This window comes from Oncorhynchus masou, chromosome 13 (assembly GCF_036934945.1).
Source record: "Oncorhynchus masou masou isolate Uvic2021 chromosome 13, UVic_Omas_1.1, whole genome shotgun sequence".
Lineage (NCBI taxonomy): Eukaryota > Metazoa > Chordata > Actinopteri > Salmoniformes > Salmonidae > Oncorhynchus > Oncorhynchus masou.
In genome coordinates, this window is record NC_088224.1 from 19,002,683 (window position 1) to 19,063,630 (window position 60,948).

General features: G+C 44.1%; 3 protein-coding genes across 10 annotated transcripts in view; 1 reads left to right on the top strand and 2 right to left on the bottom strand.

The window, feature by feature from the left end:
• The window catches only part of LOC135551863 (oxysterol-binding protein-related protein 3-like), a 44,278-nt gene extending 39,683 nt beyond the window's left edge, over window positions 1-4,595 (bottom strand). For all 6 annotated transcript variants that reach the window (XM_064983129.1, XM_064983132.1, XM_064983130.1 and 3 more), the window contains exon 1: window positions 4,487-4,595. The gene's annotated coding sequence lies outside the window, so the exon portion shown is untranslated. The remainder of the gene's footprint in view (window positions 1-4,486) is intronic.
• A 16,456-nt stretch (window positions 4,596-21,051) lies between these two features.
• LOC135551868 (TLR4 interactor with leucine rich repeats-like) lies at window positions 21,052-25,815 on the top strand. The gene has a single exon (XM_064983140.1). It carries the CDS (start codon window positions 21,332-21,334, stop codon window positions 23,924-23,926), a length of 2,595 nt encoding a protein of 864 aa, XP_064839212.1. The 5' UTR covers window positions 21,052-21,331; the 3' UTR covers window positions 23,927-25,815.
• Window positions 25,816-26,523: 708 nt separating this feature from the next.
• LOC135551875 (cyclic AMP-responsive element-binding protein 5-like) lies at window positions 26,524-58,681 on the bottom strand. Of its 3 annotated transcripts, none has more exons than XM_064983146.1 (11): window positions 58,595-58,681; window positions 48,302-48,368; window positions 48,032-48,122; window positions 46,376-46,485; window positions 44,250-44,422; window positions 39,641-39,770; window positions 39,319-39,399; window positions 33,318-33,665; window positions 31,222-31,458; window positions 30,796-30,904; window positions 26,524-27,966 (listed from the first exon to the last, which is right to left on the bottom strand). In XM_064983146.1, the coding sequence occupies exons 2-11, from the start codon at window positions 48,353-48,355 to the stop codon at window positions 27,845-27,847; spliced, it is 1,455 nt and encodes a 484-aa protein (XP_064839218.1). In that variant the 5' UTR covers window positions 48,356-48,368; window positions 58,595-58,681; the 3' UTR covers window positions 26,524-27,844. The 3 variants fall into 3 exon arrangements, with proteins under 3 accessions (XP_064839218.1, XP_064839219.1, XP_064839220.1); XM_064983147.1 differs by lacking the exon at window positions 58,595-58,681 and adding an exon at window positions 58,137-58,228; XM_064983148.1 differs by having other exon boundaries at window positions 27,883-27,966; window positions 30,753-30,904.
• Between the last annotated feature and the right edge of the window lie 2,267 nt (window positions 58,682-60,948).

Here is a 60,948-nt window from a genome sequence, read left to right on the forward strand (position 1 = left end):
CTGATTTCTTTTGATTTTCCCATAATGTCAAGCAAAGAGGCACTGAGTTTGCAGGTAGGCGTTGAAATACACCCACAGGTGTACCTCCAATTGACTCAAATTATGTCAATTAGCCTATCAGAAGCTTCTAAATCCATGCCATAATATTCCGTAATTTTCCAAGCTGTTTAAAGGTACAGTCAACTGGAATTGTGATACAGTAAATTATAAGTTAAATAAATCGGTCTGTAAACAATTGTTGGAAAAATGACTTGTGTCATGCAAAAAGAAGATGTCCTAACCGACTTGCCAAAACTGTTGTTTGTTAACAAGAAATTTGTGGAGTGGTTAAAAAACGTTTTAATGACTCCAACCTAAGTGTTTGTAAACTTACGACTTCAAATGTACATAAACAAATCTGCATTAGAAAGGATTACCTACACATATTGAGCATATCTCATGTTCTAGACAGAAGCATGCTACAAGGCAGACCAATCCGAGATATTCTCTTGGCATGTCCAGCCTATCCATTATCTCAGCCAATCATGGCTTGTGGGAAGGTTCCTGACTTTTTCCAAGGCTAAACCAACTAGGCTCCTAATTTAACAAATGTATTCATATTTACAGATGGCATTCATGTGCCTTAATTACAAACTTGTAAGTTCACATGTTCCAGAAGGCATTTCTGACAAAAAAGAGATTTTTTTTAATTGTTTACGTTCAAATGCCTCTCCTGTGAAGTAGTGACGCGTGACATATGCATAATTTCCTGAAACGAGTTACATGTATTGAAAATTAAATACAGAAATATATAAGTCTAAGAGCTTTCCACACCTGGATTGTGCAACATTTGACCATTATTTTCAAAATTCTTTAAGCTCTGTCCAATTGGATGTTGATCATTGCTAGACAACCATTCAGGTCTTGCCATAGTTGTTCAAGTACACTGAACGAAAATATAAGGTAAAAAGTGTTGGTCCCATGTTTCATGAGCTGAAATAAAAGATCCATATACAAATTTCCATATGCACAAAAAGCACATATTTCTCTCAAATGTTGTGCACTAATTTGTTTACATCCCTATTAGTGAGCATTTCCCCTTTTCCAAGATAATCCATCCTCCTGACAGGTGTGGTATATCAAGAAGCTGATTAAACAGCATTATCATTGCACAGGTGCACCATGTACTGGGGACAATAGCACAATAGCACAGTTTGGCAGGGTAGCCTAGTGGTTAGAGCGTTGGACTAGAAACCTGAAGGTTGCAAGTTCAAAACCCCCGAGCTGACAAGGTACAAATCTGTTGTTCTGCCCCTGAACAGGCAGTTAACCCACTGTTCCTAGGCTGTCAATGAAAATAAGAATTTGTTCTTAACTGACTTGCCTGGTTAAATAAAGGTAAAATAAAATTTTAAAAAATCCGGCATCTTCACCTGCGGGATCGTCTGAGACCAGCCACCCAGACAGCTGATGAAACTGTGGGTTTGCACAACCAAAGAACTTCTGCACAACCTGTATCTGACAGTCTCAGCGAAGCTCATCTACGTGCTCGTCGTCTTGACTAGACTGCAGTTCGGCATTGTAACCGACTTCAGTGAGAAAATTCTCACCTATGATGGGCACTGGCACGCTGGAGAAGTGTGCTCTTCACAGATGTATCCCGGTTTCAACTGTATTGGGCAGATGGCAGACAAATGGCGTTGTGTGGGCGAGCGGTTTGCTGATGTCAATGTTGTGAATAGAGTTCCCCATTGTGGCGGTGGGGTTATGGTATGTGTAGGCATAAGCTACGGGCAATGAACACAATTGCATTTTATCGATGGCAATTTGAACGCAGAGATAAGTGACGAGATCCTGAGTCCCATTGTCGTGCTATTCATCCTCCAGCGCACTGTCCCTTGTCACAAGCATTTGTACACAATACGTCTAAGAGCTGAAAATGGCCTGCATATTCAGACATGTCACCCATTGAGCATGTTTGGGATGTTCTGGATCGACAGCGTGTTCCAGATTCCACCAATATCCAGCAACTTCAACTTCTCTCCTATCACAGCCATTATACTCTGTTTTAAAGTCACCATTGGCCTCATGCTGAAATCCCTGAGTTGGTTTCCTTACTCTCTGTCAACAGTCAGGAAGGACACATGTATCTTTGTAGTGACTAAGTGTATTGATACACCATCCAAAGTGTAATGAAAAACATCAGCATGCTCAAAGGGATATTCAATGTCTGCTTTTATTTTATTACCCATCTACCAATATGTTTCCTTTTTTGCAAGGAATTGGTGGTTGAAACAGTTAGAAATTCACAGCTTGACTGAGGGACCTTACAATTATCTGTATGTGAGGCGTACAGAGATGATGCCCATGCAGCTTACTCTGACTTGTTTCTGAACTTATTTAGGCTAGCCATATTGCTTATTGACTCAAGATATTTCAGTCTTGTTTTTAAGTCATTTGTAAACATTTCAAAAACCATAATTCCCCTTTTAAATTATGGGGTTTATGTGTATGCCAGTGAAAAGAAAGCTACATTGTATCCATTTTAAATTCAGGCTGTAACAAAATGTGGAAAAAGTTAAGAGATGTGAATACTTTCTGAAAGCAACTGTATGGAGGAAACAGGCAATCACTTTTTTAAACAGCCTGCTTGAGATTCAAGCTTGAGGTGGGGGGTTTTCTTCTATAATGTATGCTTTTGGCCACCAACATGAGTAAAGGACAAGTCAACAACATTATTTGGCTACGAGTTAATAGATTATGAACTTTTAAGTGAGATTTTCACTGGACAGTTACTTATTTAGAGCTCAGAGTTAGAATGACTAGTCTATAGGCCTACATTAGTCAAGGAAACACCAAATCAGAAGGATATTCCAGTTTAGCAGCATTTCAGTGGGTGTTCTGTCAAGAGAAATGAGTCATTAGGCCAGTGTTTCCCAAACTCGGTCCTGGGGAGGGGTGCACGTTTTGGTTTTTGCCCCATCACTACACAGCCATTCAAATAATCAAAGCTTGATGATTACTTTATTTGAATCAGCTGGCAAAACCCCAAAACTTGCACCCAGTTGGGTCCCAAGGATAGAGTTTGGGAATAGCTGCATAAAAGGCTCTGCATGGTAGATCGGACTTCTGCAGTGACCGTACAGCATTTACTGCGATACGGCCTCTACACAAGTTACGGCATTCATACTTATTGTGCTTCGCAGAACTGTTATGAAGGAGGTTGTCAAGGTAGTAAGTATGTGTTTATACTGGACCTCCCGCACACACCTACCGTCAACCAATCAGGTCAATGCGGAACTACATGAAGCACTCAGCATTGTTACAAAATTTGAGAGGCGCACTGCGATGCGGTACAGAACTCAATTTGGCCTCTGTGTGCCTCCGGAGGCTCCGTCATTGCATCACACCCTCCATGCGGAGCCTCCGATCACATACAGATCACGCATCAATTGGCTTTTAGGTTATGTGGGATATTTCCGCACTAGACATGTCTCAATGAAAAGTCCATGAAGTGACTAAGGTGTTACTGATAATTTCAGACGCCAGTCTGAACTATGAAAGCGGAATTTTGACTTGCTGATGAGTTGAACGCCGCACATGTATAACTACAAGTCGGAAATGTTCGACTTCTGAATAGCATGTGAACAAGGCACTGACGAACCAAAATCAACCAATGTGTCATCTGAGAAGGCTAATTAAATAGTCCCGTAATTAATGTGTAGCGTTAATGTGCTATTCGGAACAAGGGAACTATATCCAGTTAGCCAGTCTGAAATGTCAGTTCCTAGTTCCGACTAGGTCATTAACACCGCAACTGACAGCGAAGGTCATCTTTTACCGCCACCACTGCTCGTCTTTCACATCTCTCTCAAAGCCTACCTCGAAACCACAAGTAGCAACTCAGCGCAGCAGTAATGTTCATTCATACCATTGAGAATATTCCAATAGGGGCAGCGCGCACCGTATGGTCCAGATTGCTTGTTGGAATTTGCGTTTTACAAATTCAGGCTATCCTCATTTGTCTTTAGGCTTTCTACAAATAACTTTAGCTTGTGTTGGCATGTCATATATATGTGGGATATTTATGATATGGCATGCCAATATAAACTAAAATTAAGCAACTTAGTCAATTAAATGTAGCCTAGACTAATCAATTCAAATGTAGTAGGCCTATGTCTAAAAATTGTGAAATTAATTCTGATGAGGGTGACAACTTGATCCATTGCGAAGAGAATGTTCCGATTAACGTTAAATGTTTGGAAATATTCCTTGCAAATAGAACAGATTAATCATTACAGAAATTGAGCTCCGTCCTTTGGACTTGTTTGAAAGATGATCCAACCAGTTAACATAGTCCCATCCACTAGTAACTATATCGAAAGGGATATGTTGCAAATTAATTAATGCCGCGACCAAAAGACGAGGCGAGAACTGTGTCGCTGCAATTCAGAAAGTAAACATTTGGATATGCCTAAATAGGAAATTGAATACAACAATCGCTTACACGTTTGAGATGAAAACTGCAGTGAATTAAATCCAGCACAAATTGAAGGAAGTATTACTCCATGGTTTGCTGTGTGAATGAATGCTGAGGCTGGGATGCCTTTGGTCCAATGACTCGCGAGTAAAAAGAGGAAATGGCACTCAACCGGCAGTGACGTGGTAAAAAAACGTAGACATTTCCAGGTGGTACGGCCAAATATTGAAATCATTTAACAACTGGAGACTGCGTGCAGCATATCCGACCGTTGTTTTCAAGGTAATCTGTTCTCGTAAAGTCTTCGCATAAATGTATATTGACCAGCATTACGTTGTTGCAGTGGCGCGGTGAGGAAGACTATGCAGAGGGTTCCTGTACATTTGTAAATATTTTGTTGTTTTAAGTATGTTGATTGCATTTTGATATTGGGTGGTTTTGTCCAATGGAGTTTCTGGACTAATGACACGACAGTTTGTTTTCGGCTTGGCTAGGAGGTTAGGTAGCTGGTTATTCAATCATTTGAATGACGCATCATTAGAGCATAAGCTTCTTTTTTTTATTGCTGGTTGCATCAACGATGTGGACTTGTGCATGTGACATTAAACATTTTAAACTTGAGAGGGCCCACCTCATAGGGGACTGTTTCCTGACTACTGCCTATGTGTGGTGATCTTTCTGGCGCTTATAGCTGCCAAGCATCACCCAGGTGGGTGCTACACTTCAGTAGTGGACTATCCAGCCTACCTACAGAGGAGGAGACAACAAAATTATATAACCACCTAAAAGGAAGTGATTCCCAAACCTTCCACAACAAAGCCATCACCTACAGAGAGATGAACCTGGAGAAGAGTCCCCTAAGCAAGCTAGTCCTGGGGCTCTGTTCACAAACACACCCTACAGAGCCCCAGGACAGCAGCACAATTAGACCCAACCAAATCATGAGAAAACAAAAAGATAATTACTTGACACATTGGAAAGAATTAACAAAAAAACAGAGCAAACTAGAATGCTATTTGGCCCTACACAGAGAGTACACAGTGGCAGAATACCTGACCACTGTGACTGACCCAAAATTAAGGAAAGCTTTGACTATGTACAGACTCAGTGAGCATAGCCTTGCTTTTGAGAAAGGCACCCGTAGGCAGACATGGCTCTCGAGAAGACAGGAAGACATGGCTCTCGAGAAGACACTGCCCACAAAATGAGGTGGAAACTGAGCTGCACTTCCTGACCTCCTGCCCAATGTATGACCATATTAGAGACACATATTTCCCTCAGATTACACAGATCCACAAAGAATTCGAAAACAAATCCAATTTTGAAAAACTCCCATATCTACTGGGTGAAATTCCACAGTGTGCCATCAGAGCAGCAAGATTTGTGACCTGTTGCCACGAGAAAAGGGCAACCAGTGAAGAACACACACCATTGTAAATACAACCCATATTTATGCTTATTTATTTTATCTTGTGTCCTTTACCATTTGTACATTGTTAAAACACTGTATATATATATATATAATATGACATTTGTAATGTCTTTATTGTTTTGAAACTTCTGTATGTGTAATGTTTACTGTTAATTTTTATTGTTTATTTCACTTTATATATTCACTGTATATATTATCTACCTCACTTGCTTTGGCAATGTTAACACATGTTTCCCATGCCAATAAAGCCCTTGAATTGAAATTGACAACAGACGAGGTGCCTGATGAAGATCTCTGGGCTTGTCTAAGTAACTGACTGACACTGCTCCCTCTCTGTGCCATCGAAGCTCCCTCCTCGTAAACTACTGCGCAGCCTTTCTGAACTGCTTGCCTGAACAACACATTATCATCTGAATCTGTGGAAGACCATCGCCCAAGACCTGACAGATCTCTACATTTGTTTTGTTTGTTTTTACAGGGTCTTTGAGATTGTCTTTAATGAAAGGCGCAAAATAAAATAAATGTATTACTATTAGCGCACAGGGAGCAGCGCAACCAGCGGGGACGGCATCCAAAAACATGACACTGTTTGGAAGCGCAACCAGCGGGGACGGCATCCAAAAGCATGACACTGTTTGGAAGCGCAACCAGCGGGGACGGCATCCAAAAACATGACACTGTTTGGAAGCGCAACCAGCGGGGACGGCATCCAAAAACATGACACTGTTTGGATGAATATAAAAGGTTCATATCTTCGTTGTGAGTGATAAAAAAAAAAGTTTTTGTCCTCAGCCTCAATTATTTCAATAATTGAATGGGTGTTTTGTGCACTAAGTCATGACTAAAGTGTGTCATTAGGACTTTTAAAATCTGACTTCTCTAGGACTCCGTCTAAGGCATTGCATCTGTGCTAGAGGAGTCACTACAGACACCCTGGTTTGAATCCAGGCTGTATCGCAACCAACTTTGATTGGTGGTGCACAATTGCCCACGTGTCGTCCGGGTTTGGCCGGTGTAGGCCACCATTGTAAATATGAATTTGTTCTTAACTGACTTGCCTAGTTAAATAAATAATAAATAAATGTGGCCATCTACAGTATGGAAATTGTCTTTCTGGGTGGGGTGTCAGTTAAACTGCAGTACTGAAGCAAAACTGTAGGAGCCGTACAAACCGTGCTGCTCGACCGGAACCCTGGCCCCTTGGGGCCAGCCCGGCAAGGAAGTTTAGCTATTCATAATTGGGATTCAACTGAAATTGAAAAAAACATCTTTATTAACCCGGAGGGAAATTCTTGTGATTGTAGCGATTCCCATCTTGCACAGGTTGAGAGCAGTTCTTGACGTGTCCGCATAGAAATGGTTTTGTTGTGGGTGATGTTCCCATTTAAGTCTCTTGCAGTTTATAAAATAAAGCTTTCCATTAGGGCTACATTTGATTACAGTACAAATGTGATAAAGTGCGTTCGAGTGAGATGGTAAGAACCGCATGCTTTCCTTTCACCTGTGTTAACACTTCCTGGTTAACACTTCCAGGTTTGTGTAACGTGACCTGTGGCCTGTAACCCATTGTGAAAGTGCCCCTACAGGGATTGTCAGAGAGGAAGAGGCGACACGAGAGGGTCCACTCCCGTCAAAATCTGTCCACATGGGAATACATCTCATCATTATGTACAGTATCTCTGGGATTGTCCATCGGTCATAAATCAAATCAAATTTTATTGGTCATACACATGATTAGCAGATGTTATTGCTGGTGTAGCGAAATGCTTGCGCTTTAGCTCCGACAGTGCAGTAATATCTAACAAGTTACACAACATATATCCAATAGACACAAATCTAAGTAGGAATGAATGACTATATACATATTGACGAGCGGAATGGACTAAGATACAGTAGAATAGTCTAGAATACAGTATATACATATGAGATGAGTAATGCCAGATAAAAATTATTAAAGTGACTAGTGTTCCATTCCTTAAAGGGGCCAGTGATTTCTAGACTATGCCTATAGGCAGCAGCCTCTAATGTGTTAGTGATGACTGTTTAACAGCCTGATGGCCTTGAGATAGAAGCTGTTTTTCAGTCTCGGTCCCAGATTTGATGCACCTGTTCTGACCTCGCCTTCTGGATGATAGCGGGGTGAACAGGCAGTGGCTCAGGTAGTTGAGGTCCTTGATGATCTTTTTGGCCTTCCTGTGACATTGGGTGCTGTAGGCGTCCTGGAGGGCAGGTAGTTTACCCCGGTAATGCGTTGGGCAGACCGCACCACCCTCTGGAGAGCCTTTGCCGTACCAGGCGGTGATACAGCCTGACAGGATGCTTTCAATTGTGCATCTGTAAAAGTTTGAGGGTTTTAGGTGACAAGCCAAATTTCTTTAGCCACCTGAGGTTGAAGAGGCTCTTTTGCACCTTCTTTACCACACTTTCTGTGTGGGTGGTCCATTTCAGTTTGTCAGTGATGTGTACACCAAGGAACTTGAAGCTTTCCACCTTCTCCACTGTGGTCCCGTCGATGGGGGTACACCCTCTGCTGTTTCCTGAAGTCCATGATCATCTCCTTTGTTTTGTTGACATTGAGTGAGAGGTTGTTTTCCAGGCACCACACTCCCAGAGCCCTCACCTCCTCCCTGTAGGCTGTCTCGTCATCGTTGGTAATCAAGCCTACTACTGTTTGTCGTCTTCAAACTTGATGATTGAGTCGGAGGTGTGCTTGGCCACACAGTCATGGGTGAACAAGGAGTACAGGACCCTGAGAACGCACCCTTGTGGGGCCCCAGTGTTGAGGATCAGCGGAGTGGAGGTGATATTTCCTACCTTTACCAGCTGGGGGCGTCCCTTCAAGAAGTCCAGGACCCAGTTGCACAGGCAGGGTTCAAACCCAGGGCCTCGAGCTTAATGATGAGCTTGGAGGTTACTATGGTGTTGAATGCTGAGCTATAGTGAAGTAACAGAATTCTTACATATGTTTTCCTCTTATCCAGGTGGGATAGGGCAGTGAGCAGAGTGATGGCGATTATACCCTCAAAGTGTTTGTGTAAGAGAGAAGTGAGAACCTGTACTACTTGTATAAGACAGTGCCACATGTTGAGAAGTGGGCACACATACTTTATACTCTTGACAAGCAGTTTCTTTGGGACTTTCTCTTTTGGGAAATAACCCACACTGTTCAAACGAGGGTTTTCCCCAAGCACACATATTTCCCTACAGTGATTTAGTGTGCTTTACTGAGCCTCAATTCTAGATTTGTTTACTCAACAAAACAAATTTCTTCATTTGCATGACATGAATGACACCTCCATCCCTAGCCTATTGCTATGACAACACAGACAGGGAAAACAAAAAGCAGAAAAAACATTGTCTGAAAGGCTCGCCGCTGTTGGGTGGGGCCGCTGCCCTAGCCTACCGTTGGCTTGGTCTAATGGTGGATTTGAGCTCCCTGTGTTCATAGCTATTATTGTGTGTGTTTGTGTGAGCGCAAATCAGAGATCACTCTCCAGGCTCACCGTGGTTAATCTCCACATAACATACCTGACCAGAATGATTGTCCCAATGGTAAAGACACAGCCTGACCACCGGCTAATGCAGAGTAGACACACCCTCTGCTACACACAGGCACACACATAATGAACTAAGTTTTGAATGGCATCTACTTATGTACTACTTGTTCTTTCTGATGTGTTTTGGTGATGAAGAAGACACACAATGTTATCACCAACAAAACAAACAGCAGTAAAAGTACAGTAACTTCAGTAAAAGTACAGTAACTGCAGTCGACTGTGGCATTTTGGACGCAGTAATTGCAGAATAACTGCAGGGTACTGCACTCTAACTGCAGTTATATTACAGTGGAGTGGAGTTATACTGCACTCTAACTGCAGTTATACTACAGTGGAGTGGAGTTATACTGCACTCTGACTGCAGTTATACTACAGTGGAGTGGAGTTATACTGCACTCTAACTGCAGTTATACTACAGTGGAGTGGAGTTATACTGCACTCTGACTGCAGTTATATTACAGTGGAGTGGAGTTATACTGCACTCTGACTGCAGTTATACTACAGTGGAGTGGAGTTATACTGCACTCTGACTGCAGTTATACTACAGTGGAGTGGAGTTATACTGCACTCTGACTGCAGTTATACTACAGTGGAGTGGAGTTATACTGCACTCTGACTGCAGTTATACTACAGTGGAGTGGAGTTATACTGCACTCTGACTGCAGTTATACTACAGTGGAGTGGAGTTATACTGCACTCTAACTGCAGTTATACTACAGTGGAGTGGAGTTATACTGCACTCTGACTGCAGTTATACTACAGTGGAGTGGAGTTATACTACAGTGGAGTGGAGTTATACTACAGTGGAGTGGAGTTATACTGCACTCTGACTGCAGTTATACTACAGTGGAGTGGAGTTATACTGCACTCTGACTGCAGTTATACTACAGTGGAGTGGAGTTATACTGCACTCTAACTGCAGTTATACTACAGTGGAGTGGAGTTATACTGCACTCTGACTGCAGTTATACTACAGTGGAGTGGAGTTATACTGCACTCTGACTGCAGTTATACTACAGTGGAGTGGAGTTATACTGCACTCTGACTGCAGTTATACTACAGTGGAGTGGAGTTATACTACAGTGGAGTGGAGTTATACTACAGTGGAGTGGAGTTATACTACAGTGGAGTGGAGTTATACTACAGTGGAGTGGAGTTATACTACAGTGGAGTGGAGTTATACTACAGTGGAGTGGAGTTATACTACAGTGGAGTGGAGTTATACTACAGTGGAGTGGAGTTATACTACAGTGGAGTGGAGTTATACTGCACTCTGACTGCAGTTATACTACAGTGGAGTGGAGTTATACTGCACTCTAACTGCAGTTATACTACAGTGGAGTGGAGTTATACTGCACTCTAACTGCAGTTATACTACAGTGGAGTGGAGTTATACTGCACTCTGACTGCAGTTATACTACAGTGGAGTGGAGTTATACTGCACTCTAACTGCAGTTATACTACAGTGGAGTGGAGTTATACTGCACTCTAACTGCAGTTATACTACAGTGGAGTGGAGTTATACTGCACTCTGACTGCAGTTATATTACAGTGGAGTGGAGTTATACTGCACTCTGACTGCAGTTATACTACAGTGGAGTGGAGTTATACTGCACTCTAACTGCAGTTATACTACAGTGGAGTGGAGTTATACTGCACTCTAACTGCAGTTATACTACAGTGGAGTGGAGTTATACTGCACTCTGACTGCAGTTATACTACAGTGGAGTGGAGTTATACTGCACTCTGACTGCAGTTATACTACAGTGGAGTGGAGTTATACAGTGGAGTGGAGTTATACTACAGTGGAGTGGAGTTATACTGCACTCTGACTGCAGTTATACTACAGTGGAGTGGAGTTATACTGCACTCTAACTGCAGTTATACTACAGTGGAGTGGAGTTATACTGCACTCTAACTGCAGTTATACTACAGTGGAGTGGAGTTATACTGCACTCTAACTGCAGTTATACTACAGTGGAGTGGAGTTATACTGCACTCTAACTGCAGTTATACTACAGTGGAGTGGAGTTATACTGCACTCTAACTGCAGTTATACTACAGTGGAGTGGAGTTATACTGCACTCTGACTGCAGTTATACTACAGTGGAGTGGAGTTATACTGCACTCTGACTGCAGTTATATTACAGTGGAGTGGAGTTATACTGCACTCTGACTGCAGTTATACTACAGTGGAGTGGAGTTATACTGCACTCTGACTGCAGTTATACTACAGTGGAGTGGAGTTATACTACAGTGGAGTGGAGTTATACTACAGTGGAGTGGAGTTATACTGCACTCTGACTGCAGTTATACTACAGTGGAGTGGAGTTATACCGCACTCTGACTGCAGTTATACTACAGTGGAGTGGAGTTATACTGCACTCTAACTGCAGTTATACTACAGTGGAGTGGAGTTATACTGCACTCTGACTGCAGTTATACTACAGTGGAGTGGAGTTATACTGCACTCTGACTGCAGTTATATTACAGTGGAGTGGAGTTATACTCACTCTAACTGCAGTTATACTACAGTGGAGTGGAGTTATACTGCACTCTGACTGCAGTTATACTACAGTGGAGTGGAGTTATACTGCACTCTAACTGCAGTTATACTACAGTGGAGTGGAGTTATACTGCACTCTGACTGCAGTTATATTACAGTGGAGTGGAGTTATACTGCACTCTAACTGCAGTTATACTACAGTGGAGTGGAGTTATACTGCACTCACTGCAGTTATATTACAGTGGAGTGGAGTTATACTGCACTCTAACTGCAGTTATACTACAGTGGAGTGGAGTTATACTGCACTCTAACTGCAGTTATATTACAGTGGAGTGGAGTTATACTGCACTCTGACTGCAGTTATACTACAGTGGAGTGGAGTTATACTGCACTTGACTGCAGTTATACTACAGTGGAGTGGAGTTATACTGCACTCTGACTGCAGTTATACTACAGTGGAGTGGAGTTATACTGCACTCTAACTGCAGTTATACTACAGTGGAGTGGAGTTATACTGCACTCTGACTGCAGTTATACTACAGTGGAGTGGAGTTATACTGCACTCTAACTGCAGTTATATTACAGTGGAGTGGAGTTATACTGCACTCTGACTGCAGTTATACTACAGTGGAGTGGAATTATACTGCACTCTAACTGCAGTTATATTACAGTGGAGTGGAGTTATACTGCACTCTGACTGCAGTTATACTACAGTGGAGTGGAGTTATACTGCACTCTGACTGCAGTTATACTACAGTGGAGTGGAGTTATACTGCACTCTGACTGCAGTTATACTACAGTGGAGTGGAGTTATACTGCACTCTGACTGCAGTTATACTACAGTGGAGTGGAGTTATACTGCACTCTGACTGCAGTTATACTACAGTGGAGTGGAGTTATACTGCACTCTGACTGCAGTTATACTACAGTGGAGTGGAGTTATACTGCACTCTAACTGCAGTTATACTACAGTGGAGTGGAGTTATACTGCACTCTGACTGCAGTTATACTACAGTGGAGTGGAGTTATACTGCAGTTTATATCATGGTCAGAGCAGGTGTTCTTAATGTTTTGTACACTGTGTATATTGAGGAAAGGGTGTCATCTACAGGTTCATTGCAGTCACTACAGTCTAGATTCCAATTCTATGCCACTTCCCCATGGTGCTTCTCACACTCAGTGGAGGGTGCTGTTGTACCAGGCCAGTCCTAGAATGTGTGTTAGGCTTTCTTGTCAGGCTTGTAACAGTGAAAGCAGAGATCATTCACAGCTGCCCTTCAGATGTTATGGTCCCTAACTAACCTACATAGTAGCTTGCTTCAGTGTTGAAAACACAATGACATTAAGGCTAAATACTCCTCTCTCTGTAATCAACCACAACTGGTCTATCCTGATCTGTTTCCTCTTGTACTTAAGTAATGAGGGTGTGAATGTGTGAGTGTGTCTAGGAGGCTGTATTTTCTTCCAGTATGTATGCGTGTGTCTCAAACAACAATGGAATGGAGTCTAGAGTGTATGTCCCTTTAGTGTAGTTATGTGATTGAACTCCATTACGTGTGCAGATGTTATATCAAACACATGCAGTGAAAGGTTTCTAAAGCCCTCTCTCTCTTCATTCTCCACCTCTCCCTCTCCCTTTATTTAACCGCTGCTCTCTCTCTCTCGCTGCATTCTCTCTTCCCCTCATTTCTCTATCGCTCCGAACAGTTTATCTGTACTGTATCGCTTTCTCCCTTTCAACTGAGAAATAGTGTGCTCCATAATGTGTTCCAGATGTGGACCTCCCTCTACCCTTCCCTACTCTGTGTTCTCAGAAGGCTGACTGAAGTCCTGATAGGTTGGCCACCCCACATACCACACCGCCCCCTTCCCCTCCTCCTGTATATGCGAGGTGGTACCCAAAATGTCAAGGGTGACTGGAGTTCCCCCAAAACAGTATTGAGAGACTAGTAAATGCCTATTCCATATGGGTGATTCTCATGAAACCAGTTTTAAAATGTCTTTAGCAAACTGAGTTACAATACGATTCATTTTCAAAAATCAACAATCATTCTAATGACCACAATGTCTAGTTTTTGGGAAAGTGTCTTATTTTAAATACATTTGACATTTTCCCCAGACTTTTGCACATTTTCACCCCAAATTCTCATGACCAAAATGCGTCAGGGTTAAAGTCTCAGGTCCTTTTATTTAAACAATTATTCTGAAAAAGATAACTTACTTGAATAAAACTCAAAGTATGTTACTGTAGTTTGTCCATAAATCATAACAATGGTATAGTAGTTGAAGTTTACATTTAAACTATAATAGTCATTACGTACAAACACAGTGTCTGTGGACATGTCTCATTACCGTAACACTTTTCCAAGTTCCTGTAAAAACTCGGATCAGTCAATAACATTGTATCCACCCATGATGCATCATCCAGGGGAGTCATCCTTAGATGAGCACAAGTTAAGTTTATTAGCTTTTATGGCTTCAGAATCAGGTTTGTATTCTCTAAAAAAAACTTTACCCCACATCAAATCAAATTGTATTTGTCACATGCGTTGAATACAACAGGTGTAGTAGACCTTGCAGTGAAGCCCTTAATTAACCAACATCAGTTTTTTTTAAATACCCCCAAAAAGTAAGAATATGTACATGTAGGTAAAGTTATTAAAGTGACTATGCATAGACAGTAGCAGCAGCGTAAAAGAGTGGGGGGGTCTTATAGATTGGGGGTAGAAGCCTCTTGTACCTGGATTTGGAGCTCCGGTACCGCTTGCCATGCGGTAGCAGAGATAACAGTCTATGACTAGGGTGGCTGGAGTCTTTGACAATTTTTAGGGTCTTCCTCTGACACCACATGGTATAGAGGTCCTGGATGGCAGGAAGCTTGGCCTCGGTGATGTACTGGGCCGTACGCACTACCCTCCATAGTGCCTTGTGGTCAGAGGCCGAGCAGTTGCCATACCAGGCAGTGATGCAACCAGTCAGGATGTTCTCGATGGTGCAGCTGTAGAACCTTTTGAGGATCTGAGGACCCATGCCAAATCTTTTCAGTCTCCTGAGGTGGAATAGGTTTTGTCGTGCTCTCTTCACGACTGTCTTGGTGTACTTGGACCATGTTAGTTTGTTGGTGATGTGGACGCCAAGGAACTTGAAGCTCTCAACCTGCTCCACTACAGCCCCATCGATGAGAATGGGGGCATGCTCGGTCCTCATTTTCTTGTAGTCCGCAATCATCTCCTTTGTCTTGGCCTTCTCATTACTGAAACGGCTAGAGCTCAAATTGGGAAAAGTCTTGATTTAATCTTATAATTGTATAATTTCATTAGAATTTTTTTTTCAGTATTATGTTTAACTCTGGCATTTTCATTAGCAATATAAAAAAATAGCCATGTTAAAAAATATTAGAAATATTGATTTGTTTAATACTTTTTGGGGACTTAACAGTAATTCTAATTTTGTCAACATTTTGATCAAATGCATAATATCTGATTAAAAAAAACATGAGTCATTATAACATAGATAAATCTCATAAATCTCAGTGATTCAAGAGGAAATTCCGTGAAACTTAACAATTAAGATTTTTTTGGGACAGTTTTGTGAGAATGACTCCCATGTTGCAGTAATGTTAAACCCTTTTGGATTTTTTTTCTGTGTTTTTCGAAGTCATTGTAACATTGTAGGAGTGTTGTATGTGAGATGAGACTGATAGCCCAGCAATGTCTTCCTCACCCTATCATCCCCTCTCTCTCCCTCCCCTCTCTCCTCACCCCTTCCCCTTCTTCCCTCCCTCGATGGGAACCAGCTGGGCTTAACTGGGGGATGTGTGGTGGGATAGAGAGGGGGCTGGATGGAGAGCAGGCATGGGGCCCAGGTTCTCCCTTCACACTTATAATACAGGACTAACAGACACACACACACTATCATGCAGGTTTAGACACTCACTGGTTTTGACTTGCACACAGTAACACACACAAGCAAACACAAATACATACACACAAACACGCTCACTGAGCCAGTGGGACCAGAGATAGTTGGTGTGGTTTAGATCTGTAGTCTCTGGCTTGGGTTAAAGTACTTAACGATCCAAACAGCTGCTGCTCATGTAAACTTTCCAACCCTCTCTCCCTCCTCTCTCTCCGTCTGTCCCACTCTCTCGCTCACCCTGTCCCCCTCTTTCTCCAACTACTTCTCCCCCTTTCTCCTCCTATAAATCTCTAACTTCCTTCTACCAAAATCTTTTGCTCTCTCTATTTTCTCAAGCTGGTTAGATGTACACACATATACCCAACATACAATGGGGAGAACAAGTATTTGATACAATGCCGATTTTGCAGGGTTTTCTACTTACAAAGCACGTAGAGGTCTGTAATTTTTCTCATAGCTACACTTCAACTGCGAGAGACAAAAATCCAGAAAATCACATTGTATGATTTTTAATTACTTAAAAATCATATAATGTGATTTTCTGGATTTGTTTTAGATTTCGTCTCTCACAGTTGAAGTGTAGTTATGATAAAAATTACAGAACTCTACATGCATCAAATACTTGTTCTCCCCACTGTATATGTGGTATTGGAGTATCTGTTAAGTTTTCTCCATTGATTAGTCTGCATGTTGAAGACTAACCAAAAGCACAAAGGGCCCATCTATCCACTTCCTGTTCTATCACCTCTATTTATTGTCATAAGCCCAAAGAGATCAGCCTGGTGTCATAGACTAGATGTAACATACTGTAGTAAACATAAATCCGGAACACTCAAATTAGTATATGTTACGTTTGGTATGGTTACATAAGGCAAAAACAAAAGTAGGGTGGTTGGTCGGGGTGGATAGGTAGGCGTGTAATGCGAACATCTAGCAATCAAAGGTTGCATGTTCAATTATCATCACAAACAACTTTAGAATTTTAGCTAATTTGCAACTTTGTAACTACTTTTACACTACTTTGTAACTACTTAGCATGTTAGCTAACCTTAACCCCTAGCCTAGCTAATGTTAGCCACCTAGCTAATGTTAGCCACAACAAATTGGAATTCGTAACATATCATTTGACATGGAAGATGGACATCCACAAATGAATACATACCATAGGAAACGTAACATACTAATTGGAGTGGTCCGAATGTACTTTTGCTATGTTACTTCTACCCCTGAGTCCATGTTGAAGAGATGCATCTTGTTGCATGTGGCATTTACATTGGTCTGCAAGGGGGTCTGTTTCGCATGCAGTTAATCCCTATTGAGTCTCGAGGTCCTCTGAGAAAAGCTGTTGTGATTGCAGACAAAAAAAACACCATGTGTGTCCAATTAGGGGAATTCCGCTGCTTTGTGTGTGTGTGTGAGCAGATCATTACTTCAGAGCCCCCTCTCACCCCTGCTGTGTGTGTGTTCAGAGTGCCCTAAGCTGGGTGGTAAATCATCATCACTTCAAGGCTTTATCACCCTCTGTGTTTTTATATTTGTATATTTGTCATCCCGGGGAGACCAAAGGCCACTAAAGCTGTTACAGACCTAAAGACTACATTTTTTTTTGCTTCGTGAACTAGTTCAACTCAAACTGTAACAGTTCTGTTAGATAATGATAGGTGTGTCATGCGGATGCATAAGGTTTTCAAAACACACAAACAGAGACGCTCTACTTGTCTCACACACAGCCACAGAATCACTCAACACAGATACACACAGATCCTGCAAGTTCACTCAACACAGATACACAGATCCTGCAGAATAACTCAACACAGGTACACACACACACACACACACACACACACACACACGAGTGCTGACTGAGGTGGGCTTTTTCAAACCTGAGCTGTACAGCCGGGAAAGCCAACCCTCCCTAGACGACATATACCGCACTGTCTCATTCACATATATACACACCCCCTCATGACCTAAACATCAATGCACTCGCACACAAACATTACATAACCTAGATGATATCTCACTTACACACTTACTGCCACATTCAGAGAAACAACTTTTCTTTCTCTCTCTCTTACTGACAGAATGAGGCTTCTCTGTGTGTTGAGGGAGTGAAATGTCATCTGCGCTGGTGTTGATTGGACGGTCCAAGGCTGTGTGGAATAGAGGGATGATTGGAGAGAGTGGCTGATGAAACCAGACTGTGTCTGTCTTTGTGCTCAGGCATACTGACAGACAACTCTGTCCGGGGTCCTAAATGGACCTCTTTGTGAAAGCCTTCTCCCTCTTTCTATCTCGAAGTTTCTCTGTCTCTTCTTTTTAACTCCCCCCTCTCATCAGCTCTCTTTACTGAATATCTGTTTACTCTCATAACTAGCATTGACTAGCTCTGCATTACGAAGAGACTTTCGTTTAAGACTACTACACTAATTTGTGTGTTATTTACAAAACCATGCAATTACATAGGATCTGTGCAAAGCTGTGATTATAAATGAGTGTGAAAAATCCAATTATATTCCATGACACTACATAACCTGACTGTGTAACTCGGCGAGTGTTCATGGACAGTGTGTGTGTCTCCACTGATCCAGGGCTGTATCTTGGCTCTCCGAGAGAACTGGGCTTACAAAAATGCATCCAGAGAGAGGGAGAGATATTCCTCCCATCGGTCTGTCAGACTGAGAGAGAAATTCATATGAAGGGCCAGACAGGAAATGACCTCGCTGGGGCAGGGGGGTTCCCAGATGGGCTGCATTTCTAACACACACACACACACACACACACAGCTGCATTTCACATACACACAGTTACTCACTCATAACAGAGCGTCCCTGATCCTAGTTCTGTGTAGAGTCATAACACACTGTGATCTCTAACAATAGATATGCATGAGAATGGGTATAATGCTCTTCTCTAACTCTGGGTTCTCCCTCACTGTGAGGCAATCCTAGGAATTTACCGCTACAATAGTCAGAAAAAATGAATTGTCTTGGAAAAATTGCATCACTTGCTTTTCTATAATCTGCGGTTAGAAAGATAAGAAAGATTCTAAAAAAAATGCTTCTCTGTGACATCACAGGATAGGATTAAAAGTAAATCACTGATTTTCAAAATCTGCAACGAGTATCACTGTATAAAATCACTGTTTTTCAAATGTTTTAACTTTAGATGATGGCATTGGGTACAACTTTTTAACTACAGGTTTTTTGTAGAAATGCGCCATTTTCACGTTTACACTAGTAATGTACTGGAGATGATGAAAATGAGGTTGAAAGTGGAGTGCTGGAGTTGCCGTGACTGTAAGTCGCTCTGGATAAGAGTGTCTGCTAAATGACTACAATGTGAACATGTAAATGCATGTGGTGCATGTGCACAACTGGCTGGGTGGGTGTGACCACTATTTTAGGACAAATCTGCAACCTTGTCTCCAGAGTCAGTGCTCATGTAGGATTTACTGCAATGTTCTTTCACTCTGGTCTTCTACAAGATGTTGTGGTTGCATTGCAAGTGTATCCAGACGTCTTGATTCAAGCTGTGGGGCACTAAAGACAGCGTGTAGGACAGAATTGGGGCAGCCCAATTCTGATCTTTTGCCAAATTTATTAGCAAAAGAAAAAGATCTGATCTGATTGGTCAAAAGACCAATTTAGTGGCACAAGATCAGAATAGGGCTGCCTGTATAAACGCAGCCTATAGAGGAAGCAACGCTTGTAGGGCTCTTACACACAGTAGGCAGCATTACACAGTCAGCCTGGTCTCATAGACTAGATGTAACATAGTAAATGTAAATCTGGGACTCTCAAATTAGTATGATATGCTATGTTTGGTATGGTTACATAATACTGACAGTAGGGTAGTTGGGTTGGTGTTATAACACAAATGTCTAGCAACCCAAAGGTTGCATGTTCAACTCTCGTCATGGACAACTTTAAAATTTTGGCTAATTAGCACCTTTACAACTACTTGCTACTTAGAATGTTAGCTAACCTTAACCCTTTAATTTAACTCCTAACCTTAACCCTTTAATTTAACTCCTAACCTTAACCCCTAGCCTAGCGAATGTTAGCGTTAGCCATCTAGTTAACGTTGGCCACAACAACTTGGAATTTGTAACAAATTAAAACGTATTGTACGAATTTCAATTTGTAACATATCATAAAATTGTAAATCATAACATCATACAAAATGGATGATGGACATCCACAAATGAATACATAGGAAATGTAACATATACTATTTGGAGGGATACTATGTTATGTCGACCCCTGTGCCCAGGTTGACAGTATACAGACTAGACTAACCTACAGCCTACAGTCTAATCTACAGTCCACTACATGGCTCACTGAACTGAACCCTGACTACATAGATCATGCTTTGTACCCAGCCTTTCAAGTAGAGATCCTAATCAAAGATTTGGCACCCCGCCTCTGTAGTCTTAACACAGGCACCATGACCTGAATTCCTCTTGCATTAATGTGAACCATGTGTGTTTAAGCCCCAACCCTCCCCAAGGTACCACTGACCAGCCATCTTGAATACATTGGTGTTCATTGATGATGGCATGGAGGTAAATGACTGTCTGCAAGCAATTTGAATTCTAGCAGTAACACACTGAATTTGAGATCCTTTGAGATCCTGTGGAATGAGAACGTTTTCTTTTACTGTCTTCCTCTGGTGCTCGGCCTATGCTGTCTGGAGAGATCCATTATGCACTTTGAAACGTGTGCGAGGAGGTAGTCCAAGACTGAGTCACTCAGTCCGGGATCCCCCGGGGGACCCTCGTGGGAAGGAAGGCTTCCCGTCTGCTTTCTCCATACCGAGTATCGAATCTCACCTCGCGAGCCATAGGGGGTGCAGGGGCACGCGGAAAACTCGGTCAAAGGGTTCAGACACGTATCTCTCTCTCTCTCTCTCCATGCCTCGAATACAACAAGATACCGTATATACGTCCTATCTTCCACGCATTTGATTAGATTTAGAGGACGTGTGTTTGTGTGCATGCACGCGCAGATCTGAATCCTGTAGGTCAGGCGCTGTACACTAATGGTGGTGGCGGGGACGGGAGATGCGGGGGAGGGGCTGAGCGCGCGCGCGCGCGTGTGTGTGTGTGTGTGTGTGCTCTGCGCGTGAACCCTGCGTTCAGGTCTGTAATTTGCTCCAGATGACCACTTGGGGCCGGGATATGGATCATTCTGGGGAGGTGAGCGTTTCCTCACACGGAATGACAGCGCAGCGCACAAATAAATGTATTCTATGAACCGCAGTTTTTAGCCATGGATCCAGACACCTTTTCACACTAAACTAAGTGTAGGACAACTTTCCTCCACAATGACGGAGCAACAAGTGAAAAATTGACATATGTATCGGACACCAAAGTGAGAGTGGAGAGTCGGGGTAACTGCACTTGAACACAAAGGGGGAATGCCGCATCAGAAGCTTGAGCCAACTGCCGTTTTGGAATGGATACCGGTAATTTCGTTGGTGTCATCTGCTTTCTCCTTTTCTCTTGTGCCGGGTTCCTCTCGCCTTCACCCGTCAGCGGCTTCTGTCCTGAGCGCTGCGACTGCCAGCAAGCGCAGCACATCCTCTGTACAAACCGGGGGCTGCGCGCGGTGCCCAAGGTGCACTCCTCGCGGGTCCCAGAGGACGTGCTTGTCTTCAGCCTCGGCGGAAACTTCATCGGTAACATCTCCGCCTTCGACTTCACACGGTATGGAAATCTTCTAAGGTTGAACTTACAGTATAATCAAATACAGACCATTCACCCTAAAGCGTTTGAAAAGCTCTCCAAATTGGAGGAGCTGTATTTGGGCAACAATCTGATATCAACAATACCCCCAGAAACTTTACAGTCACTGGCAAAACTGACAACTTTGTATGGCAATAACAATGACATTAAGAAGATTACTCCAGAGCTGTTTGGTAACTTGGAGAGCATTGTGAAGCTGAGGTTGGATGGGAATGCCATAGAACTGTTACAGAATTCAGTCTTCAAGAGCTTGACTAATCTACATTATCTCCATCTAGAATGGAACCAGCTGAGTCACATTCACAGAAACGCCTTTTCCAAGCTCACCAAACTGCGCTTTCTCAACCTGGCGCAGAACAAACTGACAGCCGTGCGTAATGTGTTTACGTTCTCCCAGCTCAGGTCATTGAATACGTTGCTGCTCTCTGAAAATGAAATACAACACGTCGGAAACCACGTCTTTCAGAATCTGAAAAAGCTTTCTAAACTATCCCTCAGCAATAACAACATCTACCATTTGGAAAGCGAGTCGTTGAAAGGACTGTCGAGCTTGACAGAATTTCTGATTGACGGGAACGAACTGGAGAATCTTCCCGCAGGACTTCTCGACCCGCTGGAGAGAGTTGAGGAGCTGGACTTTAGTTGCAACCAAATTTCCACAGTGGACCCCTCTGCTTTTGAACAACTGAAGCATCTGAGTGTTTTAAAACTCAAAGACAACAGGCTCACGAGCCTCTCCGGTAACATATTCGCTCTCAACAGCGGCCTTTACGATTTGGATCTCCATGGCAACAACTGGACGTGTGACTGCCGCCTGGGCGAGCTGAAGCAGTGGATGAAGTCGGCGCACTCTCAGGGGAAGCTGCTGACCGTTTTCCTGCAGTGTCATCACCCAGCGACACTGAGGGGGAAGTATCTAGATTATATCAACAGCTCCCAGCTGCAGCCCCCAGGGAATTGGAGCCACTTGTGTGAGAGCCAGACTAGGCCTGAGGAGAGCAGAGGAGGGGGTGTCCTGGAGAAGGAGCTGGAGGACAGGGAGAGAGGGCAGGGAGAGGTGAGGAAGGAGATAGAAGTGGAGAGGAGAGGAATAGAGGCAGAGGAAAAGAAGGATGGAGAAGAGCATAGGGAAACTGGGAGTAGAGAGGGAGTGGAGATGAAGGCAATAGAGAAGGTGAGCAGGGGTAGAGAGGGAGAGGATAGGAAGGAGGGAGATGAGGAGGTGGGTATCCAAGGGGACCAGGGAGGGCAAGATGAGCGGGACAAATCCCTGTCATCAAACAGGAAGAGGAGGAAGAAAATATCCGCCAGCCCAAGGTCGCGACCTTCTGCTGAGGCTTCTGGGAAGCGTGAAAAAGGGAGGTGGGATTCCGTTCCGGGCCGCAGCGTTCCTCAAACACAAGCCCCTCTCCTGAACAACCCCACGCCTCCAACCACAACCTGGCCTCAGACAATTGACCACCAAAATAGCCATGGTAACCATCTCAGTGGGCCAATCACAGAGCTCCTCACCTCCTCTCCTCCCACTCCTCGAAAAGAGGAGCGGTTTGACCTGTTCAGAGGCGGTCACAAGGACGTTATACCTGCAGTGACCGACCCCTGTGTGTTCAACCACCACTTCATCACCAACGTGACAGTCGACCAGGTCGCCTCCAGCACGGCCACGGTCCACTGGACCACACGCGACCACAGCCGCTTTACACCGGGAGCCAGACCGGGACTAGAAGAGGTCCACTACCGAGTGCTGTTTGACCGCTTTGGGTCATCTGACCGTTTTCCTCGGTACGTGTATGCCCGTGGCGCGGCGCGGTCGGTGATGTTACGAGAACTAAGCCCAGACATCACCTACATGGCTTGTGTTGAGGGTGTGGTGGGAGGGTCTGTGTGTCAGGTGGCGCCCAGGGACCACTGCGCCGGATTGGTCACTCTCCCAGAAGAGGCTCATCACCAAGAGACACTGACCTCTGACCTCCAACTGGTCACCGTGGGAACACTGGCCGGCAACGCCGTCCTTCTTCTGGTGATTGGAGGAGCCTGGCTGGGGCGAAGTTTGAGGCGGAAGCTGAAAAGGAGGAAGTCAGCAGTGCATGTGCGCCACATGTACTCCACGCGGCGACCGTTCCGCAGCTCCATGACAACAACGGCGGCGGTGTCAACAGACTTCACAAGCTTCCAGAGCAGCCGGCCGCCACGGCTCGGAACCCTGGAGGAAGGGGGCGACCTTATAGAGTTCCCCTGCGACCGTTTCCTTGACATCAGCCCCACCCGTAGAGACAACAGTGACATGCAGAGGTTCTCAGATTAATAAACACCATAGACCTGGAACTTGAAAACATGTTTGCGCTGTGACCCACTTAAGTGCTAGAATATATATTTTTTATTGTGAGCATTAGATAATCCATATTTGGAACCTGAGAACACCAAGATGCCATCACCAGGAAGGAACATCCTCAGGAGAATGTGTAAGATGCTGCAGAGACAGAGACAGAAGTGGACTGGTATTTAACCTGCACTCTGGAGCACTTCATGACCATAGCAGGACCACAGCCAGGGTTGAGTTATGACCATAGAACCACAAGGTTATATTCATGACCACAGAACCACAGTAAGGTTGTGTTCAGGCAATATGACCACAGTTTTAGTTCTGTTCATGGGTAATGACCATATGACCACAGTTATAAATCTGTTCATGGGTTATGACCACAGTTATAGTTCTGTTCATGGGTTATGACCATATGACCACAGTTATAGATCTGTTCATGGGTTATGACCATATGACCACAATTATAGTTCTGTTCATGGGTTATGACCATATGACCACAGTTAAAGTTCTGTTCATGGGTTATGACCATATGACCACAGTTATAGTTCTGTTCAGGGGTTATGACCACAGTTATAGTTCTGTTCATGGGTTTTGACCATATGACCACAGTTATAGTTCTGTTCATGGGTTATGACCATATGACCACAGTTATAGTTCTGTTCAGGGGTTATGACCACAGTTATAGTTCTGTTCATGGGTTTTGACAATATGACCACAGTTATAGTTCTGTTCATGGGTTATGACCATATGACCACAGTTATAGTTCTGTTCATGGGTTATGACCACAGTTATAGTTCTGTTCAGGGGTTATGACCACAGTTATAGTTCTGTTCATGGGTTTTGACCATATGACCACAGTTATAGTTCTGTTCATGGGTTATGACCATATGACCACAGTTATAGTTCTGTTCAGGGGTTATGACCACAGTTATAGTTCTGTTCATGGGTTATGACCATATGACCACAGTTATAGTTCTGTTCATGGGTTATGACCACAGTTATAGTTCTGTTCATGGGTTATGACCATATGACCACAGTTATAGTTCTGTTCAGGGGTTATGACCACAGTTATAGTTCTGTTCATGGGTTATGACCATATGACCACAGTTATAGTTCTGTTCATGGGTTATGACCACAGCTATAGTTCTGTTCATGGGTTATTACCATATGACCACAGTTATAGTTCTGTTCATGGGTTATGACCACAGTTATAGTTCTGTTAATGGGTTATGACCACACCACCACAGTTATAGATCTGTTCATGGGTTATGACCATATGACCACAGTTATAGTTCTGTTCATGGGCTATGACCATATGACCACAGTTATAGTTCTGTTCATGGGCTATGACCATATGACCACAGTTATAGATGTGTTATGACCAAAGTTGTCTTTTTATGGGTGATCAAATAGCTGAGCTCATCGGGGCTGATTCAGACACTACAGGATGTCAATCCCACAGGCTTCCTCTAAGCCTCATGCATTTCCTGTTCCATTGCCGTGTGTGTGTGGGTGTGTGTGTGTGTGTGTGTGTGTGTGAGAGAGAGAATTACCTGATTTCATCTGGTGCTAATATTAGACTAATAGACATTAAATTGTGTATAAAATGTCATTTGTAATGTGCTTGAAAATGCAAGAAAAGATGGCTGCTGGTTGGCAGAAATAATTATTTGTTTTTCTGTTTTTATACTTTTATACTCAACTATGTATTGTGCTGGTGCTAAGTAACAAGTAAGTAACCATGCATTTCCTGACTGTTGGATGTAATGGTCCATTTGTCTGTATGAAAAGAAAGACCGATGCCTTTGCAAATAATGGTGTAAGTCCTTTGTTCATATGGCTCCGATACAAATAAAGAAACCGGTGTTATAGTTTTGCTATTTTTACAGAAGGGCAGTAAGTTTAACGTTTGTAGTAATACTGCATATTCATTCATTAGAAAACATGTTGCGTGTGTAATGTATGCCTGCGTTTGTGCAAGTGTGTGTGTGTGTTTCATCATGTACTTAAAGTGTGTGTGCATGTGTTTCAAGACAGAAAGTCTGGCAATAGTTAGGTGTTTTTTTGGGTAGACCGGGTGGAGTACCTCCAACACTCAGGCCTGATCAGCTCTACACTCCAAGCCTGTCAACAGTGTGTTACCATAACAACAGCAGACACAGACAGACATATAGACCAGGAAACACGGTCTGAGATATGAAACAGAAACAGCATAATCCACTTCAATATCCTAGTTATTTAAGACTGATATGTTACTTAAGGTTTTGTTAAACTATAGTGGATTGGGCCTGTCCCCTACTGATAGTGAATAAAAGTCATCACTATTGACTTTGACTAGTTCTTGGCCCTCTCACATCCATTTTCTTTCACTCAACCTGCTAAAGCTAAGTTACAGACGGGTAAATAAATCTGTGATCACTGACCTTTGACTCATTCAATCAGGGTGCCTCAAACTGTCTTCAGTTCCAGAAGATATCGCTAGGGGGCAGACTATAACCATTCGTCTGACAGGCCTATTAGATCAAATGACATTTTCTCCTGATGGAGGCAACCGAACTTGAGTAAAAATCACAATAAGATACCAGAGAATAAGTGCTTTTATTTTCGTATTAGGTTTGTAGCGATTGTCAATATCTGTACAAAAAAAATAAACAAAACACATCACAATACAGACACAGAAGGATACATAGATACAGGTAACAGGTTATAGGCCAACGTACTGTGTGAGCCTAGTTTACATGATAAATACACTGTAGGAAAATAGTAAGTGCTTTACAGAGGTTAAACAAAGGGCCAGGAGTTATCTTGGTCAAGTGACGTGGTCAAGGAAAACTCTGGGCCCAACTTAATGTATGTACAAACATTGTAATACTTTCAAAGGGAAAAGAGGCTTTGCATTACATTGTTACAAAACAAGGGCATCCTATTCATAGGACTTGATATAAATTTGTATAAAATGTACATTTGTATTAGTTTTCGTTCACGTTCTGCATTTCAGAGAGGCCTATGTTATACATACAACCATACACAAACACATACGCAATGTAGTAACATTATTTAGTCATGGTTAGAGCCAGGAGTTTAACCTGACCCAGTGACCTGACTAGGTAAAACTCTGGTCCATAGTAACAGGCTATTTTTAAGCCCCAGAGTTGTTCCTGGAGAAACTCCTGGTCCTAGTCATGGTGTAAGTTACAAGACCCAACTCCAACGCATTCAAAAAAATAATAATACTGCCACTAAGAAAAATGTGATATGATAACAAGTATGTTTGCAGACACACAGCCATGAAGCAGTCCTGGAATAGATAGTACAGTACTTGTCTGATTTCCCACTAACTGAGACACATTGGTCGACTGATTCCCCCAGACACAATACCATCCAGTTCACAGGTGACAATGATCACACAGTTAGAGAGACAGAGACTAGAGTTGCAAAACGCTGGTAACTCTCCCAAAATGCACAGGTTTTCCAGAAATCACGGTTGGGAAAGTTACCGGAATTTTGCAAACCTACCGGAGATGTAAGGCTTATAGAGACCAGTCCAGTTCTGCTATACATGTGTCCATAGAGGCTAGGAGACCAGGAGAGGGAGCCATTTAAGACTAATGAGATGCACCCACCTAGGGTTTAGTCCCTGATTCCAGATAGAAGTTGCCTCTAACCACAGATCAAGGATCAGCTCACCCTTCCCCATCCTAACCTTAACCATTAGGGGGGAAACACATAACTGACCTTAGCTCAGTGTTTAGGAGTAACTTCATCCTGTACTCAATTGGAGGGGGGTTGATTCTGAACCATAGAGATGTACTAGAGAGTTTGTCTCCTGGGACATTATTGGAAGCTCTCTATCCAACTCTATGTTCTGAACCACATGCGCACCCACCCGCACTTTAATTTTTAATTGCTGTGCACTCCATCGCCCCCTCCAGCTGAGGAGGTGGAGATGCTGTTGGATTGGATGGCCTGCTGCTGCGACCCGGGACATAGGGGGGAGGGACTTCCTGTCGAACTCCCTGGACCTGGGGCACAGAGACAGCTGTCAATCAAATTGACCTGGCTAGTGTTTGACAGCTCCCTCTCTCTCTCTGTTTAAGATCTGGGTCCAGAGGAAAGTCTACAATAAAACACTATAGATAAAAATAACAAAATATCACTAGAAATAAAGCAGTTATGTTATATAATTAATGACAACTCATGTACAGTTCATATAAGGAAAATTGCTATTTTATTTTGACATTTGCATTACTGTGGAGCAAATCGAGCAAAAATGGAAATATACCAATAAAGTACATCTGTCTGTAACACCCAAGAATGTGCTCACTGGTTACATCAACCATCATTCTGACAAGAATAGGCATCATAGATGTTTCAATTCAGTCATCAAGGTGCAAAGGGGTTTTCGATCTCCCTTTTCAACCTCATATGCCAACCATTTCGAGACTGTAGCCCTGTGTTTCTGATACCTGTATTTCTGACTCTGGATGTTTCTTGAATTGGGGAGACCCTCTGACAGGGAGCTACACTGGGCGTCAAGAACGTGAGGCTTTAAGCTGCTATCCTGGACATGTAACATTTTGCCAGTGTGCCAGGCACTTCATCAAGTGTTCTTGGGAGTGAATCATACCTTGAATTTATGAAAGTTTTATACCGAGCAGCACAAGTCTCTCACAGGGCCATCCCACTGGGCACAATTCAACGTCTATTCTACGCTGGTTCAACCAGTGGAGGCTGCTGAGGGGAGGACGGCTCATAATAATGGCTGAAATGGAGCGAATGGAATGGCATCAAACACATGGAAACCATGTATTTGATGTATTTGATACCATTCCACCGACTCCGCTCCAGCCATTACCACGAGCCCGTCCTCCCCAATTAAGGTGCCACCAACCTCCTGTAGGTTCAGCTTAATTGAATTGAAATGATGTGGAAACAACGTTGATTCAACCAGTGGGTCGCTGCTAAGACCCAGGTATCACTAAAAACAATAGGAGTGTCTCACACTCTGCAGAAGGGTCCTGTGTAACAGGCCCATCACACTCACATGGGACCATGTACATGGTACACATGGTACAGTATGTCTCCTTGTGGGTTTTGGGATAGGACTAGGAGTCTGTGTTTGGGATAGGAGTCTGTGTTTGGGATAGGACTAGGAGTCTGTGTTTGGGATAGGACTAGGAGTCTGTGTTTTGGGATAGGAATAGGAGTCTGTGTTTGGGATAGGACTAGGAGTCTGTGTTTGGGATAGGACTAGGAGTCTGTGTTTTGGGATAGGAGTAGGAGTCTGTGTTTTGGGATAGAACTAGAACTAGGAGTCTGTGTTTTGGGATAGAACTAGGAGTCTGTGTTTTGGGATAGGACTAGGAGTCTGTGTTTTGGGATAGGACTAGGAGTCTGTGTTTTGGGATAGGACTAGGAGTCTGTGTTTGGGATAGGAGTCTGTGTTTTGGGATAGGAGTAGGAGTCTGTGTTTTGGGATAGAACTAGAACTAGGAGTCTGTGTTTTGGCATAGAACTAGAAGTCTGTGTTTTGGGATAGGACTAGAACTAGGAGTCTGTGTTTTGGGATAGGAATAGGAGTCTGTGTTTTGGGATAGGACTAGGAGTCTGTGTTTTGGGATAGAACTAGGAGTCTGTTTTGGGATAGAACTAGGAGTCTGTGTTTTGGGATAGGACTAGGAGTCTGTGTTTTGGGATAGGACTAGGAGTCTGTGTTTTGGGATAGGACTAGGAGTCTGTGTTTTGGGATAGGACTAGGAGTCTGTTTTGGGATAGGACTAGGAGTCTGTGTTTTGGGATAGAACTAGGAGTCTGTTTTGGGATAGAACTAGGAGTCTGTGTTTTGGGATAGGACTAGGAGTCTGTGTTTTGGGATAGGACTAGGAGTCTGTGTTTTGGGATAGGACTAGGAGTCTGTGTTTTGGGATAGGAATAGGAGTCTGTGTTTTGGGATAGAACTAGAACTAGGAGTCTGTGTTTTGGGATAGGAACTAGGAGTCTGTGTTTTGGGATAGGACTAGGAGTCTGTTTTGGGATAGGACTAGGAGTCTGTTTTGGGATAGGAATAGGAGTCTGTGTTTTGGGATAGGACTAGGAGTCTGTGTTTTGGGATAGAACTAGAACTAGGAGTCTGTGTTTTGGGATAGGACTAGGAGTCTGTGTTTTGGGATAGAACTAGAACTAGGAGTCTGTGTTTTGGGATAGGAGTAGCAATCTGTGTTTTGGGATAGGAGTATTGTAGAGGGTAGGGGTATACCTCTGGGTGTTTTGGGATAGGAGTATTGTAGAGGGTAGGGGTATACCTCTGGGTGTTTTGGGATAGGAGTATTGTAGAGGGTAGGGATATAGCTCTGGGTGTTTTGGGATAGGAGTATTGTAGAGGGTAGGGATATAGCTCTGGGTGTTTTGGGATAGGAGTATTGTAGAGGGTAGAGGTATACCTCTGGGTGTTTTGGGATAAGAGTATTGTAGAGGGTAGGGGTATACCTCTGGGTGTTTTGGGATAGGAGTATTGTAGAGGGTAGGGATATAGCTCTGGGTGTTTTGGAATAGGAGTATTGTAGAGGGTAGGGGTATACCTCTGGGTGTTTTGGGATAGGAGTATTGTAGAGGGTAGAGGTATACCTCTGGGTGTTTTGGGATAGGAGTATTGTAGAGGGTAGGGGTATACCTCTGGGTGTTTTGGGATAGGAGTATTGTAGAGGGTAGGGGTATACCTCTGGGTGTTTTGGGATAGGAGTATTGTAGAGGGTAGGGATATAGCTCTGGGTGTTTTGGGATAGGAGTATTGTAGAGGGTAGGGGTATACCTCTGGGTGTTTTGAGGATGGGCGGGGTCGGGGTGTTACTCACTGAGGTACCCCTGTGATTCTCTCTGGCGGGCGGAGACAGGACAGTCTTTATGGGTCAGCAGGATCTGCTTCAGCTGGCCAACCTCTGACCTTAGAGTAGTCACCTCGTTCTGGAATGGTACGAGGGACAGAAAGGTTAGTGATAGTGTGACAATGTGTGAGTATATGTGTATGCGTGCGTAAACTCATGTTGTCTATGGTTGTCACGATACCAGAGGAAAAAAGTCCTACTGTTAGAAAGAAGCAGCCTTATGTCACCCTGAATCACGGTTTGATTTCCGTGCTATAGCACACAATATTTAACATTAAATCGTTTTTTTTAAGGACCAAAGAGTTTAGTCTGCTTTGAGTTTTACTTTTGTCCAGGGAAAATCAGTCATGGTAGTATCGCTGTATTGGTATGGTGACAACCCTCGAATAAACGTACCTGCAGCTGCATGTTGTTGTGCGTCAGCTCCTCTGCCTTCTTCTCCAAAGCAGACACCCAGACCTTCCTCTTCTGTCTGCATCGAGTGGCCGCAGCTCGATTGCGTTCCAGGAACTTCTGCCTGCGCTCGTCTGGGTCCTGGTCCACAGACCTCCTGCGGCGTCCTCCAGTCGCCTGGCCTGCATGCAGGGAATGTGTCTGCTGGGATGAATGCATCTGCTGCGCTGCTGGAGACAACTGCACAACAGACAAACAAGGGTCATTAAACCTGTACCACTTTGGATCCTCTGTGATAAGGGCTGCCTTCAAAATAGCACCCTAATTCCAATTTACTTTTGAGTGCACTACATAGGAAACGGGTTCATTTGGGATTCAAAAGGTCTATGCAATAGCTCCATAATGTTGATGCAACAGTGGTGATGACAGGCAATTTTACAGATGTCAGATTACAGCAATTGGCAACCACCCTCACGCTAAACTAACAAAGCTTGATATACAGTGCCTTGCGAAAGTATTCGGCCCCCTTGAACTTTGCGACCTTTTGCCACATTTCAGGCTTCAAACATAAAGATATAAAACTGTATTTTTTTGTGAAGAATCAACAACAAGTGGGACACAATCATGAAGTGGAACGACATTTATTGGATATTTCAAACTTTTTTAACAAATCAAAAACTGAAAAATTGGGCGTGCAAAATTATTCAGCCCCCTTAAGTTAATACTTTGTAGCGCCACCTTTTGCTGCGATTACAGCTGTAAGTCGCTTGGGGTATGTCTCTATCAGTTTTGCACATCGAGTGACTGAATTGGATGGAGAGCATTTGTGAACAGCAGTTTTCAGTTCTTTCCACAGATTCTCGATTGGTCTGGAGTCTGACTTGGCCATTCTAACACCTGGATATGTTTATTTTTGAACCATTCCATTGTAGATTTTGCTTTATGTTTTGGATCACAAATCTCCGTCCCAGTCTCAGGTCTTTTGCAGACTCCATCAGGTTTTCTTCCAGAATGGTCCTGTATTTGGCTCCATCCATCTTCCCATCAATTTTAACCATCTTCCCTGTCCCTGCTGAAGAAAAGCAGGCCCAAACCATGATGCTGCCACCACCATGTTTGACAGTGGGGGTGGTGTGTTCAGGGTGATGAGCTGTGTTGCTTTTACGCCAAACATAACGTTTTGCATTGTTGCCAAAAGGTTCAATTTTGGTTTCATCTGACCAGAGCACCTTCTTCCACATGTTTGGTGTGTCTCCCAGGTGGCTTGTGGCAAACTTTAAACAACACTTTTTATGGATATCTTTAAGAAATGGCTTTCTTTTTGCCACTCTTCCATAAAGGCCAGATTTGTGCAATATACGACTGATTGTTGTCCTATGGAAAGAGTCTCCCACCTCAGCTTTAGATATCTGCAGTTCATCCAGAGTGATCATGGGCCTCTTGGCTGCATCTCTGATCAGTCTTCTCCTTGTATGAGCTGAAAGTTTAGAGGGACGGCCAGGTCTTGGAAGATTTGCAGTGGTCTGATACTCCTTCCATTTCAATATTATCGCTTGCACAGCGCTCCTTGGGATGTTTAAAGCTTGGGAAATCTTTTTATATCCAAATCCGGCTTTAAACTTCTTCACAACAGTATCTCGGACCTGCCTGGTGTGTTCCTTGTTCTTCATGATGCTCTCTGCACTTTTAATGGACCTCTGAGACTATCACAGTGCAGGTGCATTTATACGGAGACTTGATTGCACACAGGTGGATTGTATTTATCATCATTAGTCATTTAGGTCAACATTGGATCATCAGAGATCCTCAATGAACTTCTGGAGAGAGTTTGCTGCACTGAAAGTAAAGGGTCTGAATAATTTTGCACGCCCAATTTTTCAGTTTTTGATTTGTTAAAAAAGTTTGAAATATCCAATAAATGTCGTTCCACTTCATGATTGTGTCCCACTTGTTGTTGATTCTTCACAAAAAAATACAGTTTTATATCTTTATGTTTGAAGCCTGAAATGTGGCAAAAGGTCGCAAAGTTCAAGGGGGCCGAATACTTTCGCAAGGCACTGTAGAGTGGTTGTCATGTCAACAACTAGGTTATACTGTACCTGAGCAGCTATGGAGTGGAGGGGCAGGTGAGGCGAGGTCTGGTGGGTGTGGCTGGCCTGCAGGTGCGAGGGAGGTGATTGGTGAACCGGATGATGCGGCACGTTCCCTGATTGGTGGCCCAGGCTGTGGGTGTTTCCCAGGTGATGTGGAGGGGCGTGGCAGTGCTGCTGGTAGGAAATGGGCGGAGCCTGCTGCAGGTGCTGATGATGCTGCTGCTGCAGTTGAGTGTGCCGTTGGCGCGGTGACATCTCCATCATGTTACCCATGGTGGGACCCATGTTACCATTGGCGACAGCTCCCGGGTGTGGGTGTTGGTGTTGGTGGAGGTGACCCACGGTTTTAGCTCTCTAAGGAATAAAAACATAACAAAACATACTACCATGAAATTACAATTAAAACTCATCTCTACAGGCCCTTTCTTACCAACTCCCAAGTGATTTTTATTTCTGTCCAAAAAACAGACTTGGTGTTTAAAGGCATTAAAGCATTTCCAACAAACATCCCCACTGAACTGAGCAAAGGAATACAACTGAAAGTCGGCATTGCTTTTCTTATTCTTTCTCTTCTTTTACAGTTGTGAAAACAGTTAAGAGGTCAAGAAGTACCAATCATCAATGACACTTCATATCTTAAGTTAAGTGTATCACTTGATATCTTAAGTTAAGTGTATCACTTGATATCTTAAGTTAAGTGTATCACTTGATATCTTAAGGTAAGTGTATCACTTGATATCTTAAGTTAAGTGTATCACTTGATAAGTTAAGTGTATCACTTGTGTGTATCACCTTACAGGGGCGGCAGTTAGCCTAATGGTTAAAGAGGTGAGCCAGAAACCGGAGATGGAATCCAGGTGCAACGACAGACCTGGGATTCCAACGGAAAGTGAGCTGGCAAGCAGGGATACCAGCAAGCAGTATAGAGGCTTCAATACAAACCCGGGTTCGATTCCAGGCAGTATCACAACCAGCCGTGATTTGGAGTCCCATAGGGCAGCGCACAATTAGGGCAGCGCACAATTGGCCCAGCGTCGTCCGGGTTTGGCCGGGGTAGGCCGTCATTGTACATAATAATTTTTTCTTAACTGATTTGCCTAGGTAAATAAAGGTTAAATAAATCCAATAAAATTAACCTACGGGATCATCTGAGAACAGCCACCCATACAGCTGATGAAACTGTGGGGTCGTCTGAGAACAGCCAACCAGACAGCTGATGAAACTGTGGGATCGTCTGAGACCAGCCACCCAGACAGCTGATGAAACTGTGGGATCGTCTGAGAACAGCCACCCAGACAGCTGATGAAACTGTGGGATCGTCTGAGACCAGCCACCCAGACAGCTGATGAAACTGTGGGATCGTCTGAGACCTGCCACCCATACAGCTGATGAAACTGTGGGATCGTCTGAGAACAGCCACCCAGACAGCTGATGAAACTGTGGGATCGTCTGAGAACAGCCACCCATACAGCTGATGAAACTGTGGGATCGTCTGAGAACAGCCACCCATACAGCTGATGAAACTGTGGGATCGTCTGAGACCAGCCACCCAGACAGCTGATGAAACTGTGGGGTCGTCTGAGAACAGCCACCCAGACAGCTGATGAAACTGTGGGGTCGTCTGAGAACAGCCACCCAGACAGCTGATGAAACTGTGGGGTCGTCTGAGGACAGCCACCCAGACAGCTGATGAAACTGTGGGGTCGTCTGAGGACAGCCACCCAGATAGCTGATGAAACTGTGGGGTCGTCTGAGACCAGCCACCCAGACAGCTGATGAAACTGTGGGGTCGTCTGAGAACAGCCACCCAGACAGATGATGAAACTGTGGGTTTGTACAACTGAAGAATTTCTGCACAAACGGTCAGAAACCGTCTCAGGGAAGCTCATCTGTGTGCTAGTCATCCTCACCAGGGTCTTGACCTGACAGCAGTTTGGTGTCGTAATTGACTTCAGTGGGCAAATGCTCACCTTCGATGGCCACTGGCACGCTGGAAAAGTGTGCTCTTCATGGATGAATCCCAGTTTCAACTGTACCGGGCAGATGGCAGACAGCCTGTATGGCGTCATATGGGCAAGTAGTTTGCTGATGTCAATGTTGTGAACAGATTGCCCCATGGTGCCTGTGGGTTTATGTTATGCGCAGGCATATGCTACGGACAACGAACACAATTGCATTTTATCGATGGCAATTTGAATGCACAAAGATACTCTGACGAGATCCTGAGGCCCATTGTTGTGCCATTAATCCGCCGCCATCACCTCATGTTTCAGAATGATAATGCACTGCCCCCCCGTACACAATTCCTAGAAGCTGAAAATGGCCCAGTGTTTGGGATTCTCTGGTACAACAGCGTGTTCCAGTTCCTACCCAATATCAAGCAACTTTGCACAGCCATTGAAGAAGAGTGGGACAACTTTCCACGGGCCACAATCAACAGGCTGATCAACTCTATGCGAAGGAGATACTGTATGTCGAGCTGCATGAGGCATCTGGTGGTCACACCAGATACTGACTGGGTTTCAGATCCACGCCCTACTTTTTTTTAATGGTATCCGTGACCAAAAGATGCATATCTGTATTCCCAGCGATGTGAAACCCAATTTATTTCAACTGACTGATTTCCTTAGAGGAACTGTAATGCAGTAAAATCTTTTAAATTGTTGCATGTTGTATATATCCATTGTTTAGCTGGAATGGACTGTTCATATCATGTATGTGTGATTGATATGTGGTTGTCTCACCTAGCTATCTTAAGATGAATGCACTTACTGTTAGTCACTCTGGATAATATTTTTTTGAATAAAAAAATATATATTGTCACAAATGTATAATTTGTAAAGTTCTTTATAAAAAAATGTAGTTATTTGTTATATTTGACTGTAAAACACAATAGTAATACTTTTCTCCCTGAGAGTAAGGCAGATATTTGGCATTTTGCAAAAAAACATGATCATTGGTCTCTCTGAAATGAAACCATCAAGTGATAGATTTTAAACAAATACATGTCTGTCATTGAGCCACCCCATGACGCCATGATTAGATAAAAACACACAATTCTATTAAACAATAAAAGTAAATTGACAAACATTTCTGAAAATTAATATATAGCGAATTGTAATGAAACTTTTCACTTCTATAATAGAATATGACTAATACATAGGCAAGCTATTTTACATTTTATTTTTTTACAAAGTGGGATTAAAATGTATTTAATTATCATTTTTTTGGCAACAATCTACACAAAATACTCTAATGTCAAAGTGGAAGATATTTATATTTTTAAATAAATAAAATATTGTCGTTGCATAAGTATTTCACCCCTTTGTTTAGGCAACCCTAAATTAGTTCAGGATTGAAATTTGGCTAAACAAATCACATAATAAATGACATGGACACACAGTGTGTAAAATAATAGGGGTTGACATGATTTTTGAATGACTGACCCTTCCTCTGTTCCCCATACAACATCTGTAAGGTCCCTCAGTCAAGTATTGTATTTCAAGCACAGATTCAACTACAAAAACCAAGGAGCTTTTCGAAAGCCTTATAAAGAAGGGCAGTGATTGGTAAAGGGCAGTGATTGGTATAACAAATCAGACATTGAATATCTCTTTAAGCATGGTCAATAATTATGCTGTGGATTATGTACTTAACCACCCAGACACATCAAAGATACAGTCATCTTTCTGAACTGAACTGAGCTGCAGGAATGGAATGAAATTGCTCAGGGATGTTACCATGAGGCCATTGGTGATTTTAAAACAGCTACAGAGTTCTAGGTCTGTGATGGTAGAAAACTGAGGATAGATCAACAACATTGTAGTGACTCCACAATAATTACCTAAATGACACAGTGAAAATAACAATACAAATATACAGAATCAAATATTCCCAAACATGCATCTTGTTTGCAACAAGGCACTAAAGTAATACTGCAAAAAAACATGGCAAAGGAATACACTTTTTGGACCAAATGCAAAGCGTTATGTTTGGGGCAAATCCAACACATTTTTTAAATGTTTTTATTTAACCTTTATTTAACTAGGCAAGTCAGTTCACAGCTCTAGCAGTGATCTCTCACACTCAGCAAGAGAGGCCGGGCAAAGCTTGTGTCCCAATTGGCACCCTATATAGTGCGCTACCTTTGACCAGAACCTATAGACAGGCAATAGGGCTCTGGTCAAATGTAGGGAATAGGGTGTCGTTTGGGACAGAAACAGAGAGTGTTTCTGGGGAATGACATCATCCAACATTACTATTGCTCTCGGTTATGCAATATTTCTTTAAGAGAAGTAGTTTATTTTTTCTGTTCCATTCACCAATGAAAAAATGGAGTGCATTTAGAGAGTGCCAACGATGAGGTCATGTAGCTGTCTATGCCAGTTTTGCCAGCCACACAGACACACACACTCTCTCCCTTTTTCCTCTCTCTCACACACACACACACACACACACACACACACACACACACACACACACACACACACACACACACACACACACACACACACACACACTCAGAAGCAACAGTACAAGAGTCCTGGAGTTGTGTTTACTACATAGAAACCCTGTAACACTGGTTCTATGATTCCGTCACAGTTCTATACTGGTACATTAGTCCAACAGGTTGATATTTCTGTGTGGCTGATCACCCTGAAACCATGCCGTACTGTACTCTACCTCATGTGACAGAGTCAAACAGACATCCATCACTGTTTCACACATGCGTCCCAAATGGCAACCTATTCCCTTTATAGTGCACTACTCTGGTCATAAATTATGTAGTGCACTTTATAGGGAAAAGGGTGCCATTTGGGATGCATACATTCCCTCACTGAAGGCCTCACTATTTAACTTATTTAACTTGCAGAGTTATTGAATTCTAGAAAGGAGCTAACTTGACCTACTTTCAGTAAAGCTAACCTAGATGCTATACAATTAATAAACCCACAAGTCTCATTCTCTAATCTGCTGAGCCATTTGTCAAGCTAAACAACAACATGTTTAAAATACATCAACTTTAGAAAACACTATTTCTATATATTTGTCCCAATACAAAGTCCAGAAACGAGTCATTCAATTCATTATAAAATTCCTAGACAAGTGACAGTTGTATGTTGGCCATGTCAAAGTCCTCAGGTCAAAACAGGTATAGATATGAGTCCATAGAGAGAGCTGCTACTCAGACGAGAGGAGGAGAGTGTTAGAACACATAGACCAACCAGCCCCAGGCTGTGGGTCAGATGTTAGCCCGAGACCTTTCTGGTTCAGAAACATGACACCATATAGTCCCCAAGCACAGGGTCAGCACGTGAGGCCATTTCCTGTGTGTGTTGTGCATGTGTGAGGCTGGGGAGTCTCTTGGAGAGTCTAGTGCCTGTTTAAAGTTGTAGAGTGTTTTGTGTGTGTTTTGTGTGCTGGATTTTACTTAGAGCAAATTCTTCAAGACAGCCTTTAAAAACGAAAAAAGGTCAATACGCGAGAAAAAGGTCAAGTTAAACAGAGATTCAGAAATATATAAATTTTGAGTGAATTACAGGGATAAAGAAGGCTAGAGGGAGAACATGTAAACTGTGACTTCCTCTGGTTGGGGATAGTGTATGTAAAGGTGTAGAGTTACACTCCGTTTCCTCTCTGTTCCAGCCGAGGAGGAATGAGAATAGCCAGAGGGTGAATGGGGCCCCACAGAGAGAGAGAGAGAGAGAGAGAAGAGAGAGTGTGTGTGTGTGCGTACATATGTGTGTGTGTGCGTGTAAATGTGAGAAGGAAAAGGTGAGAGAGTGTGCAAGAGCATAGGCAGCATGAAAAACATGACATACATAAGAGGTGAGTAGCTGTTCCATGTTTGTATTGGAAGAAAAAGTTCAGGATAACAAGCCCAAACAACAGCTCCTCTAATCTCTGTCATCATAGAGAACCATGCAGAAACATGAACATCATGTGAAAGAAGAAAGCGCCTTCTAATTGGTCGGGACCATGAAAGAGTATTCTGATTGGTCAGTACCTGAGGTGAAGAGCAGGAAGAGTTGTGGGCGGGACCTTGGATGCTCATCATACTGGATCCCATAGACATCTGTCTTTCCATCTGAGGAACATAACAAATTACTTATTATTTCTACACAATTTAACCTTGAAAACAAGTCAAATCTATTGGAAATCTATACAGCCTGTAAATGCTTCCCGTTTAAATCAGTTCCAACGGATAATTACTAGATAATTACAATGTAATACTGGGACTTGGTAATAGCAATGTAACAAGCAAGAGGTATTGCTCAAGTATAAGCTCCTTAAAGAAGGCCAGTGTAAGAAACGTTGTATGTACTCACAGACATGTGCTGGGCAGATGCTCCCTGCATGGCTGGGTCTGGCAGGGTGCCAGGCATGGAGGCGGCCAGGGGCTGTCTCTGTCTGTTGTTCCTCAGGTGCAGTAGGGAGGAGAGGGGCCCAGGGACAGGTCTGAGATCAGTGGGAGAAAGAAATACTCAGACGTCAGAGAACCTCAGTAAACAGCCTCTACACTGGTCTCAGATCAGGGACAGAGAAAATAGAGAGAAACATGGGAGAGTGGAGAGGTTGAGGGAGAGAGAAGAAAGCGATTGAGATGTAAAGGGAGAAAGTTTGATGTAGCTGAGAAAGAGATGGAAAGTACGGTGAGATAAAGTGATAGAAAGAGAGGAGGTTCAATTAGAGTGATAGAGTGATAGAGTGAGACAGAGACAGAAAGATGGAAAGTAGAGGGGGAAAGTAATAGATTGAGCAGAGGGAGAGACATACGCCACAGAAGGGGCTGGGGTGCGATGTGATGATGTAATGCTTTTGGCCCTCAGCCAATCAGACTGCGTGGTCCTCCCTCGCTGCGCTGAGGTCATCCCTGGTGATGTCACCACTGACTCTTTAGCAAGCAGCGAAATAAACGTGCAAAAAGAAAAGAAAGAGCCGAACCAAAACAACGCCTCCTAACGTAACCATAACAGTCTGCCCGGGCCAACAGCCAGACACTCGGAGATGGGGTCGTCGTAGAAACCAGTGGTAAACACAGGGAGAAACAGTCAGATCCCCGGAATCCAACACAGATCACCTCATTGCTAGCTCGGCCTGGGCTACAGAGCAAGACGTTGTCTGACTTTAACTGGCCATGTGATATGGTCCCTTCCCTTCCTTAGTCAATGTACTCTAATAGTACTATGTTGTAATCAACTGGACTGTACTACTCAACTGTACTATGCTGTGTTGTGCTCTGCTGTAGCTAAGCCCACTCTAACTCTTCTGAAGGGCTCATAGAACTTCTGTTACTTCTGAAACTCTAGGTTTGTGTCCCAAATGGCACCCTATTCCCTATATAGTGCGCTACTTTTGACCAGAGCTCTATGGGCCCTGGTTAAAGGGAATAGGGTGCCATTAGGGACTGAGAATAGACCTCTAGCAGCAGTGTCTTGAAGTTCTGAAACAATCAATGAACGTCACCGATTGGCCAGAGAGAGAATGTAAGGGCTCATAAAGGTATGTTAGAAGGTATCCATAACACACCATCTTTCCAGCACATGGACTGACTAGATAGCTCAACTTGCTGCCTCACACACCAGAGATACATGTAGCTACCTAGCTCCAGTTAGTAGCTGTGTGTGTGACAGGTTTCACAAAGCAGGGCCAGATGTCTGGAGTTGAGAGGAAAGACAGAGCCATGCCTAATCTCCATGCGCTGTAGTGTGATAACCACAGCCATGTAACCCACACCACCACCACACTGCCCGGGGCCCGGGCTGAAACAGGGGCTGGGGTTGGTCGGGGTTGGGGCCGGGACTGAAGCAGGGTCTGGAGTTGGTCGGGGTTGGGCCCGGGGCTGAAGCAGGGGCTGGAGTTGGTCTGGGTTGGGGCCGGGGCTGAAGCAGGGGCTGGAGTTGGTCTGGGTTGGGGCCGGGGCTGAAGCAGGGTCTGGGGTTGGTCGGGGTTGGGGCCAGGACTGAAGCAGGGTCTGGGGTTGGTCGGGTTGGGGCCAGGACTGAAACAGGGGCTGGGGTTGGTCGGGGTTGGGGCCAGGACTGAAACAGGGGCTGGGGTTGGTCGGGGTTGGGGCCGGGACTGAAGCAGGGTCTGGAGTTGGTCAGGGTTGGGCCCGGGGCTGAAACAGGGGCTGGAGTTGGTCTGGGTTGTGACGGCCGGCCGCCCAACAACCTGCCCGCTTGACCCTAACCCCTCCTCTCTTCTCCAGACCATTTCCGGAGACCTTCTCCCTTACCTCACCTCGCTCATCAACTCATCCCTGACCGCTTGACCCTATCCCCTCCTCTCTTCTCCAGACCATTTCCGGAGACCTTCTCCCTTACCTCACCTCGCTCATCAACTCATCCCTGACCGCTGGTTACGTCCCTTCCGTCTTCAAGAGAGCGAGAGTTGCACCCCTTCTGAAAAAACCTACACTCGATCCCTCCGATGTCAACAACTACAGACCAGTATCCCTTCTTTCTTTTCTCTATAAAACTCTTGAACGTGCCGTCCTTGGCCAGCTCTCCCGCTATCTCTCTCAGAATGACCTTCTTGATCCAAATCAGTCAGGTTTCAAGACTAGTCATTCAACTGAGACTGCTCTTCTCTGTATCACGGAGGCGCTCCGCACTGCTAAAGCTAACTCTCTCTCCTCTGCTCTCATCCTTCTAGACCTATCGGCTGCCTTCGATACTGTGAACCATCAGATCCTCCTCTCCACCCTCTCCGAGTTGGGCATCTCCGGCGCGGCCCACGCTTGGATTGCGTCCTACCTGACAGGTCGCTCCTACCAGGTGGCGTGGCGAGAATCTGTCTCCTCGCCACGCGCTCTCACCACTGGTGTCCCCCAGGGCTCTGTTCTAGGCCCTCTCCTATTCTCGCTATACACCAAGTCACTTGGCTCTGTCATAACCTCACATGGTCTCTCCTATCATTGCTATGCAGACGACACACAATTAATCTTCTCCTTTCCCCCTTCTGATGACCAGGTGGCGAATCGCATCTCTGCATGTCTGGCAGACATATCAGTGTGGATGACGGATCACCACCTCAAGCTGAACCTCGGCAAGACGGAGCTGCTCTTCCTCCCGGGGAAGGACTGCCCGTTCCATGATCTCGCCATCACGGTTGACAACTCCATTGTGTCCTCCTCCCAGAGCGCTAAGAACCTTGGCGTGATCCTGGACAACACCCTGTCGTTCTCAACTAACATCAAGGCGGTGGCCCGTTCCTGTAGGTTCATGCTCTACAACATCCGCAGAGTACGACCCTGCCTCACACAGGAAGCGGCGCAGGTCCTAATCCAGGCACTTGTCATCTCCCGTCTGGATTACTGCAACTCGCTGTTGGCTGGGCTCCCTGCCTGTGCCATTAAAACCCTACAACTCATCCAGAACGCCGCAGCCCGTCTGGTGTTCAACCTTCCCAAGTTCTCTTACGTCACCCCGCTCCTCTGCTCTCTCCACTGGCTTCCAGTTGAAGCTCGCATCCGCTACAAGACCATGGTGCTTGCCTACGGAGCTGTGAGGGGAACGGCACCACAGTACCTCCAGGCTCTGATCAGGCCCTACGCCCAAACAAGGGCACTGCGTTCATCCACCTCTGGCCTGCTCGCCTCCCTACCACTGAGGAAGTACAGTTCCCGCTCAGCCCAGTCAAAACTGTTCGCTGCTCTGGCCCCCCAATGGTGGAACAAACTCCCTCACGACGCCAGGACAGCGGAGTCAATCACCACCTTCCGGAGACACCTGAAACCCCACCTCTTTAAGGAATACCTAGGATAGGATAAAGTAATCCTTCTCACCCCCCCTTAAATGATTTAGATGCACTATTGTAAAGTGGCTGTTCCACTGGATGTCATAAGGTGAATTCACCAATTTGTAAGTCGCTCTGGATAAGAGCGTCTGCCAAATGACTTAAATGTAATGATGTAAATGTAATGGGTTGGGGCCGGGGCTGAAGCAGGGTCTGGGGTTGGTCGGGGTTGGGGCCAGGACTGAAGCAGGGTCTGGGGTTGGTCGGGGTTGGGGCCGGGGCTGAAACAGGGGCTGGGGTTGGTCGGGGTTGGGGCCCGGGCTGAAGCAGTGTCTGGGGTTGGTCGAGGTTGGGGCCGGGGCTGAAGCAGGGTCTGGGGTTGGTCGGGGTTGGGGCCAGGACTGAAACAGGGGCTGGGGTTGGTCGGGGTTGGGGCCGGGGCTGAAACAGGGGCTGGAGTTGGTCTGGGTTGGGGCCGGGGCTGAAGCAGGGTCTGGGGTTGGTCGGGGTTGGGGCCGGGGCTGAAGCAGGGTCTGGTGTTGGTCGGGGTTGGGCCCGGGCTGAAGCAGGGTCTGGGGTTGGTCGAGGTTGGGGCCGGGTCTGAAGCAGGGTCTGGAGTTGGTCGGGGTTGGGGCCGGGGCTGAAACAGGGGCTGGAGTTGGTCGGGGTTGGGGCCGGGGCTGAAACAGGGCCTGGAGTTGGTCGGGGCCGGGACTAGAGCTTGAACCAGATGGTTTTGTCAATGGCCGAGGGAGAGATGGCGGGTGAGGGGAAATATGGGGAGAGATGGAGAGAAAGAAAGAGATGCAAAGGGAAAGAGAATGACAGAAAGAGGGATGGAGGTTGAATGGGACCAATGGTGTATTTTAATAGCCAGTAGCCCCCCCCCTCCTCTCTCTCTCTCTCTCTCTCTCCAATTGTTTTCCCTCTTCCCCATCCCCCTCTCTCTCGCTCTCTCTAATTCATTAAGGCCTAATAAATTAGACTGTCTGTGGAATGACAGCCTGCTACAGACAGAATGAGTTATGGTTAGGACAGCAGAGGGGGAGGGGTGAGAGGTACAGGGAGGGAGGGAGAGAGAAAGGTGAGAGAGAGGGGTGAAAGGTAGAGGTAGAGGATAGTAACATGTTGACAAGATGTGTGTGTTTGGTGTGTAATTGTGTGTGTGTGTCTGACTCTTTGTCTCTGTGTGCTTACCCTGAGTGTGTGAGCATGGAGTGGGCCTGGGTGATGACTGAGTTGGACTGGGCAGAGGGCAGTGCTTGCTGTCCAGCCATGCTGCAGCTTAGACCCCTCATACCACCATGGGACTGTGGTTGGTGTTGGGAGTGGGGCTGGGTCACACATGATGATCCATTCTGAGGGATACTCTGAGAGACAAGGAAGAGAAGACTCGTTTTAATATGTATTCTGTTGTTGTTTGAATGAATACACACGTCTACATACCAATTTTACATCTTGGAGTGGGTGTCATTGTGTGAGTGTGTGTTGTGGGTCTGCAGCAAAGTGTGTGTGTGTGCGTGAATGCGTGTGTGTGCGCGCATCTGTGTGTGTCTGTTCGTTATGTGTCAATCTGTCTGGATGCTTACCTGCCAATAAGAACGTGATCACCTGGTGTTTCTTACCTGCCAATAAGAACGTGATCACCTGGTGTTTCTTACCTGCCAATAAGAACGTGATCACCTGGTGTTTCTTACCTGCCAATAAGAACGTGATCACCTGGTGTTTCTTACCTGCCAATAAGAACGTGATCACCTGGTGTTTCTTACCTGCCGCAGGTCAGATATCTAAACCTGCCTGAATGTCTGTCTGACTCTCACTCACCTTTCACTCAATACTTTCCCATCAGTCAAAATACCCGCCAACATGGCAGTGGTGTAAAGTACTTAAGTAAAAATACTTTTAAGTTCTACTTAAGTCGTTTTTTGGGGGTATCTGTACTTTCCATCACTATTTAAATTTTTGACAACATTTAGTTTTAACTCCGCTACATTCCTCCATATATTTTCCCTGGCACCCAAAAGTACTCATTACATTTCGAATGTTTAGCAGAACAAGAAAATGGTCCAATTGACTCACTTATCAAGAGAACATCCCTACCGCCTCTGATCTGGCAGACTCACTAAACACACATGCTTTGTTTACAAATTATGTCTGAGTGTTGGAGTGTACCCCTGGCTATCCGTAAATTTAAAAAACTGTAAAATCGTGACGTCAGGTTTCTTTACTATTTGGAATTTGAAATGATTTATACTTTTACCTTTGATACTTAAGTATATTTGATCAATTACATTTACTTTTGATACTTAAGTATTAAGACTTTTACTCAAGTAGGACAGTTGGGTACTTTTCCCATCACTGACCCTGGTGACGGTCTCCTATTTGTTTGTCTGTTCCATTTGCTAGTTTCATACAACAGCCTCGAAACCTTGCTTGCTCTTTCTGGGTATCTGTAGAGCACATTGTGCTTCAGCCCAGGCCCCCGGCAGGGTAGCCTAGTGGTTAGAGCGTTGGACTCGTAACCGAAAGGTTGCAAGTTCAAATCCCCGAGCCGACAAGGTACAAATCTGTCGTTCTGCCCCTGAACAGGAAGTTAACCCACTGTTCTTAGGCGGTCATTTAAAATAAGAATTTGTTCTTAACTGACTTGCCTAGTAAAATGAAGGTAAAAAAAAAAAATTGCTGATGTAAAAAGGACTTTAGAAAATAAATCTGATTTGATTTGAAACCTAGCATGTATCAGTATGCTCTCTGGATACAGTGTAATGTGCTAGTACAGTAATTACTGTCATGATAAATTACAGTTTTGTTAGTTCAAGTCCATAGAGATAGAAAACTCTATTGCCCAAAAGCCTGTTTTAGCATGGACAGCACCATTGAGGACTTTCACCATTTTGAAGTAGTCAACTGGGTGGGACTTCCTATGGGTTAAGGAAGGATCACATAATTCCATCCAGGTCACCAGGAGCCAATGAATTATACTCTTGAGCAAATATTCCATTACTGCAGGTATATCGCCAACCTTGGCTTTATACCAGTTCAAACAACACACTCTAGGTTGCAGTGTGCACCCTTTAAGTTTGTTTGCCAACTCATAGAAGTAGTAGAAGTGGAGATGGCCTTCAATGGCACTGGCCGTGCTCTCACAAATGCCATAATTGGACAGATGCAATGTCTATGCTAGTCGGAAATAGGAAACTCTGATGTCGGAAACATTTAACTGCTTGTTCACGTTCACGTGTTCACGTGTACACGTTCAAGTCTCATCCGCTTGCTCTATATGTCTGAGATTTCATGGGAAATGTAGTTTTTTCGTGTGTAACCTGTTTAATGTTCTGCTCTTCCTGTGCCTGGCGGAACTCCTGTTCGATCTCATTGAAGAGACCCACCTCCTCACAGTTACGCAGGAAACGGGTCGGCGTTGGGGTCTGGTCTGATCACACATAGCACAGAGAGAGCAAACAGACGTTAAGCATCAAACAGATATCATAACAACCATAATATTGCTACATTTACATTGTAGTCATTTATCCTGAGCGACTCACAGGAGCAAATTAGGTTTAAGTGCCTCGCTCAAGGGCACATCAACAGATTTTCACCTAGTTGGTCCAGGGATTCTGGCCCAATGCTCTTAACCACTAGGCATATGGAAGTACACAGATAGGTTTTGGTTGTGGCAGAGACCGATCTAAACCAGCACCTCAGGCAGTTTACAGCTGGCATGGTTTCAACATCACTGGAACTATGTTCAACTTGTTTTGTTTAGCCTTCCCTACACCACCATGACAGCCTTCCCAGCCACAGGCCCAGGAGCAGATCACAAGGTTTTAGGGTGATGGTTCCCCTAGCCACTGATTTTGGGTCAGTTTTGCATCTTCCTCACTAATGGCTAAGGTTAGGATTGGGGAAGGGGAAGCTGATCCTATACCTGTACTTAGGGGAAACTTCACCCAAGAGTGATCACCATAGTAACCAAGATAAGATCAGACAGAGACTGATTCTCTCACCTATAGTCTAAACTATCAGGGTTGAAAGGTCGCGAGGTCAGGAATCAAGAGTCACAAGCTCGGCACTCTTTTGTTTTGACAGGAGATTTCCTCCAGGAGGGCTGAGTGTCTACAGGCCCCTGCAGGATAGAACCTGACTGGTGTGGGTCAAAGGTCAACAGAGATGTTTAAGCCCAGAGAGACAGACAGACGTTGCCACGGTAACAGACAGACAGGGTCTTCATCTGGCCTGCACGATTGAGAGTGTGTTTTTGTCAGAGGCTGAGCCTTGGCCACCAGTGCTCTAGTCTGCTGTGGATTGACTGTTCTCTTCTCGTCTCTGTATGTGCTGCAAATACTATAGTATCTTACCACTACTGGTTATCAATACAAGTCATCAGTATACTGTACTGTTCTCTACGTCATCGTTTTTTCATCAACCACAGAAGAGGTCACACGCGCATGCAAAGACGTAAACACACACACACACACAGACGAACATGAATACACATGCTCGCACACACATGCATACACACACACACACATGGTCATATACACACGGACACACAGGCCTGAACCAGACAACACTACGCTTGAGTGACAGACAGTCGGTCAGAGAGGTGAAGGGGGGAGGGAGGGAGGAGAGAGGAGAGGGGGGGGGATAAGACTTATCAGAACACTTGTATTCTATCGATCGGAAGGGACGAGAAATATTATCATACCAGTCAGACACACAAACTCTGCACTAAAAAATCCTGACAGACTGAGAACATTAGTGAAACACACATAAAGAACTCTGGGTAATAAGTTAATAAGGGTGAAACATGGGGACGGAGAACGAGAGAACGAAAGAGTCAGGGTGAAACAGAAAAGGAAAAAGAGGGAATCTTTGGCATTGGAGGTTATCCTTGACTGGAAACAGAATAGAAATAATCATCATTACAAAGCTAATGTCCTCTCTATGCTATCTACATCTATACATGTTCTTCTCACCTGCGAGGGGATCAGCCTTGGTGGAGGAGAACTTGAGGGTCATCTCATGCTTGTGTCTGTGGATCATCAGGTGGTCTTCTGTTTGGAACCGCTGTATGGGGCGAAGAGCGAGAGAGATCAACTTAGCATGCTCACTAAAACATTTATTTATGGAATGACTTTTTAAGTGGCATAGATTTATCAAATCTGATTTATGATAAAATAAGATTATTAGATATCAAATCATCATGCAGTGAGGAGATTGTTTACGAGAGGTCCACACACACACACCTGCGAGCAGCCAGGAGCGCTGCACCTATATGGCCGGTCCTGTTCATCATTCATCTCTATTACAAACCTACAGTCAGAAAGACAAGAGGAGAGACAAACACACAGTCAGAGACAAGAGGAGAGACAAACTCACAGTCAGAGACAAGAGGAGAGACAAACCCAAAGTCAGAGAGACAAGAGGAGAGACAAACCCACAGTCAGAGAGACAACAGGAGAGACAAACATAAATGGTCAGCATTTTTTGACATAATCAAATCCGAATAACACTGACTATACAGTATATACAGTATACACGACTAATACAACTTGAAACCAATCCAATTCTAGCAGTAGTGGCCCATACCCACTGATGAAGGATGACTGTTGGGATGGAACCTTATCTCAAAGACAACGATCCAGTCAGGGTCACTGTGAGTGTGACACACCGTAGGGCCCTGAGTTTTTCCCAATCAGTATGTGATAGAGAAGATTCAGGGCATCATTTTCATAGTGCAAAAGAATTGTACAAACTGCAAAAAATACCATAAACCTCATTATAATCTGCCATCTTGATTTAATTAAAAACTTTTCTTCAACATTGTGCCTTATAAACAGACACAAATGGCTGTTAATATGTCTACTAGACCTGACTGAATGACACTCTACTCTTAGGTAGAGGTGGGCGTTATGGACAAAAATTGGTAACACTTTACTTGACACCTAGCGTCATAACACGCTAGGACATGGTCATAATCATGTCAAAATGTCATGACAGCTGACATAACTTGTCATAACACGCTAGGACATGGTCATAATCATGTCAAAATGTCATGACAGCTGACATAACTTCTCATAACACGCTAGGACATGGTCATAATCATGTCAAAATGTCATGACAGCTGACATAACTTCTCATAACACGCTAGGACATGGTCATAATCATGTCAAAATGTCATGACACTGTCATGACCCATATATTTACACCTGTTGTGACATGTATTGTGTTATTTTATGGCTGATTATGACATTATGACATCATCAGTCTTGTCCTGCTCCTGAAATCTGCTCCTGCCTTCATCCCAGTCATCAGAAACAGAGCATTGGGGTAGGTACATGTCTAACATCAATGTGTGTGCAATTACAATGTAATTTAATATGGTCAATTTCAGAAAATGTTATATAACATAAGCATACTGTTGACAAGTAATCTATGATGTAATGGAATGTGTTGCCCTGTGTGGTAGGTTTTGTGGGTTTTGAAACTTATTTAGGTGTCATAACCAGCCATAAAATAACGCAATAAATGTCACAACAGGTATAAATATGTGTGTCATGACAGTGTTATGACCATATTATGACAGGTTATGACACGTTATATCTGCTGTTCTGACATTAAGACATGGTTACGACCATGTCATGACAGTGTTATGACCATATTATGACAGGTTATGACACGTTATATCTGCTGTTCTGACATTAAGACATGGTTACGACCATGTCATGACAGTGTTATGACCATATTATGACAGGTTATGACACGTTATATCTGCTGTTCTGACATTAAGACATGGTTATGACCATGTCATGACAGTGTTATGACCATATTATGACAGGTTATGACACGTTATATCTGCTGTTCTGACATTAAGACACGGTTACGACCATGTCATGACAGTGTTATGACCATATTATGACAGGTTATGACACGTTATATCTGCTGTTCTGACATTAAGACACGGTTACGACCATGTCATGACAGTGTTATGACCATATTATGACAGGTTATGACACGTTATATCTGCTGTTCTGACATTAAGACACGGTTACTACCATGTCATGACAGTGTTATGACCATATTATGACAGGTTATGACACGTTATATCTGCTGTTCTGACATTAAGACATGGTTACGACCATGTCATGACGTGTTATGACGCTGGGTGTCAAGTGTTAACCAAAAATTCATATTGCGATACATTTCCTGAATTGATGCTTTAATAATAAATAGAAGGATAAGTTTATAACATTAATGTGCACAACTGTTCTTTAAATGATACTTTCAACTACTACTACTAGATTGATGGTTGTAGCCAATCGCCAATATTAGCAAACTTATTTCATTTCAAACTTCACATTTCTCTAGTATAGGCTACTTATCGTAATGATATGAACAGCACATCTCTCGACTTGAGATGTGATTCAAGTTTAAGTAGACTGTAGACCTATGCTGCCTTTCCCTTTGTTAGAGAGCACTCAAGAAGTCCCATTTCTGAACAACACAAGCATTGAGACTTGAGGAAGACTTGTGAGAGATTTGAGAGTTAGGGACAGAGGGTTCATGCTAACCCCAAGCTGACCCCTAACACAGCAGTGAAATGAAGATGGAGGAGGGGGGGAGATGATGGGGGTAATTATAAACTATTAGAAATGCTAGCTCTTCATTTTCCACTGAGACCAGGATCTAGTGAACTCTGACACGCCAGACATTCCTCATGGCCGTGTCGAATGCGTCCCATGGCCCAGGGCTCTGGTCAAACGTTGTGCACTATATAGGTAATAGGGTGCCATTTGGGATGCAGACAGAGGTGTGTCTGAGTCAGGACACAGATTTTCAGGAGAGCTGATGCCTGGGTCTTATGAGGAGAGCTGGGTTGGTTGGTTGGAAAACTCTTCAAAGGTGTTTTATTTCTTAACTGGCAGTGTCCTCTGTTGCTTCTGCTTCTGTCAACTGTAGAAAGACAACAGAAAGACACCCACACATTATGCTGCCAGTTGCCATCTTTAGTGACAATGTTTTGATCCACAACCATCTTTGTAATGTCCCTTTATATCAAGGCAATTATCGTTTCAGCTTGAGCTCTTTATGACCTTAGTCTCTGTAGCCTTGAAGATGGGAGTCCTTAAAGGTCAAACTGCCACGTCCGTTTCTGATATTACAACAACAAAGACTGCAAACAACCAACTCTGTTTTTTTCCTCTGACATCATTGCATGTGTGATAGAACAGCAGCATATGTACTGCAATTTTTAACCTTGATGCTCCTCAGCTCTGCTTCATCAACAAAACAATAACATTGGCTGTGGGGCGGACAGTGGTGCTGTTTCCCCTACTGTGGATTCCACCTTTAAACATCAGTGACCATGATGACCAGCCCTGCGAATGGATGCAGAATACACCGGTCGTCGGTTGGCCATAGAGGTTAGCCACCATACTTGTCATTCTGCCACATTACAGAGGTCACTAAGGCAACTATTTCCATGGTGAAATGTGATTCATCACTCCAGAGAACGTGTTTCCACTAGTCCAGAGTCCAATGGTGGCAAGCTGTACACCACTCCAGCTGACGCTTGGCATTGCGCATGGTGATCTTAGGCTTGTGTGCAGCTGCTCGGCCATGGAAATCCATTTCATTAAGCTCCCAACGAACAGTTCTTGTGCTGAGGTTGGTTCCAGAGGAAGTTTGGTACTCGTTAGGCAGTGTTGCAACGAAGGACAGATGAGATTTAGGCGCTTCAGCACTCGGTGGTCCTGTTCTGTGAGCTTGTGTGGCCTACCACTTTGCATCTGAGCCATTGTTGCTTCTAGAAGTTTCCACCTCACAATAACAGAACTTACAGATGACAGGGGCAGCTCTAGCAGGGCACAAATTTGACGAACTGACTTGTTGGAAAGGTGGCATCCTATGACGGTGCCACGTTAAAAGTCACTAAAGCTCCCGGGTGGTGCAGTGGTCTAAGGCAATGCATTGCAGTGCTAGATGTTCCACCAGACACTCTGGGTTCGAGTCCAGGCTCTGTCGCAGCCTGGCCGCGACTGGGAGGTCCATGGGGCGACGCACAATTGGCCTAGCGTCGTCCGGGTTAGGGAGGGTTTGTCTGGTAGGCATATCCTTGTCTCATCGCGCACCAGTGACTCCTGTGGCGGGCCGGGTGCAGTGCACGCTGACCAGGTCGCTAGGTGTACGGTGTTTCCTCCGACACATTGGTGCGGCTGGCTTCCGGGTTGGATGCGCATTGTGTCAAGAAGCAGTGCGGCTTGGTTGGGTTGTGTTTCGGAGTACGCATGGCTCTCAACCTTCGGCTCTCCCGAGCCCTTACGGGAGTTGTAGCGAGTTGTAGAGAGAAGACAGTAACTACTAACAGTTGGATACCACGAATTTGGTATCTTAAATGTATACACCTGTCAGCAACAATTGTTTGGCTGAAATAGCTGAATCCACTAATTTGAAGGGGTGTCCACATACTTTTGTATATAAAGTGTACACACACTTCACTGAGGTAGGTTTAGCCTGAGAGAGTGGGGATATTTTATTTATATTGTATTTAACCTTTATTTAACTAGGCAGTTAAGAACAAATTCTTATTTACAATGACGTGTCCCCTGTCAAACCTTAACCCGGACGACGCTGGGCCGATTGTGTGTCGCCATATGGGACTCCCAATCACGGCCGGGTGTGATACAGCCTGGAATAGACCAGGGTCTGTAGTGACACCTCTAGCCCTGAGATGCAGTGCCTTAGACCGCTGGGAGCCAAAGTGGCGTTTTGGTTGAGGGGGGATATATGGACACACTCACACTAATGTTCAAGTTATGAGGGAGAGGAGAGAAAGGGAGGAGGAGGGGTTGAGAGATATAAAAGGTGAGTGACAGAGAGAGGATGCGGGTACAGAGGGATTTACAGAGTGACAGAGAGAGGATGAGGGGTACAGGGAGATTTACAGTGACAGAGAGAGGATGTGGGGTATAGAGAGATTTACAGAGTGACAGAGAGAGGATGAGGGGTACAGAGAGATTTACAGAGTGACAGAGAGAGGATGAGGGGTATAGAGAGATTTACAGAGTGACAGAGAGATGATGAGGGGTATAGAGAGATTTACACTGACTGTACAAAACATTATGAACATGATTGAGACTGACCAGGTGAATCCAGGTGAAAGCTATGATACTTTTTTGATGTCACTTGATAAATTCACTTCAATCAGTGTAGATGAAGGGGAGGAGACAAAGTAAAGAAGGATTTTTAAGCCTTGAGAAAATTGGACATGGATTGTGTTGTGTGCCATCTGAACAGGTTATGGTAGTAAATGCCAGGCGCACCGGTTTGTGTCAAGAACTGCAACACTCCTGGGTTTTTCACACTCAACATTTTCTGTGTGTATCAAGAATGGTCCACCACCCAAAGGACATCCAGCCACCTTGACACAACTGTGGGACAAATTGGAGTCAACATGGGCCAGCATCCCTATGGAACACTTGACACAATTCAATATAAGGAAGGTGTTCTTAATGTTTTGTACACTCCGTGTAAAAGGTGAGTGACTGACAGAGAGAGAGGAGGAGGTGTAGAGATATAAAAGGTGAGTGACTGACAGAGAGGAGGAGGTGTAGAAATATGAAAGGTGAGTGACTGACAGAGAGAGGAGGTGTAGAGATATACAAGGTGAGTGATTGACAGAGAAGAAGAGGTGTATAGATATACAAGGTGAGTGACTGACAGAGAGGGGGAGGTGTAGAGATATGAAAGGTGAGTGATTGACAGAGAGGAGGAGGTGTAGAGATATGAAAGGTGAGAGACTGACTAAGAGAGATGAGGAGGTGCAGAGATATGAAAGGTGAGAGACTGACAGATAGATGAGGAGGTGTAGAGATATGAAAGGTGAGTGACTGACAGAGAGAGGAGGAGGTATAGAGATATAAAAGGTGAGTGACTGACAGAGAGATGAGGAGGAGGTGTAGAGATATAAAAGGTGAGTGACTGACAGAGAGGAGGAGGTAAAGAGATATAAAAGTTGAGTGACTGACAGAGAGGAGGAGGTATAGAGATATGAAAGGTGAGTGACTGACAGAGAGATGAGGAGGTGTAGAGATGTAAAAGGTGAGAGACTGACTAAGAGAGATGAGGAGGTGCAGAGATATGAAAGGTGAGAGACTAACAGAGAGATGAGGAGGTGTAGAGATATGAAATGTGAGAAACTGACAGATAGATGAGGAGGTGTAGAGATATAAAAGGTGAGTGACTGACAGAGAGGAGGAGGTGTAGAGATATACAAGGTGAGTGACTGACAGAGAGGAGGAGGTGTAGAGATATAAAAGGTGAGTGACTGACAGAGAGAGGAGGTGTAGAGATATACAAGGTGAGTGACTGACAGAGAGGAAGAGGTGTATAGATATACAAGGTGAGTGACTGACAGAGAGGAGGAGGTGTAGAGATATAAAAGGTGAGTGACTGACAGAGAGGAGGAGGTATTGAGATATAAAAGGTGAGTGACTGACAGAGAGATGAGGAGGAGGTGTAGAGATATGAAAGGTGAGTGACTGACAGAGAGATGAGGAGGAGGTGTAGAGATATAAATGGTGAGTGACTGACAGAGAGGAGGAGGTATAGAGATATAAAAGGTGAGTGACTGACAGAGAGGAGGAGGTATAGAGATATAAAAGGTGAGTGACTGACAGAGAGGAGGAGGTATAGAGATATAAAAGGTGAGTGACTGACAGAGAGGAGGAGGTATAGAGATATAAAGGGTGAGTGACTGACAGAGAGGAGGAGGTATAGAGATATAAAAGGTGAGTGACTGACAGAGAGATGAGGAGGAGGTGTAGAGATATGAAGGGTGAGTGACTGACAGAGAGATGAGGAGGAGGTGTAGAGATATAAAAGGTGAGTGACTGACAGAGAGGAGGAGGTGTAGTGATATAAAAGGTGAGTGACTGACAGAGAGGAGGGGGTATAGAGATATAAAATGTGAGTGACTGACAGACAGATGAGGAGGAGGTGTAGAGATATGAAAGGTGAGTGACTGACAGAGCGATGAGGAGGAGGTGTAGAGATATAAAAGGTGAGTGACTGACAGAGAGGAGGAGGTATAGAGATATGAAAGGGTGAGTGACTGACAGAGAGGAGGAGGTATAGAGATATAAAAGGTGAGTGACTGACAGAGAGAGGAGGAGGTATAGAGATATAAAAGGTGAGTGACTGACAGAGAGGAGGAGGTATAGAGATATAAAAGGTGAGTGACTGACAGAGAGGAGGAGGTATAGAGATATAAAATGTGAGTGACTGACAGACAGATGAGGAGGAGGTGTAGAGATATGAAAGGTGAGTGACTGACAGAGCGATGAGGAGGAGGTGTAGAGATATAAAAGGTGAGTGACTGACAGAGAGGAGGAGGTATAGAGATATGAAAGGGTGAGTGACTGACAGAGAGAGGAGGAGGTATAGAGATATAAAAGGTGAGTGACTGAATGAGAGATGAGGAGGAGGTGTAGAGATATGAAGGGTGAGTGACTGACAGAGAGATGAGGAGGAGGTGTAGAGATATAAAAGGTGAGTGACTGACAGAGAGGAGGAGGTGTAGTGATATAAAAGGTGAGTGACTGACAGAGAGAGGAGGTATAGAGATATAAAAGGTGAGTGACTGACAGAGAGATGAGGAGGAGGTGTAGAGATATAAAAGGTTAGTGACTGACAGAGAGGAGGAGGTGTAGAGATATAAAAGGTGAGTGACTGACAAAGAGAGAGGAGGTATAGAGATATAAAAGGTGAGTGACTGACAGAGAGAGAGGAGGAGGTGTAGAGATATAAAAGGTTAGTGACTGACAGAGAGAGGAGGTATAGAGATATAAAAGGTGAGTGACTGACAGAGAGGAAGAGGTATAGAGATATGAACGGTGAGTGACTGACAGAGAGAGATGAGGAGGTGCAGAGATATGAAAGGTGAGTGACTGACAGAGAGAGGAGGAGGTGTAGAGATATAAAAGGTGAGTGACTGACAGAGGGAGGAGGTGTAGAGATATAAAAGGTGAGTGACTGACAGAGGGAGGAGGAGGCGTAGAGATATAAAAGGTAAATGACTGACAGAGTTTGGAGGTATAGAGATATAAAAGGTGAGTGACTGACAGGGAAGAGGAGGTATAGAGATATGAACGGTGAGTGACTGACAGAGAGATGAGGAGGAGGTGTAGAGATATGAACGGTGAGTGACTGACAGAGAGAGATGAAGAGGTGTGGAGATATAAAATGTGAGTGACTGACTAAGAGAGATGAGGAGGTGCAGAGATATGAAAGGTGAGAGACTGACAGAGAGATGAGGAGGAGGTGTAGAGATATAAAAGGTGAGTGACTGACAGAGAGGAGGAGGTATAGAGATATAAAAGGTGAGTGACTGACAAAGAGGAGGAGGTGTAGTGATATAAAAGGTGAGTGACTGACAAAGAGGAGGAGGTGTAGTGATATAAAAGGGTGAGTGACTGACAGAGAGAAGGAGTTATAGAGATATAAAAGGTGAGTGACTGACAGAGAGGAGGAGGTGTAGAGATATAAAAGGTGAGTGACTGACAAAGAGAGAGGAGGTATAGAGATATAAAAGGTGAGTGACTGACAAAGAGAGAGGAGGAGGTATAGAGATATAAAAGGTGAGTGACTGACAGAGAGATGAGGAGGAGGTGTGGAGATATAAAAGGTTAGTGACTGACAGAGAGAGGAGGTGTGGAGATATAAAATGTGAGTGACTGACTAAGAGAGATGAGGAGGTGCAGAGATATGAAAGGTGAGAGACTGACAGAGAGATGAGGAGGAGGTGTAGAGATATAAAAGGTGAGTGTCTGACAGAGAGGAGGAGGTATAGAGATATGAAAGGTGAGTGACTGACAGAGGAGGAGGTGTAGAGATATAAAAGGTAAATGACTGACAGAGAGAGGAGGTATAGAGATATAAAAGGTGAGTGACTGACAGAGAGGAGGAGGTATAGAGATATAAAAGGTGAGTGACTGACAGGGAGGAGGAGGTATAGAGATATGAACGGTGAGTGACTGACAGAGAGATGAGGAGGAGGTGTAGAGATATAAAAGGTGAGTGACTGACAGAGAGGAGGAGGTATAGAGATATGAAAGGTGAGTGACTGACAGAGAGTAGGAGGTGTAGAGATATGAAAGGTGAGTGACTGACAGAGAGGAGGTATAGAGATATGAAAGGTGAGTGACTGACAGAGGAGGAGGTGTAGAGATATAAAAGGTAAATGACTGACAGAGAGAGGAGGTGTAGAGATATAAAAGGTGAGTGACTGACAGAGTGAGATGAAGAGGTGTGGAGATATAAAAGGTGAGTGACTGACAGAGAGATGAGGAGGTGGTGTAGTGATATAAAAGGTGAGTGACTGACAGAGAGGAGGAGGTATAGAGATATGAAAGGTGAGTGACTGACATAGGAGGGAACATAGAAAAGCGAAGACAGGCACAGCAGGATAAGAGCACAGACAGAGAGAGAAATAGGTTGTGGTAGAGAGAGGGAGGACGGAGGGAGATCGAGGGAGGGAGTGTTGCGGACACACACACCCTATTCCCTAAGTGCACTGCTTTTGACCAGGGTTTTCATCAAAAGTAGTACACTATGTAAGGAATAGCTGCCTTCTGGGACGCATAGAGACGGAGGGAAAGAGTGTGCTGAGGAACAGCCGAGGGCAGGCTGAAACCTGCTCTGAAGCAGTCACCATATTCCACCCTGCTCCACATGTGCGGAGGTGACTTCATAGGTGTGTGTGTGTGCACATGTGTGTGTCACTGTTAAAAAGACATCAACCACCCCGTTCATCATCATCATCATTATTAACCCCCACAATCTTCATCACTACAACCATGAAATATGATTCTGAATACTAGTTTTGACTAGGTTACTAGGCTACTGAAATTCTATTACAAACTCAAACATGGGCTATAGTATGATGTGTCATGTTTTAGGGCTAAACAATGATTGCACTAATGCAAAAGACAATAATAACGTTTATCAAATCACTCGGCATCATATGGAAACACACACACACACACACACACACACACACACACACACACACTCTGAATTCACCTGTCAGTTTGATTGCCCAAAATGCTTGTCGTGCGCAAAAACTTCAGCAGTTGTTTTCGAAACAATCAACTTCCAACTTCCCCTTTTTCTGTAGTCTGTACCAAGTCCTAAATTAACTCAAATCACCTACGAATAAACTGCTACTTCACATACACAAAAATCTGATAGCCTTCAGTCTAATGTGAAGAACATGACCGCGTTAAATGGATCAACCCGAGCCCCTCATAAACAAGCCGACACCGTTGGGGATTGCGTCCCCCCCCCCCCCCCCCCCAATAGACATGCAGCTCGTTGATGAACCAAAACCGGACCAGCCCTGCACACACCAAACTTTAAGAAAGCAAAATAAAAAATGTATCGCAAAATCTACCAAACACTGAACTCGTGCCAGTCTAAAAATAATTTTTAAACGAGCCGAACAATTGTGGGCGATAGAAAGTTCGTTGTGATAAACTTACCTAACAAGTGGAGCGGACAAGCGGCACTGAGTTGAGAGGAACCACGTTGGACTGAGGCAGGATTACAATACATTCTATTTGCAGAGGCATTACATCACCCCTAGGGTGACGTCACGTGGGATTCCTGAACTTCTAAATCATTGCGGTCCCGCTTCGGAGGGGGCGTGGTTAACTACTAGCCCGTGCTCGGAACGACTGTATGCGTATTATAGGCAACAGTAGGCTGGCATCTCGCTCAAACCTCCACCACCTTCAACAGATGTCTGTCTGCCTGGGACTGGGTGTGCGGGACGCGACGGTACGCCAGACAGGCCTTGGGGACAGATGCATCGAGGGAACTGGTACGAGATCAGGGGAGAAGGGGGAGGAAGATGGGAGGGGAGGTCTATATGTCACTAGCCTTTGCGCAGAGCCGTACAGGACGTCCCAGCGGGGTCTACCTCTGTACAGAATGTGTTGATTTGCTGAAGGCTATGTGAATGAGTACGATATTGTATTTCGAGTTACTTTCGTGGTTCCATAATGGCTTTTTATGTTAATAGACACATCAAACAGACAGGAAGTCAAGTCCACATTGATTCCAGAGCCCAGACTTAAAGTAGAAGACCCCATGTCTCTAAAACAAAATAAATAAAATAGAGAGTTTCAGACTAGGTTTCGAGCCACTCAGGGCACACCTGGACAATCACACCAGGACTCCATTAGGTTTAATGACAGCGACCTCAGATCGCCTTTATACAGTGAGCTCCAAAAGTATTGGGACAATGACAAAAGTTTTGTTGTTTTGGCTCTGGACACCAGCAGACTGTCAGCTTTCATTTGTGGGTTTTGTACAAAATCTCCCCATTATAGGGGACCAAAACTATTTGGACAAATTCACTCACATTTTACCAGTCAAAATGTTTGGACACCTACAGTACTCATTCCAGGGTTTTCTTAATATGTGCTATTTTCTACATTGTAGAATAATAGTGAAGATATCAAAACTATGAAATAACACATATGGAATCAATGAGTAGGTGTGTCCAACGTTTTGACAGTATACAGTATATGTGTATTAAAGTAGTAAAAAATGAAGTATTTGGTCCCATATTCATAGCATGCAATGACTACATCCAGCTCGTGAATACACATTTGGAAACCATGTGTTTGATGTGTTTGATACCGTTTCATATATTCAGTTCCAGCCATTTCTATGAGCCTGTCCTCCCCAATTAAGGTGCCACCAGCAGCCTGTGAGTGGCACCAACTGCAACATGCCCTTACCGACATTAAAAAAAACTTTAGGATTTCACCAATCAAAGGCGCTTGTCTTGAAATTAGTAGTGGTGGAAAAAGTACCCAATTGTCATACTTGAGTAAAAGTAAAGATATCTTCATAGAAAATGATGATAAAATGAAGATGTCAGAAGGTGAATTCACCAATTTGTAAGTTGCTCTGGATAAGAGCGTCTGCTAAATGACTTAAATGTAAATGTAAATGTAAGTCACCCAGTAAAATACTACTTGAGTAAAAGTCTAAAAGTATTTGGTTTTAAATATCAGTATAAGTATAAGTATCAATAGTAAATGTAATTGCAAAATATACTCAAGTATCAAAAGTAAATCATTTCAAATTCCTTATATTAAGCAAACCACATGGCACGATTTTCTTGTTTTTTTAATTTACAGATAGCCAGGGGCACACTCCAAAACTCAGGTATAATTTACAAACTAAGCATTTGTGTTTAGTGAGTCCGCCAGATCAGAGGTAGTTGGGATGACCAGGGATGTTCTCTTGTTAAGTGATTGAATTGGACTATTGTCTTGTCCTGCTCAGCATTCAAAATGTAACGAGTACTTTTGGGTGCCAGGGAAAATGTATGTAGTAAAAAGTACATTATTTTCTTTAGGAATGTAGTGGAGTAAAAGTGAAAGTAGTCAAACATGTAAATAGTAAAGTAAAGTACAAATACCCCCAGAAAACGACTTAAGTAGTACTTTAAAGTATTTTTTACTTAAGTACTTTACACCACTGGAAATTAAGCTGTTTATTTTTGTTGAACCTTAACTTTGAATTGGATTAATTTGCCATATTTGGTCAGGCTTCCTGCATGTCCTGCAGCGGCTGTAGAGACAGAGAGGGACTTGGGCATGGATTCATAATGTGTCTCATATGAGTGCTGATCTAGGATCAGTTCACCCCAGTCCATGCAATATTATTCACTGTGATTGAAAAGGCATAACCTATTCCAGAACAGCACTCCTACTCTAGGAGGCTTTATTACTATGGGCCCATGTTGTGTTGTTGATGTGGCTGAAGTGTGACACCAAACTAAACCCTCTGACTCTGTGACTCACCTCAAAGCAAAAAT

What these genes read in the sequence shown, in the direction of transcription:
- LOC135551875 (XM_064983146.1), bottom strand. Translation starts at nt 48,355, where the DNA reads ATGAATGATGAACAGGACCGGCCATATAGGTGCAGCGCTCCTGGCTGC. An exon ending in CAAGGCTGATCCCCTCGCAG is followed by an intron (nt 46,486 to 48,031) that starts GTGAGAAGAACA and finishes ATGTGTGATCAG; the next exon opens with ACCAGACCCCAACGCCGACC. An exon ending in TCCACTCCATAGCTGCTCAG is followed by an intron (nt 31,459 to 33,317) that starts GTACAGTATAAC and finishes TCTGTTGTGCAG; the next exon opens with TTGTCTCCAGCAGCGCAGCA.
- LOC135551868 (XM_064983140.1), top strand. Translation starts at nt 21,332, where the DNA reads ATGGATACCGGTAATTTCGTTGGTGTCATCTGCTTTCTCCTTTTCTCT.